General features: G+C 48.2%; 2 protein-coding genes across 2 annotated transcripts in view; one reads left to right on the top strand and one right to left on the bottom strand.

Annotated features, from left to right (window-relative positions):
* ANGEL1 (angel homolog 1) overlaps positions 1-12,688 on the top strand; it is a 12,752-nt gene extending 64 nt beyond the window's left edge. Inside the window, exons 1-10 of the mRNA XM_077820359.1 lie at positions 1-15; positions 4,409-5,008; positions 5,577-5,803; positions 6,820-6,889; positions 7,461-7,894; positions 8,610-8,736; positions 9,574-9,684; positions 10,724-10,793; positions 11,317-11,480; positions 12,528-12,688. The exon at positions 1-15 is cut by the window's left edge and continues 64 nt beyond it. Of these exons, the coding sequence (XP_077676485.1) occupies positions 1-15; positions 4,409-5,008; positions 5,577-5,803; positions 6,820-6,889; positions 7,461-7,894; positions 8,610-8,736; positions 9,574-9,684; positions 10,724-10,793; positions 11,317-11,480; positions 12,528-12,688 (1,979 nt within the window). The remainder of the gene's footprint in view (positions 16-4,408; positions 5,009-5,576; positions 5,804-6,819; positions 6,890-7,460; positions 7,895-8,609; positions 8,737-9,573; positions 9,685-10,723; positions 10,794-11,316; positions 11,481-12,527) is intronic.
* A 21,227-nt stretch (positions 12,689-33,915) lies between these two features.
* Positions 33,916-48,287, bottom strand: VASH1 (vasohibin 1). Its single transcript, XM_077820358.1, has 7 exons — positions 48,024-48,287; positions 40,058-40,146; positions 38,819-38,875; positions 36,846-36,920; positions 35,309-35,690; positions 34,617-34,729; positions 33,916-33,988 (listed from the first exon to the last, which is right to left on the bottom strand). The coding sequence occupies exons 1-7, from the start codon at positions 48,285-48,287 to the stop codon at positions 33,916-33,918; spliced, it is 1,053 nt and encodes a 350-aa protein (XP_077676484.1).
* Positions 48,288-71,039: the final 22,752 nt, after the last annotated feature.

The following is a 71,039-nucleotide window of genomic DNA, read 5'->3' as shown; positions in this document are numbered from 1 at the left end:
TCCGGGCCCTTCGAGGTAACAGCCCCCCGCCCCGGACCCCTCCCACGGCCCGTGCGGCCCCGCCCCCGGCCCCGCCGGGAGGACGGCGGCAGGCTATTGCCTGCGCCCAGGGCTGCAGCCAGGACCACGGGCCCTGTGGACGCTCTTGCAGCCCTCCCTGACTGGCGGGTCGTGGAGCAGCTAGATCACCTCGGGCCCGAGGTGACAGCCCCCCGGGGCGACCCCCCCCCCAGCTCCCGGGCCTGGGGTGACAGCCCCCCGGTTCCCCCCACAGCTCCCAGGCCTGCGGTGACAGGCCTCCCCGACCCCCCCCCCCGGCGACCCCCCCCACAGCTCCCAGGCCTGCGGTGACAGGCCTCCCCGACCCCCCCCCCCGGCAACCCCCCCCCTCAGCCCCCGGCCTGGGGTGACAGGCCTCCCCGACCCCCCCCCCGGCGACCCCCCCCCAGCTCCCGGGCCTGGGGTGACAGTCCTCCCCTACCCCCACCTCCCGGGGTGACCCCCCCTTCAGCTCCCGGGCCTGGGGTGACAGGCCTCCCCGACCTCCCCCCCAGCGGACCCACCCCTCAGCTCCCGGGGCTGGAGTGACAGGCCTCCCCGACCCCCCCCCCCCAGCGACCCCCCCTTCAGCTCCCGGGCTTGGCGTGACAGGCCTCCCTTACCCCCTCCGGTGAACCCCCCCCTCAGCTCCCGGGCCTGGAGTGACAGGCCTCCCCTACCCCCACCCCCGTTACCCCCCTCCCTCAGCTCCCGGGGCTAGGGTGACAGGCCTCCCCTACCCCCCACGCCGGCGACCCCCCCCTCTGCTCCCAGGCCTGGGGTGACAGGCCTCCCCTACCCCACCTCCCGGGGCGACACCCCCCCCCCGAGCTCCCAGGCCTGGGGTGACAGGCCTCCCCTACCCCCCCGGCAACCCCCCCCCAGCTTCCGGGGCTGGGGTGACAGGCCTCCCCTACCCCCACCTCCTGGGGCGACCCCCCCCCCCTCAGGTCCCAGGTCTGGGGTGACAGGCCTCCCCTACCGCCCCCCTGCGACTCCCCCCTTCAGCTCCCAGGCCTGGGGTGACAGGCCTCCCTGACCCCCCCCCAGCCATCCCCCCTTCAGCTCCTGGGGCTGGGGTGACAGGCCTCCCCGGCGACCCCCCCCCCTCAGTTCCCGGGCCTGGGGTGACAGGCCTCCCCGACCCCCACCTCCTGGGGCAACCACCCGCCTCTGCTCCCTAGCCTGGGATATCAGGCCTCCCCTCACCCTGGGGAAATGCCCTTCAGCTCCTGGGCCTGGGGTGATAGGTCCCTCCTCCTCCTCAGAGTGACCCTCCTCAACTCCCGAGCATGGGGTGAACCTGGCTCTCACTGATGTTTCCTGGAGAGACCAGCTCTCCCAGGCTCTCTTAGGTACCTCCCCCAGCTCTCCCCAGGGAACTCTGGGGAGACCAGGGAACTCTGGGGAGACCGAGGAACCCCAAGGAGACCAAATTCTCCCAGGCTGTTTTGGATAGCCCCTTGCCTGATTATTATTGTTTATATAGGCCTAGCAACAGTGTTAAAATCATGGGAGGGCCCTGAATGTCAGGTATCTTGCTTTAATTTAAACAGTAGTGAGACTAAAGAAGTGAGGTAGCCCCTAAAAGTAGTAAGGGGGCCCACTGTCCAGCCCTCCCTCCAGTCCCTCTGTAATTTAAGCACTGTTTAGCAGTGATCTAAGTGCTTTCACATCAGAAGACAATGTCCCTGCCCTGAGGAGCTTGAGCTCTAGGCAGATGGAGGCAGGGCTAAGAGGCATCTGAAGCTGTGCTCTAGAGCTGGCTGAACAATTATTCAGTTTCTCTCTCTGTTTGTTTTAAAGGAGTAAAAGGATTAGTAGTCATCTAATTTGACAGCTAATCAGAGGAGGGTTTAAAAGAGAGAGTGGAGGCTTGGTGGAGTGGTCAGGTGAGACCATCTCTAGGTCCTCCTCCCAGCCCTGACCATTGTGTACAAGGGAGAGCAGCTCCTCCAGACCTCAGGAAACTCTAATTCTGATTGCTCGATTGCTAATAGTCAGCACTAGCCTGGGGAGCCTGTCTTTCCAGTAGATACACTGCTGCCTGTTTTTTTTAAGCAGAGGTCCGCAATCTGTGGGGTATGCCCCCCTAGGAGGCGCAGCTGGGGCCTGGGCCAGCCCCCACGAGGGGTGGAGAGAGAGTGCCACTCAGCTCTGCTCCTGTCTCCCGCTGTTGGCCCCACACCCCGGGATCAGCTGCCAGCCCCACACCCGGGGCTCTGCTCTCAGCCCCATGTCCAGGGATCTGCTCCCAGCCGCTGGCCCCATGGCCAGGGTCCTGGCTACCAGCCCTGCACCTGGGGTTCAGCTGTCGGCCACAGCTGCTGGTCGAGGCTCCGCTCCCACCCCAAGCTGTGGCCCTAGCCTCAGCCCCCTTACCCTTTCTGTGTTTCCCCCCTCCCAGAGCCACGGCCCCGCTCCCAGCTTGGGAGTGGCAGCGTGTGGACAAGGGTAAGGGTGGCGGGGCGAGGTAAAAAGTTTGGGGGCCACTGCAGTAGATCATTCTTCTTGGGGGAATGTACTTAAAGCAAACAATTTCAAGGGGAATGTCTTTAGAAAATTATATTTTAATTTTTTTTCCACTTTATACATCCTCCCCCATCAAAATAAAATAGGGTGCATCCGAAACCAAGTGCCTTGAGAATATTTAAAAATACATTTTTATAAGCGCTTGTCTACACATGCAGTTACTCTGAAATACCTAATCCATTCTAAATTCACACCCTACCTTATTTTGGAAAAGCATTTATGTGTAGACAAACTCTGATTTGTAGTTCCATTCATTTCTCTTACCATTCTTACTCCTCAATCTCCAGTGAGCAATATCCAGGTTAAAGAGGGATAGAAAATGAATGATTTGCAGAGAACACAATATGCTAATCAGTAATGGGGATATGGTTGCACAGAGATACTAGCAAAAACACAAATGCTTTTATCATCTTGAAGAGTATAAAGGGGAAATACTAGTGAAACTAGTATCTTCTTGTGTTGAGCATGCACTGAAGTATTTGGCCCATTACAGATGTCAGTCACTGCCATCGGGTGAATATCATGGGCTTCCTATTCTCAGACCATGGTTTCTTTCATGGTAGTGTTTTCACTAATGGGGCTTTTCCATCTTTAACTTCCATGTTTGTGCTTCCTTGTTCGTTTCTCCACTCCTTTTCTTATATGCATTTGAAAAGACAATTCAATGTGGAATGGGTCTTCTATATTGGGTCTCTGCAATTATGGAAATTCCTGGTATCTAAACATGCTGCCAGCTGAGGACCCCTTGTTCATTTCCTGAAAATTCACCCATTCCAAAGGTCAGCTGCTAGAACTTCCTTCCTGATGTCTCTGTCCCATGTGGCTAAATGTATCTGTATCTGTGTTTGTATAGAAGATGCTAAAGAAGGGCAGTACTATAGCTTAGATCGGGGTGGGCAAACTTTTTGGCCCGAGGGCCACATCAGGGTTGTGAAACTGTATGGAGGGCTGGGTAGGGAAGGCTGTGCCTCCCCAGGCAGCCTGGCCCCCGCCCCCTATCCACCCTCTCCCACTTTCCTCCCTCTGACTGTCTCCTCAGAACCCCCAACCCATCCAACCTTCCCCCTCCTGGGACCCCCACCCCTAACTGCCCCCTGGAACCCCTCCCTTATCCAAATCCCTTGCTCCCTGTCCTCTGACTGTCCCAACCCGTATCCAACCCCCCTGTTCTCCGTCCCCTGACTGCTCCCCCCCCAGAACACCCAACCCATCCAACTTCCCCTGCTCCTTGTCCCCTGACCACCCCCTCCCAGGATCCCACCCCGTATCCAACCACTCCCCGCCCTCTTACCATGCCGCTCAGAGCAGCAGGAGCTCGCAGCCCCACCGCACGGCTGGAGCCTGCCGCGCTGCCCGGCAAGAGTGGCGGGCAAGAGCATGGGTGGCGCAGCGAGCTGAGGCTGTGGGGGAGGGAGGACAGCAGGGGAGGGGCCGGGGACTATCTTCCCTGGCTGGGAGCTCAAGGGCCGGGCAGGATGGTCCCGTGGGCCGGAGTTTGCCCACCTCTGGCTTAGATGCTGCTCTGCTGACCACCTATTGCATTGTATAAATAATAATATAAAACCAGCTTAAATTTCACTTTCAGTTAAACCAGTACCAGCTCACTGAAGTCAATGGCATTGTACCGGCATAACTAAAGTCAGAATATGGTCCAAGAGGCAGCCTTAATTACTCAGAACTATAACTATGCATCTTTTTTGAGTAGCCACTCAGTGCTCTTGATGTATTCAGATGGTTCTATAGCACCAAATTGTAACTGATTTCTCTAGCCTAAATAAGCCAATAAGTGAAGAGAGCCGTGGATTTTAACCATTGTCTTGTATTGACTTCCTGACAGATGCTTTCTTTACGTGTCGAAAGAATGTGCTTCTGGCGAAGAGCCCGACCACCCAGGTAGGGGGTATCTCTTCTGTACCCAGCAGGAGGTCAGTCCCAGAAGAGCAGGAAGCCCTGCTGCAGCAGCAGCTGGAGGCGGAAGCTGGTGGGCTACACAGCAGTGAGAGTCCTCTCGTGGTGGCGAAGGTGTCAGACACAGTGCCTTGTGACTGGCTGGAAGGCTCAGAATTATTGATGACCAGCCTTAGCAATCTGAATGTGGCTTCAGAGGTCACATGGTGCAGTGATCAGCAAGACAATGAGCTACATACATTAATATCTCTAGGACCAAAGGAGCATGCTGCAGTAACATTGGCAAAATTACCAGAAGAGGAAAGTGTGGCTATGGTGGGCATTGCAGCATGGCCAGCTGTAAGGACACAGACCGATCACCAGATTAGTGGCTGCACCCCTTCAGCCCTGGAAAGGGAGGATGAAGATACTGCTGTGCTGGACTGGAGCTTAGTGCATGACACAGAGATAGTGCCAGTGGAGGCCACAGCCTGGCCCTTTTATGACACAGGACAATTCCAGCCTTTTCCAGCAGAGAGACCTTACCACGGTCAGTAGTAATACAGCCTTTTTTGATTCTGAGCATGCAGTGCTAGATTGCGATGAGGTAGTGTAACAAAACTTTCTGATCTCCCTGCATGTGGATGCTAAATCCTGGGTGAGCTGGGTATGTCTGCACTTGCTGTTTGTTAGGCAGAGGTTGCATCTTTCCATGCCAGGATGATTGCATCTGGTAATGAAAATGATAAAAGTAATCTTTCCTGATGGAAAGGCCAAGACTTCTGGCATTATTGGGTTGGCTAGTGTTGCTAATCACAATTCCTGTGAAGTTAACATAAGTGCCCACTTCATATTGGAGATGGCTTCCAAAGAATGGCTTGAGTTTTTCTAAAACATTTTCTCCCCACTAGGACCCTGCCATTCCATCCCTGTTGACAGCTATTCAGATTAATCAAAGAAAATCGTCTGAGGGCTGATGTAGAGTACAAAATGCCCAGATTCAGGGAACAAGAGAACAGCTAATCCCAGTGCCCCAGCTAGCAGGGGCATTCCAGGAAATAGGACAGGGAAGGATACCCAGCATATATCTGACCTGTCTTCCTCTCTCTTACATATAGAGATTTTATGGAGGGACTGGGAGGATCTCTCTACACGGTTTGCGGTTCCAGAGCTGGGCTCAGAGAATGGGCCTCTGTTTGAATTCCGAGTCATGTCTTACAACATTCTGGCCCAGGACCTGGTGGAGCAGAGCCGTGATCTCTACCTGCATTGCCAACCAGATATCCTGGACTGGAGCTATCGTCTCCCAAACCTCTTGCAGGAAATCCAGCACTGGGACCCTGATGTGAGTACTACCCAGGCCCTTTCATGTCCGCTATCACCAGAGTTTTTGGGGTGTGAAGCCAGTGCCTCTGGAGTTATTAGGGTCCCTGGTTATGTGCCCACTGGCTCCTATAACCTTACTAGGATCTATTCTTTGATTGGAGGGGCTCAACTTTTCCTAATAGAAGTGGGAGCAGGACAGCCTGCTGCAGTCCTTGGCGAGGAGGCAGAGCCTATAGGGCAGTCTGGAACAAGCCCAGAGAAGAGGCCTACATGAGGGTGGACTTCCTGTTCCTTGCTTACTTCTGTGTTCCTCAGGCTAGCTTAGCATGCTGAGGAAGAAGTGTGCTCACCGCTAAGGATGAGAAGTGAATTTTATTTCACTCTTGCTTCCCCACTGGATAACTGAAGGAGAAGTATGTGCTTCAGAAGTTGTCCTGCATGCTCTGTCTCATTGGTTCTCAACCAAGGGTACGTGTACCCCTGGGGGTAGCAGAGGACTTCCAGGGAGTACATCAACTCATCTAGATATTTGCCTAATTTTACAACAGGCTACATAAAAAGCACTAGCAAAGTCAGTACAAACTAAAATGTCATAGACAATGATTTATTTTTACTGCTCTGTATACTATACACTGAAATGTAAGTACAATATTTATATTCCAATTGATTTATTTTATAATTATATAGTAAAAATGAGAAAGTAAGCAATTTTTCAGTAATAGTGTGCTATGACACTTTTGCATTTTTATGACTGATTTTGTAAGCAAGTAGTTTTTAAGTGACATGAAACTTGGGGGTACACAAGACAAATCAGACTCCTGAAAGGGGTACAGTCCTCTGGAAAGGTTGAGAGCCAGTGCTCTAGCTGGAGGAAAAGTTGCTTAGACAGCATTTCTTGGTGAAGGGGTTAAGTGTGGGAAACTGTTTTTCCCTCTCTTCCCTCACTGTCCCAACTCCTCTCCCCTCTCCACAAAAACTCCCCAAAGCAATTGCCAAACAATGGCAGAGTGAGCTAGGTCTCTGCCTTCCTTGCAGGTTCTGTGTCTCCAGGAAGTGCAGGAGAATCACTACTGGGAGCAGCTGGAGCCAACATTCAGGATGATGGGTATGTCCCTCTCTTTTCTACAGGTTTGGCTGAGACTTGCTGAGAACACTCCATGTCGATAGCTCCAGAGCTATACTTCTGTTTACAGAAGTAGTCCCCACCCCAGGTTTTGATGGCCACATTTCTGAAGCTGTCTGCACCCTTTCAATTGGTGTCCTGTTCCTGTTGTGACCGATTCTTCCCCAGATTGGCTGATGAAAGCAACAAAACTCATCAGGGGCCTGGCTTATATAGAGAGAACAAAAGACACTTGATAGTACATGATGGCTAACGGGACAGTACTGCCTACAAGGGCATGAGCCAGAGGACGAGAGATTGATTAGGGCATAACTAGAAGTATGGGCCGAAAATGAGCAAGAGGAAAATTCAAACTGGGTATTAAGAAAATCTTCCTGCCAGTGAGGTCTGCTGGACTGCGGAACAGTCTACCATGGGGAGTAGTGGGAGCTCCATAGGTTGTGCTATTTAAACCCTGCAAAACAGATTTCCTATACTTTGCTACATCTTACTAAAGAGGAGCCAAGGCTCCTGGCCATTTGGGCCCTCCTGATGGATGGTGGTTCTTTTTCAGGCTTTGTGTGCTTATACAAACGGAGAACAGGAAAAAAGACAGATGGCTGCGCAGTTTGCTACAAGCACAGCAGGTTCCAGCTGATCAGTGCCAACCCTGTAGAATATTTCCGGCCTGGCCTGGACATCTTAAACAGAGACAATGTGGGTCTGGTGCTGCTGCTGCAACCTCTACTCCCAGAGGATGTAGGACAGAAGGCAACAAGCCCTTTGTGTGTGGCTAACACTCACGTGCTGTATAATCCCCGCCGAGGAGATATCAAACTTGCACAGATGGCCTTGCTCCTAGCAGAGGTTGACAAGGTTGTGAAAACTGTTGAGCGCGGCTACTGTCCTGTCATCTTGTGTGGAGACCTGAACGCTGTGCCTGACTCTCCATTGTACAAGTTCATCCGGAATGGTCTGCTCTCCTACCATGGGATGCCAGCCTGGAAGGTAGGTGTAGACAGGGAATGTCATGGAGCATCTCTTTGGGTTGGAGGGAGTGGAGTATTTATATAGTTGTGTCTCTGATCACTATTATAAGGCTACTTCCTCTCATAAAGAATGAGCCCCACTCAGCAGCAAATTTATAGACGTACAGTACATTGTGATAACAGTGGAGGTTACCAAAGCAGAGAGAATTTTTAAAATCTTGTTTCTTTTTCACCGCTGATGTTGCTTGTTTGTGATGTTAGCTCAGGTGGTGAAACTGGACTGGTCAGTTCATCATTGTCCTTCACTCATCCATCGCTGTTGTACTTGGGTGATAGTAACTGTAGGGGGAGGTGCAAATCCATATTCATGGAAATATTCTCTAAAGGTTGGGCCTAAACCTAATTCTGTTCCTGAAATATACACCCATGCAAGCACTGCTCCTTTATACGTACTCTCTGTGGCTGTGCACCCAAACACGTACCAACCTCGCTTTCAAAATGGTTTGAATGAAATATTTCAAACAGAATTTTTTTTTTCTTTTCCCACACCTTCGTTTTACTACATGTTCCCCAGCTAGTAGCTGCACCACAGATTTACATGATCCTTCTTCTGTGCCAGTAGTAGTGCTGGGGTTTGGTTCTGTGTGGGGGCTGTGCACGTTGCTGGCCTCGCTTTAACTATTTTCCTCCTGGTGCTTTGTTCCCCTCACCTTTACCCTGCTGCCTTGATGCAGGTTTCTGGACAGGAAGACTTCTCCCAGCAGCTGCACCAGCGGAAGCTGCAGACCCCACTCTGGCACAGCTGTCTGGGTATAACGGACAACTGTCAATATGTCACTCTTTGCCAGCCAAAGAAATCAGGTGAGCTGTGGTGTGAACGTGGGCTCAACGAAGATGATTATTGTGTGGGTCTTGCTCCCTCTCACTGAGCTGCGGTCTCCACTCTTGGCAGGACATTGACACAACTCCAGGGCAGAACTGGGGAATGTGCTGCACCAGGCACTCTCCTTGACATGGATTCTCTCCTCTCAGAGTACCTGATTTGAACTGTATCACTTGTATGCCCCACAACTCATCTCAGCCTGGGTTTCTGCCATCTTCCTGCACTTGCTGGAAGCTGAATGTCCCACGGTACTTCACATATCGTAGTCCTATTTGGGATACGCTTGAAGGGCCTTGTCTTTTTCTTCAAAGCGCTATGTGATGTAGAGCCCATTTAGGCTCTCACACTGCTCTCCAGAGATGCTTCAGCATATGAAGCCCAGATCAGGGTGTTCTTGGTGGAAGCTTGGTGGATATAAACTCCCTAGAAATCAGGCTGAACCCATATCTCTTTTTCCCCCCTTCAGGCTGGGGTTTCCTCCAACATCTGTGTCATAAACACCCCAAATGCCTTGCTTAGAAATTGACTGCTATCTTGCCACTGTAGACCATATTTTGGGAAGGGGAAGCTCTTAATTTGTGGAACCCCCAGATACCACAGTGATGGGTGCATCAGCAATAGGTATTAAAGTAGCTGGGATGCAGTCTAGACAGTCTCGTCCTCTTCTATCACCATGTCTATTCTATATTCAGGTTCTTATATTGTGCCCATCACCATGGCATTCATGTACTCTGGTAGTATTTTTGGCATGGAAACCTAAAGAGAGAGCTGACTTCTTGGTTATTTCCTTCCTTTGAACTGGCTCTGCGCTGCAGACAGACGCAAGTACAGCCGGGACTTCCTGCTTCAGTTCCGTTTCTGTGATGCTGCCTGTGAACGACCTGCACATCTGATTCTGCAGAAGGGTGTGACAGATGTTAAACCAGGTACTGGAGCAAGTTCTCCCTACTTCAACATCTTTTCTGCGGCATGAGCTGCCTTTGGCAAGACTTGAAGCCAGCAAGCGGAGACCAGTCTTGGCTTGTGATTGGCTGGATGAGTCCCAGAAAAGGCAAGGACTGGGGAAGGTGGGAGCCCACCATTGCATCATATTCCCATGGTCACAAGTGGATTCCATAAGGGCTCAGCAACAGCTCTCAGCTACTGACCTGCTCCTTGCATAGCAAGTCTTGCTTTGCTGATTTATGTGTTTTACACCCTGTGTGGAGAGGAATGGAAGAGAGGGTTCAGTCTATTTTCTGTCCTCCCTTTGTTTTGGAAAAGGGCAAGTATTTTTCCATTCCTTCTGCGCTTCCAGATCCACTGGAAAAAATTCATGGTGGCACCTGAGCTGCCTCAGTGCTAATATGGGAGGCATCAGCAGGTGACCACAAGCTGGCATTAGATCTGCTACTAATGAAGCAGAACCTCTCCTCATCTCTGTGCCTTTTGACATGTTTGGTTCTGTTCTCCTCATTCCCTACCTCCTCTGGGCTGGCAACCCATTTCATGATCCCAATTCTGTGACTCTCTGAGTTTCTCTGACAGCAGAGGTTGTAGTACAGGGCCACAGGGATCGGCCTCTGGGCAAAGGTAATGTCCACAGCTCTATGCACAGGAGCTGATTGACCTGGATAAGTTGGTTGCACTAATTTGCTCCTGGGATCGTCCCACTGACTTTTTGGGGGAGGGAGGTAGGGGTTAGGCTTTGTTTTTGGCCTGGTATCAACTTGTTACTCTTTCAGCACCACTGTACCTAGGCCTCCTGTCTGAGACCAGGACAGTTTGCATTCAGCTTTGGAACCTTGTCCTGACTTTCCAGCATGTACTGTCACTCCTGAGGGTGCCTATCCAGGAGGTCAGGAGGACTCTTGGCGCTGCAATAAGAGACCTTTTGGGTCCTGGGAGGAACTTTCAAACTCAAAATGAACAAACTGCTTCAGGACCAGTGGCATGTCAAATTGGAATCTCTCTGCTCCTTTTTAGATCGTCCTGCACATTGGCCCAAGCATCTCACCATGGTGAATGATCCTGATCCAGAGCTCTTCTTCCCAAGGTAACCTGGAGGGAGGGAAACTTCAGCTGGGCCATGTGAAGTTAGTGGCACCCCTCCTTGGAGTGGCCATGGTGGGGTGCTTGGAAAATGGGCACAGGAAGCTAAATTAATGTCAAGGTTTAAATAATTCCATGGTCCCTTCTCCCAGGCTAGAAAAAGAACACACTAGGGATGGGAAAGAATCAGAAAAATCTGTCTACAACTGGCCAGATCCATACCAGGCTGCACGAGCAGCTGGGAGCTTCCATGCCAACACTGGGTTGGTGCTGCAGGTCAGGAATGCAGTGTGTTGGCAGAACTGTATGTTGGTGGTGAGGGAGCCCCTGTCCACTCAATGTCTTAGTAGAAATGGCCTTAATAGTCTCTCACTGATATAAGCATTAAAATATATTGAAAAATATGTGTAGAAATAGTCTACAAACAGCTGCATCAGGAAAGTGGCTTAGTTTGCTTAGATTCCAACACTGAGCTTTGCATCCCCTCTCCCATGTGAGGGAATGGGGGAGCTGTTTCTTCTCTTCAGGTTTCCAGGTGTTATCCAGCATGGCCTTAATCTGACCTCTGCCTATAGCCACTTCTTGCCCCAGAGAGGTCGCCCTGAGGTCACAACCATGCCCATGGGCCTTGGAGCTACAGTTGATTATATCTTCTACTCTGCAGAGCCCATTGAGAATGGGAACAAAGAGGGTGAGTGTGGCAACATTGGGCCTCCTGAGAGCTTATCCCCACCATGCTAGGAGGGAAATGTGTGGTACAGCAAAATGGAGCTCATCATGGTGGGCAGTGTGTCTCCACCATGGCAGGAGTGGGCCTCTGGGTGTGGCAGCATGCAGTTTCCACGGATCTGTGCCCAGTAGGGGCTGAGTGATGTACTGTGGGGAAATGCTGTCCTCCCCAGCTGAGGTGACAAGATCTCTATTTTATGCTATTGAGGAGGTACAATAGTTCTGCCTGTCCTGATAATAGTTTTTAGGGGGAAATCAAAGTAGAATGGAATGTTACTTTCTTGTTGCCCAACACTTCACCTTGGGTTCACTTAGCATATGCCCTGGAACAGCCCCACAGGCAGTTGGCATTGAGATCTTAGCTCCTCTGGCCTGGTACTTTGTATCCTTCGCGGCAGCATAGACCATCTGTAGGAGGCACCCCACTTCACCTCCAGGTGATACCCTCTGCAAGCGTCACACTATTTGTAGGAGTTGAGTTGATGAGGCTCTGCAAGTAACGGCATCCAGCTCCTACGCCCTCTGAGGCCAAGATCAGCTCAGCATGGGCTCTTTGGGGGTGTGGTGGGAATAGAGTGCAAAGAGTCTCCACAAGTCAAATTTTGTTTCCCCCGAGCCTATGGCTCATTGGGCTGACACGGTTAAGGCATGTCAGTTTCATAGCCAGTGGTAGGCAAGCCTCTTCAAGTAGAGGCCTAAATTCACCTCTGGGAATTTGAGTGCTACTAGCAAGAGCTTCCTTGTGAACAGCTGCATGATGACTGCGGTGTGTGTTGCAGCTCCTGTGTGTGCCGGCGCATGAATCCATATATCAGCAGCAGTCTAGGGTGCCTGTTGCTAGAGTAGCCAGGTACGAAGAGGGACACGTTGTTTTGTATAGGCTGTCTGTGTGGATACACCCTTGCTTCCCTGACTGTGCAGCATATGCTAGCTGCCCTGTGTCTGCGCAAAGAGTTTGAGCACGAAGCTCCAGTCTCCATCTGACATGTCCTTCCCATTCCCTTGCCAGGTCGCAGGCTATATCGAGATGGAGCCCTGAAGCTGCTTGGCCGCCTCTCCCTGCTCTCCGAAGATGTCCTGTGGTTGGCAAATGGCTTACCCAATCCCTTTTGCTCATCTGATCACCTCTGTCTGCTGGCTAGCTTTGGCTTGGAGATCTCCAGTGCCTGAGAGAGGGGGATTGTGTGGGTCCCCTCAGACAAGCTGGACTGAATGCAGAATACAGAAATTGTGCATTCAGAGCCTCAGTTGGCTCGCAGGAAACTTCCTTTCCATTTCCCCCCATCCTCAATGTAACTGGAGCATGAGGGGGCCAGGAAGATTGAGCCCTTCCCTGCATTGCTACTCCATGGGACTCCATTACTGGCTGATGCCCAGTTATTCTTTGGCTGCACTCTCTCTTAAAGGGACCCGGGCAATTAACTTCCTTACCTATTTGGTCCTGCAACCCTCTGGCAGATGTTCTAGCTGTGATGTTCTTACACTGCAGGAATCAACATGACTTCCGCTTATTTACTTGTCTCTGTGTGCTGCTCCTCAGTGATCTGGGAAAGATCAGGTGCAGTTTTGAGACTTGTGTGGGCTTTTTTTTTAAGTTGGCTACTTGCTGCCAACACCAGGGGGTGCGCCCAATCATCATCTGCCACACTAAAATGGTGATTCTTTTTAATTTCCTAGCAACAGTGTATGGAATGCATTCCCCTTGGATTCACCCAAGCATCTCTTCTGTCATCTGTAACTTAAGATAGGACTGGGCTTGATGGTGGCTCGGAAATGGAATTGAAGTAGCCTTTACCTAGGGATACCTAAAGAGAGTTTCCATCAGGTTCACCCAGGTCTGCACCCAGCACACACATCAGCAGAGTGAGAGTTTTAAGTTTCAATAACTTTCTGTAGGGAGCTTTCTGTCGTTACGAGACCACTGTACCAATAAGGTCTGACACAAAGATCAGTGTGATATGGAGGTGCTGGTTCTCCAGAACCATCATAGAAAGCCCTGGAATTGCCACAGCAGAAATCTGAGATCCTTGGAAAGGCTCCCTCACTGCCTTCCTGACCATCTCAGAACAGTTCCTAGTACCTCTCTTGGAACTTATAAGTGATAGAGAAGGATTTGCCAAGGCCTTTCCTACGGGTTTTATGCAGGGCGAACAGTGGACAGCTCTGGACTGATAAGAATGTGAGAGTGATGAAGGGCTGTGGTCATAGCTGCTTGCAGAACAATGCTAAAGAGAGAAGGGGTGCCAAAGGAAGTGCAGGAATAGCTGCTTCCTCTTCCTTTTAGTAGGTACTTCACTGATCTGCAAAATGTAGTAGTCAAGGCTCAAGACAGATCAGATGTCCTCCTGGCCAAACATGTTATTTTGTGTGCATATTATTGCCCCGTTCTGGATCTATCCTGTAAAGGGAGTTGAGCTGATAGGAGCTGCTCCTCTGTCTGTGATTTGGAGCCCTATCGGTTTGGAGCCAAAGCTTCAATACTTGGATCCCATTGTAGCCTTATTGTCATGTGTGTTGATGATATATTCACCGGTCAGCAGTGGCTTGTTGCTAGTTCTTTTGGGGGTTTTTTTGGTGCTGGACCCTGCAGGTCAGATTCCTCAGCATGACCTGACTGTCGGTGCTCAGTATTTATCAATGAGTTATGAGAAGAATGTTAGCAGAAGAGTTCTCCACCCTTAAACTCCACTTCTGGGGCTGAGAAATCTCCTGACCCTGTCTTAGCCAGGTTTTCAGGGGGGAGGAGTGTGAGAAGCTAGAAATAACTATAACTGGATTGTTTTGAATAATGCATTAGAGAGGTTTCAGTGTTTTAAGTGTTACTTTCTTAAACGTCTTATTGAAAAATAAAATTTTATAATTTCAGAAAAAATGCACAGTAAAAGTGGCTGCTGGGGCTCCTGAGGGCAGAGCCCCCTCCCCTTAAAGGCCTGGTTACACTTCAGTTGGTTTTGTGTGGAAGAGGCGTGGGGTAGGGTGTTAGCTGTGCAAGGGTCATGGCAAGAAGTGGGGAGAGGTTGGGCCTAGCTGATAATCTGTATAAACATTCATATCAAACAGGCCATGAAAAGCCCCAACCCCTGACGCCATTCTGGTGTAGCTCATTTGGGCTGTTCTAAAACAGCTTCTAAAAGTAAAGTGAGCTCAACCCACGAACCTTTCTTCTGAAAGTAGAGGCTATTGCTGGTTCCTAGAGCCTATGTCCAATCTTCAGGTTGTCTCAGCAGCTCAGCCAGACCTTCGTTATTGGGCTCCCATGTTATCTTTACAGTGGGGTAAGAGAAAACTGTATCTGTATGTCCTTTTCCTCTCACCCCATTCTGTTGGGAGTGATGTCTGCCTACCTGTGGGTGACTGGACTCATTATTACCCTGATGTGGGAAGTGGGTGAGTAAGATTCTATTGTCCATTTGTGTGCGTGCTGTCCAATAATCTGTTGTGGGGGAGTAGGATTGTAGGGGCAGATCCACAAAAGGACTTAAGCAACTGAGTCCCAGCTTTAGGCACCACTGCAGTCCATAATGCCCCTGCTCAGCTGCCGCCTATACTCAGTGCTTAAACTTCCCTTGAAGAAGTTCCCCAGGTGCCTGTTTTTGCCACTGGGCATGTGAACTGCTGCCTCATTGTCTCACTCCTAAACTCAGTGCAATCCACATTGAGGAAGTGTGTCCTAACCACTGAACTATGAGAGACTCTCATCAGAATAACCCAATCTCTCCGATTGAAGCCGGTCCACATTAATTGAATATGAATTGGGCCAGAGAGAGTGAGAATCATTCCATAGTCCAGAGGCCATGGCACTTAACTGAGAGGTGGAAGATCTCTGTTCAGAACCCTTCTCATAAGACAGAGGAGGGAACTGAACCAGGATCTGCCACATCCCAGGTCAGTACCCTGACCACTGTGCTAAAAGTACAAGGGAGCCTGGGGCTGCCAGTCTTTTCCTCTCCCTTCCCAGCTGTTTTTTGCAGAGTTAGGTACACCCACTTAATTCATTCTCACAAGAAACAGCTTACACACCTAAGCTACCTTACTTCAGGAGAGGGGTTCCCAGCTGTGGATCACAGGCAGAGCTAGGTGCCTCCCTGTAGCCCAGACTTAGGTGCCAAACTCTGTGAGAGGGGAAGTGCTTAGGACACACCCACCTCATCAGTATCTCCCATTGGCTGACTTAGGCAGCTCCTTGCAGTAGCCTGCTGGCTTTTGTGCTTAGGGGCCTGTCACTCCCTATTCATTATATAGGGTGCCTGACTCAGGATTTGTGGATCCCATTGTTGTTCCAGTGATTTTCTAGGTGCTTAAAAGTTAAGTGTTGCAACAATCTAAGTCCCTTTGTGGGTCTAGGCCAGGGGTTCTCAAACAGGGTTGTGACTCTGACAGCTGCAACCCCCGGAAGCCTCCATCCCCAAACCCCACTTCACCTCCAGCATTTATAATAGTGTTACGTATTTTAAAAAGTGTTTTTAGTTATAAGGGGGTCACACTCAGAGGCATGCTGTGTGAAAGGGGTCACAAATACAAATGCTTAAGAGCCACTAGTCTAGAACATAATTGCATGTTTATGAAGTACCTCTTCCCCCACTTATATTGGTTTTGGGGTGGCATTGTTTGGTGGGGTAAACGTAATTGTGAAAAAGTTCCCATAGCTGGTTGCTCTAACAATTGCATTAATTGCTGTAATACTTTTATTTTAACTTCTTTATAATGGGGGTTTCTGTATTTACAAACAAACAAACAAATCCATGTAACCCTTTGCCTGTGAGCTTCTATTCCTATGTCTGATTGGCTCAAGATTCTAGGTGAGCCTGAGACTGAAAGTGGCCCATTCTGCACTAACATACTCACAGGCTGGAAACACACAGAAGGGGAAAAACTGAAAGGTGGTACTTTGGGAGAAACCCACTGGAAAACTTAAGGCATTCAAAACTAATGCAACTAAGTGCAAAGTATTAGGTAATCACAGCAAAAGCTAATGTTGCAGAGCTTAACTTCAAAGACACTGGCTTAGATTCTAATAGGTAGGTTACACAAGTATATATCTGGAGTTATTCGATTGCCTGCAATGAACTCTGGAAATCCAGATTTTAACCAATGTAACTGATATAAGAATCTGACCAACTATTTAAGCAGCTTAATCTTTTTTTAAATAAAAAAGTTACAGTCACACTGAAATGTTTCTAAATGCCACAACGCAAGGGGGACTTTTAAAATTTTGAAACAAAAAGGTGTGTTGTTGTGTAGCCTTCTTTGTATAGCTCTAATGCTGAAATGGCTGAAGGTAGAAAGTTTAAAATTTGGCATAGAAGTAGCCCTCCTTGAGAAATGCTTTTGTGTGTTCTGCTGAAAGTATCACTTAGTGCAGCTGCAGTGCAAATGAGATTTAAAAAAAAAACAAACTCAACACTTGGAAAGAAGATTAGGGTGGCCTGTACGTTGAATGAGGTGGGTTGAGCCCTGTTTCATTCACTGCATAGCAAAGCGTCAAGGGAGCTGCAGATTTTCTGTTCCCTCCCCTACAGAGTTTGACTTTCACAGGGAGTCTCCTACAGTACACAGGGGAGAGGACTCTGTGGGAGCCTCACTGAGTATGCACCATAGGTGGGAGTGGGACAGTATTCTAGTGGGGTCCCAGCCAATTTGTAGCAGATTCTGGTCAGCCTTTATTCTTCACAACCCCCATAATAAGGGTCAGGGGGGACACCTAGGAAATTCAATTTAAAAAACTAAGGTTTCACAACTAAGCACTCAAGTCAGAATAGGCCAAAGCTGAAACCGCAGGTGCAGCCTTAACTTTCATGTCTATGTGTTTCCATGCGTTTTTTTAAAATGACATAGTCCTGTAGTATTTCTGAAATAATACCACACAATTTATCTTCTGTGACCTTGAATTTAATGATGTATGGATTCTGCATGTGTATAAAACATATATTAAATTATATATAGTGTCACTGGAAGATATAACATATATAGATGTAGGTGGGCGGAATAGCATAATATGGTATTATTTGAGAATAGCATGTGGGGAGATAATTAAAAATTGTATCATAATGAGTGGTTTGCAACAGCACACAGGTCAGGTTACATATATGGCCTTAACTTAAGCACATCCAGACCCAAATGCTTAACCATGCAACATTAACACTTACCCTGCATAGTTTTTTTCCTTTTTTTCCAGGAACTCTGGAAACAAAAGGAAATGACACACACACAAGCACACAGTAAAAATATTAGGACAGGTAATAGTTTCCATGACAAACACTTACTGCTGCAAGAGCATGTTCTCCTCCATAGCCTTTTCCTGACACAGTGGAGCAATACACATTATTCCCAGTTCCCCTTGACTATCTTCCTCTAGACTTCTGCTTTGGCTGACTAATTTTACACTGGGAAAGGCCTTTACAAAAAATAAATAGTTTAACTTAAGAGAACAGGCAAGTGCTGCATCTCCAGGCAGCCCCACCTGTCCCCTCTCCGGGTAATGGTCTAGTCTCCCAAAGCAATCACAGTACATTGAGACTGCAAGGATTCCTTTGACTTGGCATACAGAAACAAGAGTTTCCATGGGAAGAGAATGCAGATAAAAAGTAGCATGGGACATATATCAAATCAGTTGTTTCTTTTGACAGGTTTGAGTAACAGCCGTGTTAGTCTATATTCACAAAAAGAAAAGGAGTACTTATGGCACCTTAATGACTAACCAGTTTATTTGAGCATAAGCTGTCGTGAGCTACAGCTCACTTCATCGGATGCATACTGTGGAAAGTACAAAAGACCTTTTTATACACACAAACCATGAAAAAATCGGTGTTTACCACCTCAAAAGGTTTTCTCTCCCCCCACCCCACTCTCCTGCTGGTAATAGCTTATCTAAAGTGATCACTCTCCTTACAATGTGTATGATAATCAAGTTGGGCCATTTCCAGCACAGAATCCAGGTTTTCTCCCCACCCCCCACAAACCCACTCTCCTGTTGGTAATAGCTTATCTAAAGTGATCACTCTCCTTACAATGTGTATGATAATCAAGGTGGGCCATTTCCAGCACAAATCCAGGGTTAAACAAGAACGTCTGGGGGGTGGGGGGAGGAAAAAACAAGGGGAAATAGGTTACCTTGCATAATGACTTAGCCACTCCCAGTCTCTATTCAAGCCTAAGTTAATTTCTTTTGAGTAATTCTTTTTTTCCTGGAGCGTGAAAAGGAACAACAAGAGCAGAACCCAGCCTGGCTGCTTTACAGCATATGGGACTGGTTAAGGACACCCTCACCTGTTGTCAAAACTGACCTCAGTATCTCCTGCAGAGCCAGCAGTGGATGCTTGCACTGTGGGTTTTAGTGAGCAGCCATCACTCAGAGCTACCTCCCTGTCCTGCAGATATATTTTGGGGACAGAACAATGATTTTTCTAAACTTACTTAGAATCTGGTGCAGGAAACTTCTTACCAAGGTGAAACCATTTTAAAGAAGTTCAGAAGTGGTGATTGTGCTTACTGGATTTGGCAGTGCCCTTTTAATGTTTTACTTACTGGGGGAGGGATGGCAGCTTGCAGCCACTGGCTTATCTGAGGTGAGATGCTGCTTGTCTTGATTTTATCAGCTCTTAGTTTGGCTGACTGAAGTTCTTCTTTTGCTGTAACATGGGAAGAGAACCCTGGAACTATGTAGATCCTTTCCTCCACACAGAAAAGGCTTTTCCTTCATAGCCAAGTACTTTGGTGTGAAATTGAGTGAGAACCCTAGAACTACAGCAATGAAGCTAAGAACCAGTAGTGGCAACTTGTGAGCTGGGAGGGGGTCAGTGGTTGAGGGATAGTATGATCTTGTGGACTGGGACCACCCATGTTTTAATCCCAGCTGTTACAGCCTTGGGTAAGCTTCTTCCTTGTTCTTTGTCTCTGTAAACTAACATTCAGCCTGACCTATCCTGCATGGGTGGGTGTAAGGATTAACTGATGTTCAAGGGTATGTCTACACTACAGAATAAGGTCGAATTTATAGAAGTCGGTTTTTTAGAAATCGGTTTTATATATTCGAGTGTGTGTGTGTCCCCACAGAAAATGCTCTAAGTGCATTAAGTGCATTAACTCGGCGGAGTGCTTCCACAGTACTGAGGCTAGAGTCGACTTCCGGAGCGTTGCACTGTGGGTAGCTATCCCACAGTTCCCGCAGTCTCCGCTGCCCATTGGAATTCTGGGTTGAGATCCCAATGCCTGATGGGGCTAAAACATTGTTGCGGGTGGTTCTGGGTACATATCGTCAGGCCCCCGTTCCCTCCCTCCCTCCGTGAAAGCAAGGGCAGACGATCGTTTCGCGCCTTTTTTCCTGAGTTACCTGTGCAGACGCTATACCATGGCAAGCATGGAGCCCGCTCAGGTAACCGTCACCCTATGTCTCCTGGGTGCTGGCAGACGTGGTACGGCATTACTACACAGTAGCAGCAACCCCTTGCCTTGTGGCAGCAGACGGTGTAATATGACTGGTAGCCGTCATCGTTGTGTCTGAGGTGCTCCTGGCCACATCGGCTGGGAGCGTCTGGGCAGATATGGGCGCAGGGACTAAATTTGGAGTGACTTGACCAGGTCATTCTCTTTAGTCCTGCAGTCAGTCCTATTAAACTGTCTTATGGTGAGCAGACAGGCGATACGGTTTGCTAGCAGTCCTATTGCACCATCTTCTGCCGAGCAGTCATGAGATGTGGATGGCATGCAGTCCTTCTGCACCGTCTGCTGCCAGTCAAAGATGTAAAAGATAGATGGAGTGGATCAAAACAAGAAATAGACCAGATTTGTTTTGTACTCGTTTGCCTCCTCCCCCATCTAGGGAACTCATTCCTCTAGGTCACACTGCAGTCACTCACAGGGAAGGTGCAGCGAGGTAAATCTAGCCATGTATCAATCAGAGGCCAGACTAACCTCCTTGTTCCAATAAGAACAATAACTTAGGTGCACCATTTCTTATTAGAACCCTCTGTGAAGTCCTGCCTGAAATACTCCTTGATGTAAAGCCACCCCCTTTGTTGATTTTAGCTCCCTGAAGCCAACCCTGTAAGCCATGTCATCAGTCGCCCCTCCCTCCTTCAGAGCAACGGCAGACAATCGTTCCGCGCCTTTTTTCTGTGCGGACGCCATACCAAGGCAAGCATGGAGGCTGCTCAGCTCACTTTGGCAATTAGGAGCACATTCAACACCACATGCATTATCCAGCAGTATATGCAGCACCAGAACCTGGCAAAGCGATACCGGGCGAGGAGGCGACGTCAGCGCGGTCACGTGAGTGATCAGGACATGGACACAGATTTCTCTGAAAGCATGGGCCCTGCCAATGTGTGCATCATGGTGCTAATGGGGCAGGTTCATGCTGTGGAACGCCAATTCTGGGCTCGGGAAACAAGCACAGACTGGTGGGACCGCATAGTGTTGCGGGTCTGGGACGATTCCCAGTGGCTGTGAAACTTTCACATGCATAAGGGCACTTTCATGGAACTTTGTGACTTGCTTTCCCCTGCCCTGAAGCACATGAATACCAAGATGAGAGCAGCCCTCACAGTTGAGAAGCAAGTGGCGATAGCCCTGTGGAAGCTTGCAACGCCAGACAGGTACCGGTCAGTTGGGAATCAATTTGGAGTGGGCAAATCCACTGTTGGGGCTGCTGTGATGCAAGTAGCCCACGCAATCAAAGATCTGCTGATATCAAGGGTAGTGACCCTGGGAAATGTGCAGGTCATAGTGGATGGCTTTGCTGCAATGGGATTCCCTAACTGTGGTGGGGCCATAGACGGAACCCATATCCCTATCTTGGCACCGGAGCACCAAGCCAGCGAGTACATAAACTGCAAGGGGTACTTTTAAATAGTGCTGCAAGCTCTGGTGGATCACAAGGGACGTTTCACCAACATCAACGTGGGATGGCCGGGAAAGGTACATGATGCTCGCATCTTCAGGAACTCTGGTCTGTTTCAAAAGCTGTAAGAAGGGACTTTATTCCCAGACTAGAAAATAACTGTTGGGGATGTTGAAATGCCTATATGTATCCTTGGGGACCCAGCGTACCCCTTAATGCCATGGCTCATGAAGCCATACACAGGCAGCCTGGACAGTAGTCAGGAGCTGTTCAACTACAGGCTGAACAAGTGCAAAATGGTGGTAGAATGTGCATTTGGACGTTTAAAGGCGCGCTGACGCAGTTTACTGACTCACTTAGACCTCAGCGAAACCAATATTCCCACCAGCAGGAGAGTCAGTTTGTGTGTGTATGGGGGTGGGTTTTTGGAGGGGGGTGAGGGAGTGAGAGAACCTGGATTTGTGCAGGAAATGGCCCAATTTGATTATCATGCACATTGTGTAAAGAGTTGTCACTTTGGATGGGCTATCACCAGCAGGAAAGTGAATTTGTGTGGGGGGGTGGAGGGTGAGAAAACCTGGATTTGTGCTGGAAATGGCCTAACCTGATGATCACTTTAGATAAGCTATTACCAGCAGGACAGTGGGGTGGGAGGAGGTATTGTTTCATATTCTCTGTGTATATATAAAGTCTGCTGCAGTTTCCATGGTATGCATCCGATGAAGTGAGCTGTAGCTCACGAAAGCTCATGCTCAAATAAATTGGTTAGTCTCTAAGGTGCCACAAGTACTCCTTTTCTTTTTGCGAATACAGACTAACACGGCTGTTACTCTGAAATCTGATTCCCACTGTTATTACTGCTTGCTGTGTGCTCCACAATATCTGTGAGAGTAAGGGGGAGACGTTTATGGCGGAGTGGGAGGTTGAGGCAAATCGCCTGGCTGCTGGTAACGCACAGCCAGACACCAGGGCAGTTAGAAGAGCACAGGAGGGCGCGGTACACATCAGAGAAGCTTTGAAAACCAGTTTCATGACCAGCCAGGCTATGGTGTGAAAGTTCTGTTTGTTTCTCCTTGATGAACCCTCCCCACCCCTTTGTTCACTCTACTTCCGTGTAAGCTAACCACCCTCCCCTCCTCCCTTAGATCACTGCTTGTAGAGGCAATAAAGTCATTGTTGAATGAATAAAGAATGCATGAATGTGAAGCATCACACAAATAAGGGGATGACTACCAAGGTAGCCCAGGAGGGGTGGTGGAGCAGGGAAGGAAAATGCCACACAGCACTTTAAAAGTTTACAACTTCAAAATTTATTGAATGCCAGCCTTCTTTTTTTGGGGCAATGCTCTGTGGCGGAGTGGCTGGTTGGCCGGTGGCCCCCCCACCGCGTTCTTGGGCGTCTGGGTGTGGAGGCTATGGAACTTGGGGAGGAGGGCGGTTGGTTACACAGAGGCTGTAGTGGCAGTCTGTGCTCCAGCTGCCTTTGCTGCAGCTCAACCATACACTGGAGCATACTGGTTTGATCCTCCAGCAGCCTCAGCATTGAATCCTGCCTCCTCTCATCACACTGCCGCCACATTTGAGCTTCAGCCCTGTCTTCAGCCCACCACTTATTCTCTTCAGCCTCCCGGTCATTTTGTGCTTTCCTGCACTCTGACATTATTTGCCTCCACGCATTCGTCTGTGCTCTGTCAGTGCGGGAGGATAGTATGAGCTCGGAGAACATTTCATCTCGAGTGCGTTTTTTTTTTCTTTCTAACCTTCACTAGCCTCTGGGAAGGAGAAGATCCTGTGATCATTAAACACATGCAGCTGGTGGAGAAAAAAAAAGGGACAGCAGTATTTAAAAAGACAAATTTTATAAAACAGTGGCTACACTCTTTCAGGGTAAACCTTGCTCTTAACAAAAAGAAAAGGAGTACTTGTGGCACCTTAGAGACTAATCAATTTATTTGAGCATAAACTTTCGTGAGCTACAGCCCACTTCATCGGATGCAAGGAGAGTGATCACTTTAGATAAGCTATTACCAGCAGGAGAGTGCGGTGGGAGGAGGTATTGTTTCATGGTCTCTGTGTATATAATGTCTTCTGCAGTTTCCACAGTATGCATCCGATGAAGTGAGCTGTAGCTCACGAAAGCTTATGCTCAAATAAATTGATTAGTCTCTAAGGTGCCACAAGTACTCCTTTTCTTTTTGCGAATATAGACTAACACGGCTGTTACTCTGAAACTTGCTGTTAACATTACATACATAGCACATGTGCTTTCGTTACAAGGTCGCATTTTGCCTCCCCCCACCGTGTGGCTACCCCCTCAACCTTCCCCCCTCCCTGTGGCTAACAGCGGGGAACATTTCTGTTTAGCCACAGGCAAACAGCCCAGCAGGAACGGGCTCCTCTGAGTGTCCCCTGAAGAAAAGCACTCTATTTCAACCAGGTGACCATGAATTATATCTTACTCTCCTGAGGATAACACAGAGAGATAAAGAACGGATGTTGTTTGAACGCCAGCAAACATACACTGCAATACTTTGTTGTACGATTCCCAAGTACGTGTTACTGGCCTGGAGTGGTAAAGTGTCCTACCACGAAGGACGCAATAAGGCTGCCCTCCCCAGAAACCTTTTGCAAAAGCTTTGAGAGTACATCCAGGAGTGCTGCGAATGCCAGGGCAAAGTAATCCTTTCACATGCTTGCTTTTAAACCATGTATAGTATTTTAAAAGGTACACTCACCGGAAGTCCCTTCTCCGCCTGCTGGGTCCAGGAAGCAGCCTTGGGTGGGTTCAGGGGGTACTGGCTCCAGGTCCAGGGTGAGAAACAGTTCCTGGCTGTTTTGCCCCCGCTTGCTTGCTGTGAGCTATCTACAACCTCATCATCATCATCTTCGTCCCCAAAACCTGCTTCCGTGTTGCCTCCATCTCCATTGAAGGAGTCAAATAACACGGCTGGGGTAGTGGTGGCTGAACCCCCTAAAATGGCATGCAGCTCATCATAGAAGCGGCATGTTTGGGGCTCTGACCCGGAGCGGCCATTCGCCTCTCTGGTTTTCTGGTAGGCTTGCCCCTCAGCTCCTTAAGTTTCACGCGGCACTGCTTCAGGTCCCTGTTATGGCCTCTGTCCTTCATGCCCTGGGAGATTTTGACAAAGGTTTTGGCATTTCGAAAACTGGAACGGAGTTCTGATAGCACGGATTCCTCTCCCCATACAGCGATCAGATCCCATACCTCCCGTTCAATCCATGCTGGAGCTCTTTTGCGATTCTGGGATTCCATCATGGTCACCTCGGCTGATGAGCTCTGCATGGCCACCTGCAGCTTGCCACGCTGGCTAAACAGGAAATGAGATTCAAAAGTTCGCTGTTCTTTTCCTGTCTACCTGGCCAGTGCATCTGAGTTGAGAGTGCTGTCCAGAGCGGTCACAATGGAGCACTCTGGGATAGCTCCCGGAGGCCAATACCATCGAATTGTGTCCACAGTACCCCAAATTCGAGCCGGCAAGGCCAATTTAAGCGCTAATCCACTTGTCAGGGGTGGAGTAAGGAAACCGATTTTAAGAGCCCTTTAAGTCGAAATAAAGGGCTTCATCGTGTGGACGGGTGCAGGTTTACATCAATTTAACGCTGCTAAATTTGACCTAAAGTCCGAGTGTAGACCAGGGCCTAGTATCATTAGTAGCAGCTGCAAAGAGATGGAGGGGGGGGGTATCCACAAAGAGGAATAGTATTGGCAGCATGAGGTGATATGGCACTGTAGATGACATTTACAGCAACTCCCAGCTCTGCTTTTGAAAGGTCTTTTCTCCTAAGATCTTGTGAATCTTGAATTTAGGTGTGATAGGGGTGGGGAATGCTGTAGTAGTTCCATTCAGCAGCTGAGGCAAGTGATGTTTGCCAGTGAGTTTGCTATAAACAGCCCTGCAAATCCACGGATGTAGATATTTGTGGACCATGTTTGCAGATCAGCTGCGGTTACAAATTTTGTACCCATGCAGGGCTCTAGCTATAAACCCCTCTTATGCTAGAAGCATGGGCTGAAGGTTTATGGTGAGGTCACCTTAGGGATGAAGGGGACAGCCACTGCTTGGCAGGGGGCTTGTTACCATTACTTTTTAATAGTGTAGTAAGGCTTCCTCATTGATACAGAGCTTATTTCAGCTCAGAGGGATCATTGTAAGTTCCATCATGTCCTGCTGGACAGAAAGCAGGAGGACCCCATGTGGTATGTCCCCCACTTTCACTCAGGTGCCTGCTGTAAGCCTTATCAACATCTCCATGTGCTCATGTTCTGCTGTTATTCAGCTCTCTACAGTTAAGCAATACACTTTGTATATGACATACTAAAAGTTGGATCCTCCCTCATGGGGAAAGGACAGTTTTGCAGCTGCCTTTCCTTATTAGGCTACTCTGTGCTTTAAGAAAGAATCACGAGAGAGACCACACTGGTGAGGACATATGCTTCAGAGAGCTTGGACTGTAAGTTAGAACTCCAGGTTTGGTCAGTACCTGCTGCTCTTGTGAGGACAGCTGGCTGGATCATCTATCGAAGGTTGGTTCTGCTTCCAGGCCATGGCACCCTTTGGACCACCACATCATCTTGAAGTTTGCCTCAGCTTAATTAGCAGTATGAACAGAGCCTGGCTGCTCAGCTCCTTTCCTCTGGTGCTAGGACGCCATGTATTTCATTCCTGCTCGCTGAGTGGGTTTTGGCTAGCATGGGCATATTGACCAACCCAGATGAATGAGGGGGACGGTGTAGGGTTCTTTCCCCTTCCCTGTGAAAGCCACCTGTATTTATTCTTTTTTGGTGTTTGAATAGGACACACATCCTTTCCAGAGAGCTAGCCTCACCATATAGCCAGACTAGAAGTTTAAATAGCACCTGGGCTCTGGTTTTACTGATCAGCAACAATGAAAACAGAGACAGTTTTCATTTTGTTCTCTGCACAAGGCAAGAGATGTGCAGATAGGAACTTTTATTTTCTCACGTGAAAGGAGGAGGAAATACTGATATGATACAAGTGCAGTTAAAACTAAATCTAGATACAGGTTCTGTGTTGACTATAGAAAAACAGACCCACAACTGGTTAATTACAAAAAAAGACACACTTGAAGCAGTCCATAAAGAAAGTCCTTCATTTCTTGGATAGTTCTGTGCAGTATCAGTGATAAAATGTAAATGGTTCTGTTGCACCATAGAGTAACAGAAACAGGATAAATACTGATGTGCATGGAAGGGACTATGCAAGTCCCACTAGCACCATCTCAGCCCTGACCTGGAGGCTGGAGGGAAAACACTACTCTGCAGAGGTATAGGAGATTCAGTTGCCTTCTTGGCCTAAGCTGGTTTTCTCCTGAGCAGACAGTGTCTAGGCACCACCCTGAGGAAGAGTGGTTGTGATATGAACAAACATCTGTTAAGGAGACCAGCAAGCATTCTGAACTCCCCGAGGAGCACAGCTCAGCTGCATAAAGACAGACTCCACCTTGTTTTGGCAGAGCAGGAGCCAACCAAGAACTGCTGACCTGAGTTGGATCACAGGCTCCCTCCTATGCAGATTCTATACATTAGAGACAGGGCAGCAGTGCAAGACTATTAGAGCACATGGTGCTGTTTCAACGAAGCAGACTCACAAGTAAGACACAGAGGGGAAAAAAGAGCATGCCCTGTTTACAGCCGTTCCCTGGATAGATCAATCACAAGGAATAATGCCTAAAACAACTGGCCCAACTCAGTAGCAAGAGCCTCTGCAGTTGGATCAGGCCTACTACTTCCTATCTAGTCCAGACTTCTGCCCCTTAGCAATGTAGGATTCTTTTCTAGGCTGTGGTTTCTTGGCCTTTGTGACTATTTTAGGGACACTCATGTTCCAGTTTATACCACACCACATGTGAACCAGCCTTTCAGGTGACTTATGGGGTCAGAGTCTGGTTCAGGGTTTTAGCTGCAATACCATGGCAACATTCTTCATGTAAAGCAGCTCTGGTAACAGCAACAAAGCAAATAACTCCTTTTTCTGCTACTGGGCAAATAACTTACCTCTCCTGCTACACACAAACTACATCCAAGACAAGGCTCTGGAGTCATCTACTATAACTGTCAAGGTATAGAGTACACTAGAGAGATGTGCAGTACATATGAACTGGGTGTCACAAAGGGTAGGATAATCACACCTAAATACAAAGCATTACACATCCCCCATCCGTGGCATACCATGAAATGCAGTAAGCCACTGCAGAGTGGTTTCAGAGCAACACTGGAGTCTCACAAGCCTAGACTATTGCACAGATGCTGATGGAGACCTGAGCCCACTTTTCAGCAGTCAGCCTGGTATATTTGTACCATGCCAGAGTACCCCAGGGCAGAACCCCTTGGTCTCTGTTCATTGCCTCATTTATTTTAAGACAGCTGTAGAATTAAATTGCTGAAGGGTGTGGAACAAGAGGCCGTGTCTACACCAGCACCACAGAAGTGTTAGGAAGAACTGTGTTTTGAACCCAGCATTCATATTTGAAAATGGTCTTGCTAACAGGAATTCAGTAAAGGCCTTCTCTCTGTAGCCCTGGTTAACCACATATAGCGGGATGGCCAAACTTACTAACCCTCCAAGCCACATAAGATAATCTTCAGAAGTTCGAGAGCCGCAAGACAAGCACACCCTGCCCTACAGGACAGCGCCTCCTGCGGCGCTGAAGCCCTGAGACCATCCTCCCCACAGGGCAGAAGGCTAGTAGGTGGAGAATGGGGGTGGGAGCATGGAGGGCGCCACAAGCCACAATTTGGTCACACCTGACATATACAATGCAGGTATGGTCTGGCTCATGTATGGAGGAACTTCCTCCCCCCAGGTTTCAGATTTGCATGGACTAGGGAGTATATGAGGAGGAGAGCCTGAAAAAGTGGGATTTAAACACATAATAAAAACATCACTGGTGATGTTTTTATAAGACCTTATTAAAAGGACTCCAAGCTAATACTAGACAAAATCCTCTGCCCTGGACTCCACTTGGTTCATGTTTTACTCTGGAAACATTAAGGATTATCGATTGATCCAGGCCCATTACCTTCATTCATTCCTAACAACTTTAAACTCACTTTCTTACAGAGGTTTGGGATACAGTGAAAGGACCAACTTTACCCTTAAGCTACAACACAGTCCCATCTTTGGGTCTAGCAGTCAGGCTACTACTCTTGGGGCTGGAGGAAACAGACCAGGGCGAGCAGCATGGGCAGAGGAGAGAAAGACAGCATTACTACTTAACTGGTGAATTAAGGTTATTAAGTTATATGCCCAGGGTTTCTCATGGCTGGACTGCACAGATTGCTTCCTGGGGCAAAAAACTATGTCCTGCTCTCAGCTACAGTGGACTCTGAGGTGGCAGGGAAGGTGGGATTTATTCTGAACTAGAATCATAGAATCATAGAATATCAGGGTTGGAAGGGACCTCAGGAGGTCATCTAGTCCAACCCCCTGCTCAAAAGCAGGACCCATACCCAATTAAATGTCAAGCCTGACCTTAAAAACTTCTAAGGAAGGAGATTCCACCACCTCCCTAGGCAACGCATTCCAGTGTTTCACCACCTTCCTAGTGAAAAAGTTTTTCCTAATATCCAACCTGAACCTCCCCCACTGCAACTTGAGACCATTACTCCTTGTCTTGTCCTCTTCCACCACTGAGAATAGTCTAGAACCATCCTCTCTGGAACTACCTCTCAGGTAGTTGAAAGCAGCTATCAAATCCCCCCTCATTCTTCTCTTCTGCAGACTAAACAATCCCAGTTCCCTCAGCCTCTCCTCATAACTCATGTGTTCCAGACCCCTAATCATTTTTGTTGCCCTTCGCTGGACTCTCTCCAATTTATCCACATCCTTCTTGTAGTGTGGGGCCCAAAACTGGACACAGTACTCCAGATGAGGCCTCACCAATGTCGAATAGAGGGGCTCCTGTCTTGCTATATTCACCATTACAGAGTGGAGAGAAAGAGCAAGAGCAAAAAAGTGGAGGGGAAAAAAATGATCAGGTCATTACCAATCTCCTGGCACTACCCCAGAGTAGAGATATAGGAGCACTAAGAAGTGGTGGTTCCAAATCCAACACGCAGGCAGTACCAGAACAACAATGCAAGAGGCCTCAAGTAGTCCTCAACTAGGGTTACTCCCCTGAACTGGCTTATGGAAGATACAGCCACAGTCTGATGAGTTCACTCACCCTTTTCCAAGGGAGGGGCTTGACTCCTGCTGTGATCATCTATGATCTGCGGTATGATTCCAGCTTTTGTGGCTTGGACCATCCAGGAGACCACCACAAACTGGTACACTGCTGCACCCAGTAAAGGCACCTCTGTCTTGCAGAACAGTCCTTTGGGGAACGTGTGTAGATAGTATTCTCTCTCTTCTCCTATCACTGTTCCCAGGAGAGAACTAGGGATGCAGAATTTAACACTGGATTTTTGTAACTGGTATAGGATATCTTTCCGTTCAGCCTGGGGGTTTGTCCCCAATGGCCCAGCCTAAGAATAGCAGCTATTGCCACATGCAGGAAGCTGCTGATGGCACCTATCACTTACTAGAGGAATAAGGAAGGGGGGCAATTACTGCCGAGATACAAGGAGCACAGCTGTCAAAGTATTTAGACCATATGCACTGTGGATCTGCATAGGAACAAACCAATGCAACATCTACTCTTTTATCAGTGTTGAAAAGTGGACAGCAACAGATGCTTCAGAAGAATTTAAACACTCCTAATGCATTTAATTATGCAGCTACACCTTGAAAGAGGATATTCATGTCTGGCACCAGCTGGTGAATACACTGAAGGATGAGGAGTAAGAGACCTTGAAAAATATCTACCTGCCACTCATTTTTTAAAATGTATACTTAATTTTCTATACTACTGGCTTCAGTTACAATCTACATGAACAAGCCACATAGCTTGAATTACAGGGTGGCACAAAACATTTTGTTTCATCCATTCTGTCCTGATGATCTTTTAGTGTCACTGAGCTTGCCCTTGCCCTGCTTCTGCAAAAGAATCATTAGCATGCAGCCGACTTCTCAACTGCACAGTTCTCTCATTCTTCTCCTATCCATCTACAGAGAATCAACGGTGGGATCCATGAAGGGACTTCCTACTCTGAGTGTCACAGTGCCTAACTTTTAGGCATCTTAAAAAAAAAAAAAAAAACCACAGGTATACCACTGTGATATACAAAGCCAAGTTAGGCGCCTAGGCTCCTATACAATGAATGGGGAGAAACAGGGGCCCCAGAATGCAATCCACAAGAGCCAACATGCTAGGCTGGGAGCCACTTAAGCTAGAGGTGTGTGGTTAGCCTCATCTCTCTCAGAGATCGGTACCCAGCTCTGCTTAGTGATCCACAAATGGGAACCAGCCGCCTGGAGTCAGACAGCTTAGGCCCCAAGTCATTTCTTGAGGAAATGAGTTAAGCACCTGCCATGCTCCACACAAAATGGCAAGAGCTGGAGCTGCCCTGTGATTAGAGCACTCACCTGGGATGTGGGAGACTCAGGTTCAATTCCACCTCCTCCCCAGGGGGGATTTGAACAGGGTCTCCCCTTCTCAGGGGATTGCGCTAATCACTGCACTATGGGATATTCTGATTTAGGGCTCCCTCACTCTCTTCTCTTGAAGCTGTTCCATTGTGACTAAACAGTCACGGGGCAGAGTGAGAGAGGGAATAACTCCAGTAGTTCGGGCAGAGAGAGGTAGGAGACTCCAATTCCAGTCCTCCTACTCCAATTGCTATTTCATTATTTATGTTCTGGAGACTAGCACCTGTCACTTGTGTTAAATTCTTTAGGATTACCCACGTAATTCTGGGTAAACAGCAAGTTATGCTACCTCCCTATTCAATCTTTCTTCCTGTCACACACCATGCTGCAGAAAGGACAAACAGCTAAAAAGGAGCCTAGACTGACAAACTGCAGTGATAACCACAGAGTAACTAACTGGTGGTGAAAGATTATGATCTAGGCACCTGCAAGGAATCAGTTAGATCCCTCTGGAGCAGTGCTTTAAGGGTTAATGCTGCTTCAACTGACAGAAGATATTACTTGATGTAAGGCCCCATTCAACACTACCAAAATGTCTGTGGCCACCCATGTTATGACAGAAAGCCCAGTTATCTACTATAGTTATAGTCTGAATCATGCTTCCAACATGCACTCAGGCAAGAAAGAATACGGAATGTTTAACATGATTTGGATACAGCCAGATTTCGTAAATGTTTAGACACTTTTTGTAGTGTAACAGGACCTAATGTTAAACATTTCACCAGCCCCTATCTATGTCAACATGCCTCAGGCTTGACCCACTCACCCCTTGCTTCCCACCTCCCTCTCTGAATCAACTCAGCCATGAGCTGCAGTACCCCTGGTATGCCAAGTTTTGGGCCCCACACGCATATCTACCAATGCTCCTCAGTTCTGACATGCAGCATGTGGACCGCTTAGCTGTGCCTCTCCTTTGAATGGAAATTTGTGGGCTGCCAAGGCTTCAGTCAGGTGGAGGGCTTGCTGGAGAATGGTAATCATTAACATAATTAGTGTTAAGTACACTGTGTCAAACAAACCGGAGGAGGACAGGCACACAGCTATGCTCCCTGCTCCTAGGACAGACAGACCTCTGCAATCAAAATGGGCCAGACTGAACAGTTTGGAGAAATGGGATACCCTGGAACAGTGATTCCCCAAAGACATTTCAATCTTGATTGGGCTGTTACCCTAGGTTTAACTTGGGCATGAGCCTCTGGGTTGGACTCGGTATGGCAGCACAACTCATCTATTTCTGCCCCTCTTGCCCAGCCTGCGCATGGGTTGCTCCAAGACCTCCACAGATGAAGGGAAGGAAGCATGGAGTGGTAGACCAATGCATGAAAGGGTTGGGAGTTATTACCCTACAGCAACAGTGCAGCACGCCACCTGATTTCAATCTGAGAAACATTTCCCCACTCTACCTGCAATAGCATTTATTTCCTGAAAACAGCCTCAGGGGTACCACATGGGATTTGCTGTGGCGGTGCCCTGCGTGTTCCTAGAGGCAGTAGGCCTCACTTTTAGAGGCACTCCAGCAGGCACTGGCCAGCTGCGGATGTGGACAAGGAGTGGGGGTGAACAGGGCAACATGACCACAAAACACCATCTTATTTTGCTTAAGGATTTGCCAGCACACTGACCCCTCGAGCAGAGCACTGCACAGGAGCTTGTACCCTTCTGTTTTAAGGCTGGTTCCCAAAATTCCACTGTGGCTCTGAGCATCCAGGAAAAGTAGCCCTTCCTCAAAGGGTGAGATGGAGCCAGACTCTATAACGGGGAAGCGCAAGGCGTCAGAATAGTAGCTTCATACACACAAGAGCTAAAGTGGGAATCGGATGTGGTAGTGACTTGAACATTCCAGGGTTAAGCAAGTGGCCAGGATGGGAAGGAAGGAAGGCCCCCGCCCCCGGCCACGAGACTAACGCTACAACCCAGCAAGGAAAAATTGAAGTTCTTTCCTTTCTGAAGAGAAAGATGCTTGTGAAGGCTACTCATGTGCAGAGTCACTTGCTTCCTGGTGGAGTTTGCGGCTCAGTGGCCAAAGCTTTTCCCACAGCTTCCAGTGACCGCCACTGAGACGGAAGTAGGGGAGGCAGAGTTTCCAACTATCATACTAGCTAAGCACCCATCCCCACAGATAGAGCTGTCCAGCTGCCTGTTTCCACATTATGACAGCCTGGGCATTTCCTGAATAGCCTGCCGTGAAGGGAAGCATCCACAGCACCTCACAGGAAAGGAGACACATACTCATCCCCCATAGAGTCAATGAGCTATAGTGGGATACCCTGCAGACCAGACAGAATGTTAGAGTGGTGGATTCACTGCATATGAGGCCCTCAACTCCACTGACAGGTTGCATTTTCATTAGTGAGGCAAGTATTAATTATTTCAGGGCTTATTCCTCTTCCCTGCAGGCACAGGGGATGGGGAAGGTGATTGTGCATTTCACTCCCTCCCTCCCCAACAAGAGCGACAGTAGCAAAATACACAGAAGTTACAAAACCAAAAATCCTTCCTCTACCAGAGGCAGGGGCCTTTCCATTCCAAGACCTTCCCCTCCTTCAAGCCCAGGGGCTTTGTGCTGGCTTAAGACCTTCAGCATAGAAGAGGCACTGTGGATAAAATGCCCCATCTGTCATCTTTGTCAGCCCAAAGGATTCCATGCAAAGCATGAGCTCTGCTTGGCCTCACTCGCTCAACCCCTCACCACGTCACAACAGGAGCCTTCCCGAGCACCCTGCAGCACCTTCCCATCAACTGGCAGTTCTGTTCTCTTAAAAACGTGTTTTGTTGAATTAAAAAGTGCTCTTCCCGAGAAGACAGGCAGGTGACTTGTCTGATCCCCAGAATACAGCTCTGGGATAGGCTTGATAGAAGTACCTTGGAAGATCAGCCCTCCACTCCCACTTCCCCTTCCCCATGTTGAGCTTGCTACAAGTGGATCCTGGTCTCAAGTGTGGCCAGTGAAGAGTCGATGGAGCCAGGCACACCAGGTGTGCCTCTCTTCATACCCGGATTTGATACCCATTGAGGTCTGGCATGGCTTTGGATTCGGCAGGCTTCTTCTCACCAGACAGCCTGTGAAGAAAGAGGGAAGTAGATATTCAGAGGCATTCTCAATTTCTCCTCTGACAGGGTAACCTGTCGGATTGAGAGGTGCCAACATGAGAAGAGGAGTTTCATCCCCGTTACCAGATCCCATACAGCTAGAGTAGCAGGGGTGGCAGCTCTTCTTCACCCTGCTAACTCCCATAAGAGGATGGAATACAGAGTGGGAAGCCCAGCACCTCCACTTGAGATACCTTCCTGGAAAGATAGACTTGGGGTAGGCCTGAAAGCAGCCTCAAAGGCACACCAGTTCTCACTGACCAATGATGGAGGTTCAGACGTCTCTTTTGGGGGTCATATGTGTGACCCATCACACATTAGGCATTAGATGGGGTGACCTTCCTCTACCTGCAGCCCGCCCCTAATTCCAGCTATAGTTTGAAAGTGGGAAGGCAGCAACTCACATTGGAGAAAGCAGTGACAGAGCTGAAAGGGAGAGACCCACCAATGCAGCTGAGAGACATCTCCACAGTTATGGACCGTGCCAAGAGAGTTCTCAGAAATCTACTTTATCCAAGGGTGCGAGGGGATGGAGGGGAAATCCTATAGCACGACTAAGAAAGATCCTCCAACCAAGCCATCCACCAACCCCACTTACCGCCTCTCCCCACGGCTGTTGCGGCGGTGTGGACTGGACTGGCCCCGCTGTGGGGAGGACACATCTTTCTTCCTATCCTTTGTGGGAGATGGTGGCCCTGTTCCTTTGCCAATCTGCAGAAGGAAAACAACAGGATAAGAGAGAAGCCAGGGCTAGCAGTGGCTGGAGAACATAAAGCCCAAGGTACTCCATTGTCTGGGAAGGGGTGACAGTGAGATGAAGAAAATCAAAAGGAAAAAAAGAAAAGGCAGTGGTGAGCATTATGTAGCTCTACTGTACTGTACCCCACCTTTAGAGAGTGTCAAGCACACCCATGCACGCAAAACTTCTGAGCAAGTATGTATCTTGGTTCATCTGTCCAGTGACCAGCAGGCATACCTGAAGGCACAGGATTCATATTCCCAGGTCTTGCCCAAGATACCCTGATACACAGCATCTACACCTGCCAAGTGGAGAGGGGTCTGCACCCCACTGGAGCCAGGGTCTGCAGAAAAGGAGAGGAGAATCCTTACCCCCTCCCTCCACCTCCCTGCCTTCCCCCATCCGCACCCCAACCCAGCAGGATCTGTACCTCCCAGCATACTAGCACCAGGATCCATTTAAACTCCAAGGCTTTGGCACCAAGTACAAAGTTCACACCTGCAGCCTTCAAGAGCAGCAGGCTAGTCTCCCCACACCTCCCAGCTTCTCACCTTTAGCCTCATGTCCCGGGCATGTCTCTCAAGCTCCTTGCGGAAGTCCTCACGGCCCAGCTTTTCCACATCCAGAATGGAGTGCTTCCACTCAATCTGCTCCACACTGTGTGGGTCATGGGACACACAATGGCCCAGCTTCACCTTTTTGAGGACGTGCCAGCAGCGGTGGTATGCCTCCTCGTAGTTGAAGATCAGCTCGCTCAGTGTGCGGAAGGTGGGCGCCTTGTACATGAGCTCCTCACGCCGGCTGATGCCCAGTGCCCCATAGCGACCCCCAAAGTTCACCCCCAGCACAATGTGGCGGAAGTAGTTCCCTGAGAAGTGAGTTTTGAAGCTGATGGGGAAACGCTCCAGTGTGGGCATGTTGTTGGTGAGGTAACTGGCAACATCACCCCATTCAGGAAACAACTGGTGATGCCAAGAAAAGGAGTAAGACTCTTCCTCCCCATCCCCCAGAACATCTCAGTCAGCCTAGACTGGAAAGCAGATTCACTGCTGATGACAAGTACTTGATTGACAGCCCTGGAGACCAAATCCCCAGAGCAGGTATAGCTCCAGCCCCGCACAAGACAAGTCTACCCTGTCCTGGGATCAGAGGGATGCTCAGTCCTCACCTTCTCCAACAAGGCTGCCCACAAAGGGAAGACAGTTATAATGGCAGTTTTGTAGTGTGTACACCTGTCCTGCTAGGAGCTGGGAGGACCAGGGCCACCATCTCATTTCACACAGAGGCAACTAGGCAAGTTAGTTAAATTGACCATCACTATCAGCCTAGGAGGGATTGGACCTGGTGCCCTACAGGTAAAATGTAACCCATTCTTCTGAGCCATCGAGATCCCCAGGCTGGCATCTCATAAAAGCACTGCATTTGAAGACAACTAACTTTCCAAAACGCAAAGACCAATTAACCTAGCTTTCAAATGCTTCCCCATCACTGAGGGAACTCCAATAAATAAATAAATGTGGCCCCAGTTGGACTCAGCCTGGCAGGTCCCAGAGGAGATGTGTTTCCCAGGACGTGTGTACACGGAGGTGCTAGCTCAAGTCTGCATCTAAAAGCAAGGATTATGCAAGGGAGAGTCTGACAGGTTCCCTTCCATATCTGCCTGCAATGTGGAGAAAGTGCAAGGTGACATAGTGAGTGAAACATCCCCACTATTCAACAGTGTTTCTGACTTGAAGCTATTTCCTTCCTGTTTAATCCCCACATCCTTCGCCTCTCCCTCCCCCAGTTATGTCCAAAAGGAATAAACACTCAATCCTAAAGCGGGGGAGAAAAGTGACTCTGAAGAATTAACTCCACTACTCGGGTTCTCTGCTTGGGCCCTTGCAATGCTCCAGCAGCATAAGGGGGGCATAAGAGAGCAGGGGGAGTAGAGCTGTGAGCGGATACAAAGTTTGTATTTGCATCCAATCCATGATCCACAGATATCTGAGTCTGATATAAAGTGGATATCCCCAGATTTGCAGGGTTCTACAGGGGGAGAACACATTAGGATGGGCACACATGCATGTTTCTAAGAGGAAAGGATACATTCCCAGGATCACAGCTTCCAGGCATTTGATTGGCAGGGCCTCTTTGGTCATTTCTTTGGCCAGGTCCATCAGCCTGTTAGACAGCACAAGCAGGAGAGACAGAGGAGGAGAATTAAAGGGGTTTGCATTGGGTGGGGCTGGTGAATTCAGTCGCTGGGCAGCATATATGCAGGGCAGGTTGCAAGGAGAGAGGAAGGCTGTTAAGGCAGACGGGAGAGGAGAAAACCCTTTAGAAATAAATAAAATTCAAAAAACTCAGTATTTTGGCATTCCCCTCCAATACTGCTGCTGTGGAGTTTCCCCTCACTGAGCCAAACAGGATCTACCCTCTATGCCAGACACTACTCTCAGCAAGTCTGGAGTAATTCCCTTTCATCTCAATGCAGTCCCTCTGGATTTCTACCCATCCGACCAAGATGAGACACCTCAGGCAGGAGGCCAAGTTCCAGAGACACTTGCTTTCCCACATCTGAGGGCAGGGAAGGGGCCTGCAGCAGATTCTGCCCTGGCTACATCATAAGATGTTTGGAATGCCCAAATATCCACCCATACCTGATGGCTTGGGCCAGCAGTATTAATATTGGCACAATGGTTTGGTTAGCAGACTAAGAGGTCCCTAACTGTACATGTGGAACCCAGGTGCACGAAGATGATTGCCTCCACCCTGTGTACATGCCTGAGGGTTTACAATGCACAGCAGTCTGGGGGTGTCCACCACCACCTCCTCCTTCCTTCCTCACACATTTCTTTGTTCTTTATAAAGTTTTTTTTTTTTTTTGGTGACTGAAAAAGGGTCTAGCAAATCCACATTCTGCACCAAACGCACTCCAGGATTCTGGACAGCTAGAATTGCAGCGACATTTGGCCTTTGGAGAGCTTGTTTAAGGCAGGACTTTGTTTTACTTTACACAAAATCTCCCAGAAGCCCATGATCTAGATCAGGGGTCTCAAACACATGGCCCGTGAGCTGCATGCGGCCCGTGGGGTTCTTTCGTACGGCCCACCAAGCTCCCTGTGCCCCCACCCCCGCCCCTCTGTCTACCTCCAGGCCAGGGGTAGGCAAACTACAGCCTGTGGGCCGAATCCGACCATGGGATCGCCCCCCGCGTAGCACGCGGAACCATGTCCCTGCAGTCCCGGGGCGGGGGAGGGCAGCAGAGGACTCCATGCATTGCTCTCACTTCCGAGAGCCACCAACCGCAGCTCCCATTGGCCGGAAACGGGTAACAGCAGCCAATGGGAGCTTCGGGGGAGGTACCTGAAAGAAAGCAACACGGAGCCCTCTGCCCCCCCGCTCCGCAGGGACCTGGTTCTGGCTGCTTCCTGGAGCGGGGCCAGGGCAAGCAGGCAGGGAGCCTGACCTGGCCCCAGTGCACGCTGCTGCCACCCTGGAGCTGCTCTAGGTAAGCGGCGCCGGGCCGGAGCCCGCACCCCAACTCCCTGCCCTGAGCCCCCTGCTGACCCCAACTCCCTGCCCTGAGCCCCCTGCACCCCCTGGGGGCAGGGAGGAGGCGGAGTTGGGGTGGGGACTTCAGGGAAGGGGTTGGAATGGGGGCAGGGAAAGGGTGGGAAGAGGCGGGGCCTGGGGCAGCGAGGTGGGGGTGTCAGTGATGAGGCCTTCGGGCCAATGCACTAGTCCTCCTGTGGCCCTTGTACTCATTTGAGTTTGAGACCCCTGATCTAGATTATAAATTAGATGTGCTCAGAGACTGGGCACCTCTGAGTAACAGATAAGTTTACTGACCCTTGGCAACAAATCCAGCCCTCATGCTTGAATAATGCTAAATTATGGCTCTGACCAGCTGCACCCTGAGCAGAGTCCAACCCCCTCAGGAAGGGCAGAACTGTGACAGTGAACAAAATCCCCAGAGTCCAGCCTGTACTCTCGGCCAGACTCAGTACAGGGGTAGCAGAGGTGGCAAGTTCCCCAAACAGGAAGGCAGGAGCGTGAGAAAGGCTGACAGCACTTACCCGGTCAGAGGTCTGCTCTTCTTAATTTCAAAGAACTGCGTCCCAGTATGATTGTACCTGGAGAAAAAAGGTTAAGGGGCCATGCAGACTGGAAGAGAGAGCTGAGAAGACAGAGTTGCCCACATACGGCAATCTGCCTGGATGAAGCTCTTTGTACTATCAAGGTATCAGTTACCATTCTCACAGGGATCTCAGGATCCAGCAAGCAAAATACCAGCAAATATAAAGTAAGCGTTTCCATTTGGCTATTCCTCCCACTTGCATTCTTTGGCCTGGGGGAGGAAGGAAACAGAGTGGCAATCTATTTCCCTCCCTATTCCTGCTGACAGCACATTTTCTGGTCAGCCTCCTCTCCAGCAGCACAGGCTCCCAGACCCGAATAGGGTTGAAACGAGTCCTCTTTTGCTGCTGCCTGCAGGGGATCATGACCAGTCTAAATGATGCCAAAACTACCTTGCTTTCATGCTGGCTGGGATCTGTCCCCAAAACAACCCCAGGATTAGCAAAAAAGGTGCTGGCAGACTCCATTCCCACCTAGAGTCAGCTCCATATCCCACCAGCAAGATAAAAATGCACTTGTGTTGCACATGCCCTCATCCACACTCCAATCCAGCACACAGAGCACGAGGATATGTAGGAGTCCTGTTCCCAGGCCATGAACATACAGGCAGCTATAAATGGCTGGGAGTTGGTCATCCACCTGACTCTCAAAAGCAGGAGGGACCATCATGTTCTGGCCACCTACAGAGAAGAAAGCACCCCGTAAAATGACTCAGCATGAAGCTCAAGTTCCCCATCACCAGCACACCCAAGCTTGGCAGGGGAGATTAGCATTTTCTAATCCCAGGTTTTAATCTGTCCCAGGCCCTCCCTGCAGGGCTAGGCAAGCACAGCAACTACAAGGACCTTCAATTAGGATGTTTTAAAAGGAACAAGCACTTGAATTCAAGGTGTCTGGCTGAAGGAGAACCTACCACACATTAGCTTGGCCCTGCTGACACACATGCTGCTGGGACAAAGGGGTTAACCACAGGAGACACAATTGGGCAGGATTAGAATAAAACAGCAAAACCACTCACTGTCACAGCTTCAGTTTCCTGCTTTTAGGGAACAAGTTTCATTTCCCCTTCTGGCTGAAGCAGAGTCAGCTGTTCTCTTATGGTCGGCTACTGGAAGGTCTCCTTGCTTCCCCTTCCTGGATCATCATTCCTTGGTGTCTGTGATAACAGTAAAGGATACTGAAGCTCCTTGATGTAGCGCTGTATGGCTTCCAGACGCTCAGGGATGGGGGTGGACGGTTGGAGCGCAGGCACACTCGGTGTGGGAATCTGAACAGGGGGAAGCAGAGTGAGTCAGAGAGCAGACGTCTCCTGAACCTGCTAGTCCCTTTGCTGAATGCACTGGCACATCACCATAGGAATTGCATTCCTCTGTAACCCAAGGAGCTAATCCCTTTTTGCTGTCCACCCGAGATATTCTTGGAGTTGACAGTCACTTCATTCTTCTAGCCTCAAGTTGACAAACTGGAGGGGATTCAGAGAAGAGTGACACAAAGTTATCGGGGAGATGGAAAGACTTTTTTAAAATGAAAAACTAAAAGAAAGTCTGTAGAATTTAGTTAAGTGACAACCAAGGAGGAACACAAAATAGTCTGCAAACATCTAAAGAGCATAAATACAAAGGAGGAAGAGGAGCTCAGGACGGTACATGGGTCTAAGATGGAGGCATGGAATGAAAATGTAGCCAAGTTCAGTAAGAATTCTATAACAGCAAGAAATATCAGGGCATGGAACAGACTCACAAGGGAAGGGGTGAAAGCCCCACCTGTTGGCACTGTGAAAACTAGAAACGAATTGGGAATGAATTTGAATTGGCAGGGAGATGGACTGGAAAAGGCAATAGGGTTTTTCCATCTCGAACTTCTATGACTTTCAATTACACAACTGTGGATATTACCCAGACTATTGCCTTGAATCTGCAGTCTTGGCCTCTATAGTCCATCCAAACCTTCCTTTCTGTTTACTCGGAAGTCAACATCTGCAGCTTTGACAGCTGCTAAGAGTTATCCTAAGAAAGGAGAAGGGTCCTGTCTGCCCAGCCAAAACAAAAAGACAGGGCTGGACTCACAAAAAGGGCCAAGGAGACACTCGGTCAATGAAAGAATGGAAAAACAGATTTGGTGCGACTATGATAGAGAGAACTTCGTGGCACAACTTCCCCAAGCCTACTGAGGAAAGTTAATGCCTTCTGCGCGTGGATCCAACACCAAAGCCCCAACTCTCAGTGTGGTTTGGTCAGTTCCATCCTTAGGGAACATGTGGTCACCCACCCCTTGTATAACAACATTAATTGGAGACAGAGCCCTCCCTCTGGTCCTTTCATTGTATTTGGTGGTGTCTGCCTATTTAGGCTGTAAGCGTCTCAGGGGAGAGGCTGTTTTGTTCAACTCCAAGCACAGCAGTATTTACACAACAGCAGGCAGCTGTATGAAGTTCTAGGTCTTGATTTTCTCTTGTGTATTTTGATCTTTCTTATTGTCTTGTCTTAAGATTTTCCCCATAAGTCAGTTTGATGAAGATGCATTTTGTGACCGGTGCCCATTTCCCAGCACCTCTCAGGGAGACAAGCTGTGACTAGACATAAGAACCAACAAAGTGTGCCAGCTGTTGTCTCCAGTAACCTTTGTAAGCAAATACCTCACTGCAGTCCCTTGCTGGGAATGTGCAGATACGAGAGCTCCTTCTATTCCAACCTCTCTCAGCAGGAAGCACTGCAAGGGAGGGGAAGGAGAGATACAAGATCCCCAACAGTTTGAGCTCTTATCCCCAGGGGAACAGGAAGCCCTCTAGACTCTAGAGAATGATGCAGGGAATTCGGCAGTCTCTGAAACTAATGCACGCTAAATTGGTTTAGAAGCTAGGAGTTAACATACTGAGTCACAGGAAATTACTCCCAAGCAGAACCAATGAAAGTGGTAAAACCAGGGCAGGCTCAGCATTTAGCCTTAATTCATTTCTTCAGTGGGTGACCTTTGTGCAGAGACAAACAGCTAAAATTAACTCCCTGGGTTCCAGTTAGATACACATTACCAGCACAAATTACTGGTTCCTTTTAGTTACTCCTCTCTGATGCTGGAAACCACTCCTCGCTGTCAGATCCCCTTTCCCTCTGGGGAACACGCAATACCCTGAGACCGTGTAATGGAAACCATTTCACTGGGAGACTAGTTAATGTAGAAGCGGCACCTTAAGTAATTAAGCTGTGCTCTGGCTCTCAGATCTGGCCATGAAGCCCAGACTGGGCTATGGTTTCCTTGGCAGCAGGTCTCCAGTATGTTTGCCTGGGGAAAAGGTGGGGAGAAGTGAGAGAAGAGATAAGGAATCTGTCCCTCTCATCCCTGTGCTGAATGGAGGAGTGATAACACTTTGGCCTTCTCCAGCATCCTCCATCCACAGGTCTCAAAGAGTACAAACAGGTATCTTCACAGTCCTCAAGGAGGTGGATGGAAATTTATTTTAAACACAGAAGGGAACGTAGAGGTGGATTACCTTACCCATAGTCACCAGCAATTTGGTGGGATAGCAACACAGGTTTCCTGGGGCCTGCTGCTCCAGTCACTGGAAAGCATGCCCCTGCAAGGCTGGCTGCCTTACCCATTCTTGTCTTCCCTTACTTGTATGGCTGGGTTACATCCCAGCACTCCCAGACTTGTAAACCCTTGGATATTGCACTGAACTCCTGCCTGACACAGCTGAGTCCCAACCCCGTCTTCGGAAGGGAGCCTGGTGAAGATCTGAGATTTCCAAGCTTAAAATGAGCCAAGCAGAATGAAAGCAAACCAGCTGGAAGAGGCGCACAAACAGAGCTCCTCCTCCCTCAGGGAGGAAGTGTTTGATAATGTAACTTAAAAAAAACAAGCTGTCTCTCTCAAAGTACTTATGTGGTCCTATCATCGTAGTATTAGAGCTCTAGCTGCTCAGATGCTGCTGCTGCCGCCAACGGAGTACTGATGTTATTCAGACAGCAGATGGATATATTAACCCCCCCACCCCATAACTAAAGCTCAAGCATGCACATCACAGCCTGTCATTCATATATGTTAAAAATCCAGCTTCTTTTGTGGGGGTCCCCACCGCCATCACTGACCAGCTACAAATCTGCTTGTTTCCACCTTTATATCTCTGCCATTTAGAATGCAAAACCTTTACAAATGCATAGACAGATGTGCTCCCTGCCTTCGTGCCATACCACCCATAGAGCCACTGATACAACATCAGCTCTGCAGACAGACACCACCACCTCTTCTACCAAAAGCAGCAAGGCCAGCAACTGCCAACAGTGCTATCATCAGGTCAGCCTTTGGAAGCCGAGGGCAACTGAATGGAGTGGCACTAATGCCCATTTCCTCTGGAATAACTGGACAGCCAGTGGGTTATTCTGAAAGGCTGTCCTGCCCTACAGAGTGAGGGAAGGTAGGAAGGATATGCTAAAACGCAGGACAATCCAACAGGTAGGAAAGTGCACTGGAAGTCAAGAGATCTGGGCCCTTGTCCTAGCTCTGCCTCTGACCTGCTGTGAACACCTTGGGCAAGTCACTTCAGCTCTGTGCTGTAACGTGATGCTTCTTGGTGGTACCCAGGGTTGTGAGACACCTCACTAGCACTGCCATTAGTGTGAAAAAGCTTTGTCTGCACCTGCTGCGGGTCGGCTCCCCAACACCACTGGCCAGGGGCAACACAAGCACTCTGCTTTAGGCCTATGTAGCCCACCCACTACAGGTTAGCAATAGGCACACTCCAATCCCAGCACCCCACAAACATCTCCCTAGAGTGTCCAGCCCCGATCTATTGGCCACTCGCAGTATGCACAGATTTGTTGGCTCTAGAGAAACAGTACATCACAGCTTACCAGTTCCACCTCAGATCACTGCTCTGCTTAACACACAGCATTTAGATAAATTTATTTACACACCAGCATAGATATTTAAGTAATAGCAAGTATTGGAAACAAATGGTTACATATAAAATTAAATCATAACACATTCTAGAACATAGACTTAAAACTAGATACTCATGTCTTGTTGAGCAATGCTCACCCGAAGTCCAAACAGCCTTTTACAGCTGTTTGGCTGTGATCCCTCTTCTAGGAGACCAACACTGTGAGCTTGTCTCCTACATGAAGGATCCAGTGTGTTACTTTGCTTCCCAAGATATACAGGCCCCATCCTTTGTCTTCATTCATAAACAGGATACCCACCATGCAGTTTTGTTTTTTCTTGTAGATCTTGCAAACTTTCTACTGGCATCTGGCTCAGCGTGCAATAGACCTCCATCGTGAGGTGGACAACACGCATATGACCAGACTCAGAGATAAACATCTGTTGCCTTGGATGTGTTCCTTTCAGACAGGAGGGTATGTCACCTCCTGGTGACCTGCCTTACTTCCAAGTCCTCAAGAACATCATTTTCAGTACAGATACATAACCTGTTAAATATTATCCGTACATACATTTTATGGTGACTGGTGGGCTCTTGGCTCTCAGAGACCTCACACGCCACCCATAGGTGAACTATTATGCATATATGTGACCCTGGGGATCCTCACAAACCCTATGCATCTCCTCTGCCTGTTGCCACCAAAAGGTCACTGTGTCAACACTCATTAATTCCCCCATCTGTAAAATGGGGATAATTATACTTCATTTCCTTCATAAAGCACTTTGAGATATACAGATAGAGAGCTATGAAAGCGTTATTAACTAATGAGTTCTGAGGCCTCACTCACACTGCCACAGCAGCCCAAATGGGATAAACAATAGACTTCTAAGGGAAGTAAGAGATGTTTCAGCACTTCTCTCAACACTGCCTACAATGGAGGGGCTAGGAGAAGCAAGGTCACAGAGATGGTGCCCTGTTGTGACGTCCACATCACAATGCTCAGCTAAGGCCACAATCTCACCTCAAATCAAACTGCAAGCAAATTACTAAGGTTACTTTGTGGGAAATGCCATTGATCTACTGCAGCTAGAGGAGTCTTGCTTCCTGGCTTGAAGAGGGCCCTGTCACCAGAAAAGTCACAAAAATGCTGTCACAAACCCTTTTCACTACTACTTCATTTCACTCCACTTGGGATACCAAAACTGGACTAGTTCATTTCTCTTTCCATTTCTCTACCAGTTCAACTCTCCAACTAGGATCAAAAAGGGCCCTGGCATGCAGGTGACAGTCTGGCAGAACCCTGGGAAACAGCAGCATGAAGGAAGAGTTTGGGAAACCTCCTATAGACATTGCCAGACTACTTACAGGATGTGCAGCACCGGTGAGCAGGAGACAACTCTGCTCTCTGTATTTTGCATTGGGTCATAATGCTGGCCGGCAGCGGAAAAGTTCATGTTAACATGGCAGGGGAGGCTCAACAGGAGCCAACATCTAGAGATTTATATGGATAATGAGATCATCTACAAATTAAGGACTCACAAGCTTCCCAGAAATTTGTGCCTGCTTCAGGGCTCAAGCTAAATGCAAACTGACAGGGGTTATTAGGAAACTTTCCATTGGCAGGTTATTCCTTTCGTGCCCCCTATACTTTCATCCATGTATCTACAGGATTCATACAGGAACAGTATGGCATCCTGCCACTGCCATCTTGTGATCTAGAATCTCAGCTTTTTTTTTTTTTTTTTAAATAAAGTCTCTCAGGCAGAGATGCCTGCCTGAGTCTGCTAAGAGCCCGAAACAAGAGCTATATGAGAGAACTGCTCTTTTAATCTCACTGAGGAGTTAACTCAGATAAATGATCAACATTGGGTAAGTGTCACTGTTAACTAGGTCACTACTGATCAAGTCATGTAAGATAGGAAAAGGGAAATCATTATGAAAATCTACACAGCCTACGGTGAGTCACAGCTCATTTATTTGACAGTGTAACACCATTTCCTCCCTCCCCCAATCAGGGAGCCAAGCCTAGCAGAGCTCAGCATGCCACTGTGGGAGAGATAAGCCCAAGAAGATCACATGATGATGTTTTTAACACCTGTACAACATACCGTGGCCTGGTCTAAACTGGGGGGAGGGGATATCGATCTAAGTTACACAACTTCAGCTATGTGAATAACGTAGCTGAAGTCAAAGTACTTAGATCTACTTACCGCAGTGTCTTCACTGCGGTAAGTCGACTGCTGATGCTCCTCTGTCGACTCCGCCTGTGCCTCTTGCTCTGGTGGAGTACCGGAGTCTATGGGAAAGCACTCGGCGGTCAATTTATCACGTCTTCACTAGCCACGATAAATCGACTCCTGCTGGATCGATTGCTCCGGAGGTAAGTGTAGACATGCCCTGTGATTACATCTCATTGTAGTGTCTCAAGGGGTGGAGCTTATTTTGTTGGCAGAGCTTGGAACAGTACCACTGTTTTCCCCAATTCAACCCCTAAGCATCTTGTACTGACCCTCATCCAAAACAGGATTTTAGATTAGCTAGGCCACTGGGCTGATCCTGCTATAGCAACTCCTGCATCCCACCCAAGGCCCATTTAGCCTCAGGAACCTAATGGGCATCAGCCTCTCACAGGAGCCAGCCCTGCAGAGTACACTTACAAAATATATTTCCCCCTGGAATATATTATTGCCAGGATTCTAAACTGTTGCATCAGTTCTTCAAAGAAAGAAAATAGACCCGCTTCTGTGTATTTCAATACAAATGGTGCTCAGAGACACGGAAACATCGGTACAGGCAAGGGTGGGCTCTTCTCATTCCCTTGCCCCAATCCTTCCTACCACATTCACTCCTCTGTATTCCCTGTAAGCTGCTGAGACTGATGAGCAGTGAGCCCAGATGGCAGAATGTGTTCTGCACCAGCCTCACTGAATACAGTGCACAAACCGGGCTACTACACAATGGTGCTGCAGGTACCAAAAATAGATGCTCGGCTAAGTTTTGGCCAAAGAAACACCCTCAGTGCTGAAGAGACACAGAAGAGAAACAAGGGTTGGAGTAAGTCTCATGATTCATACAGGGGACTGGACCCCTGAATTCCAATGTTTCCTTACTGGCTCTGCCACAGACTTGCTGTGAGAGCCTAGGCAAGTCACTTAATCTTCTTTGACTCAGTTGTCTCTATTTGTAAAAATGGGAATAAAGATATCTATTTCAAAGGACAGTTATGAGACAGTGAATATTTGCAAAGCACTTTCAATCTGAGGATCCAAATATACCTTAGAATTACCACCAGAAGCCATGCATATACAAAAATGGCAACATCTACAAAGACTCACGAGGCTCACACGCAAAGGACTCAATACAGCATCAAGATTAAGTTGCATGATCTTGGGTTCCCCTTTTCATAGGATTCTCAGCAGTAGGGCCAGAAAAGCTGTGAGATCATCTAGTCTGATTCCTTGTTGGCAACAAATTCTACAAGTGTTCTCTAATTTGCTTTTAACTCCTCTGTCAGAGCCACCTTCATAGGCAGGCACCATTCCAGTGCAAAAATTCCCCTTGTTGTGGGGAAGACTGTCCCTCATGACCAACATAAGTATTTCCTTTTATAGCCTATAGCTTGTTCCTGGTTATAATTACTCAACTCCCACTCCTCCAGCTTTCCCCATCTAAAGTATTTAACCAGTCATAAATCCCAGCTTTACTCTCCTTTTCTCCAAGATGCACATATTAAGTTTCCTTATCCACCAAACAGGTCCCATCGCCTTGTACTTTTAGCAGGTTGCCCTTCTGGATTATTTTTAATTACAATCTTTTAAGAACAAAGTGTCCAGATCAAAACACAACGCTCCAGAATACAGCTGGAGCACTGTCACCCCCTCTTTCAGGCCAGGCAGGCTGCCTCAGAAGCTAAATCCCAATTCTGTACTTTGTCTCAGAATCCTGGCTTTTCCCCATTTGGCTAAGGTTACTGGACATATGGCTTTTTGCATCAACACAAGCAGTATCAGAGCAATTAAATGGGAAAATTCTATTAAATCAAAGCCCAAAGCCCAAACAGCACAGGACAGAGACTCTCCCTCTGATATGGAATCCCGATACTTTACACCCTTATGACTGTTTCTGTTGAGTGAAACCCCCACTTCAGGATTATTGATCTGAATTTCCATGTTATATAACACAATCCCAGCTTCTCTACCATTCTCTGAGTGGACTGTCTAAAGCCATGTCATTTGATTTATTATATCAGTTCTTTCAGGACTTCTCACCTTGGGTAGGTCTGTGGCTCCTCGAATCCTTTGAGCCACCATTTCTCCCTCAGGGTGGATCTTGGCCACGTGTCTCCACATTCTCTCCCAAGTGGGCTCATCAATGGGTAGCCCTCCTCGGTTCACAAAGAAAGGAACTCCACCGTCTCGCAGATCTTCATCACCATCATCTTCCTGCTCCTCCTCTCTCTGAGTTGCCTCTTCGCTGGACTCACAGCGCTTGGTGGCAGCAGCGCCACTACCCCCCGTTTTCCCCCCCGGCATCCCAGTCTGCACTTCGGAAATTGGTGGCTTACAACACTATGCCCACCACCCCCCTCAGCCTGCCAGAGACAGAGCAGCATATGGCAGGCTGAGTGCAGAGGCCCTTTAAGGAAAAAAGGGTGTGGCTCATTCACAGAGGAACAGTGCAATATCAAGGTATATTTTACCCAACAGGAGGTTGTTTCCTCAGGTCAAACCAGAAGGAAGAGTCAAGGCAGGGCCCCGGTGAAGCAAGCGAAGTGGCCTGGAGACGTACCTTAGATTAGGCTTAAAAAAAAAAAAAAAAAAAAGAAGTCACCCTTGATCAAGCAGGCAGAACCGGACAGGCGCAGAACAATGAAAAGGTCCAGTTATAAAACGGCAGGGGCTGTATATTCAGATCAGGCCACCAAAAACAAAAAAAGACAGGCTCCACTGACCTAGCAGGAGATTGCCGGTTACAATCAGTAGCAGCAGATCGATGAAGTATTACACCCAGGCAGAGCTACGGGGCAGGGGCAGAGCACAGCTGACTGTCCACAGGCTCATAGCACCTCAAAGCTTAACCCGCTAGAGACGCTGCCTGCCAGACACCAGAGAAACTGCAGCTACGCTAGACAATAAAACCATTAGACCCAAACAAAAGCAAATGGCCACAAAATAAGGCAATCAGACCGCTAGGCTTTGTTGGTTCCAGGAGCGAGCCGGCCCAGGGGCAGTTCAGGATACCCGCCTCAAATGCCATCTCCGCTTTCAGTCCAAGCTCCTGCCTGCTCTGGGTGGGGGCTGCTGAGCTCAGGAGGGGTCACAATGCACCAGGGGCAGGCGGCCAGGACTCCAGCCCCCCTGCCGTGGGAAGAGGAAGCTGCTGCCAGCTGCTGGAGCCGGAGAGCGGAGGAAGCGCAGTCCTGGGGGTGGCTCTTGGTGAGCTTGCCGGGCAGGAGGCTGCAGAGACCGGGGGACAGGAGACAAAGGCGCGGCGGCCCCTGGCTGCCGCTGCGAGGAGAACCGGCTGGGCAGTGGGCTGCGGCGGCTGCTGCACGCGGAGTAACAAAGCCCCTGTCCCCGGCCGGACTGGCTGCTGGCCGAGGCTGTCCCCGGACCGCTGATACCGCGCAGGGAGCCCAGGCGGCAGCTCCGCTCCGGCTGCCCGAGCCGCGCGCGCTGGGATCACACGCCCGGGGGCTACAGCAAGCGCCGCTGCCGGCTCCGCTCCACGCCCAGAGCCAGAGAGACGCTCCCCGCGCATGCGCCCCTCCCCCAGCCAGCCCTGCCCTGTTAAAGGGACAAGAGAGCCCCCAGCCGGGCAGCCTGGGCCTCTCGGGCTCAGGGAGGGGCTGGCAGGCCGGGAGGTAGGAAAGGGAGAGTCTCCCCCCCAACCCTGCCTGGAGCCTCCCCTGGTCCCCCGCCTGCCACGCCCCCGCACGCCATCCCCCCGGCCCCAGAGCGCCCGCCCCTGAGCGTCTCTCGCTTGTCTGCGCTGCCGCCTGAGGCTGCTACAGCACAAGAGCCGTGCCCCGGGCAGGCTGAGGCAGCTGGCTGCTGCCGCAGTTGCTCCACCGCGGGGGGGGGAAGGACACAGACACACACACATTGGCAGCCCTCCCCTCCTCCGGCATCCGCCGGGAGACACCCGGAGCGGACCTCCCTCACCCGAGCACCTGCTGGGGCTTGGGTGAGTGTCTGACCCTGTGATCCTCCCACCAGCCCGCAGTCACCGCTCCTGCCCCACGCTGCGCAAGGGGCAGCCCCATTCCCCCTGAGGCTACGGTGAGGGGCTGCAGCAGGGGAGGAAGGAAGCCACATAGGATGGCAGTCCCCACCCACCATAGGGGAGGTGAGGGGGCTTCGTGGGCCTGAGAGGGGCCCCAGGAGCATGTGCAGTGACAGTGGTACAGAGTGAGTGTGCTGGAAGGCGGGGGGGCCTCAGAGCTGGCTGCTGCCGGCGGGGAGAGGGTTGGGGGGAGTCCTCTCTGGCCCTAGTCCCAAGGCAGCCTGTGTGCACCCCAAGCTCATGCCCCGCCCAACCCCAGAGCCCAGGCCCCCAGCAGCCCAACCCACAGCATCAGCCCTAAGCCCCCTCCTACACTGTGAAGCCCTCATCCCCATCCCCATCCCAGAGCCCTCACCTGAAAGGGAAAAATACACAACTTAAATTTGACGGTCAGTTTGGGATATGATCGTGTTTAGCACAATACTTGATTATTTTACACCCTTTAAAGTATATAATTGGTTGTATACAAATACAACAAAATATAATATATTGAAGCAGGCGAGTGCTGCTTCTGACTTTCCACTTTTAATTGGCCCTTGTAATCTTGTGGCACCGACGTTTTGTAGTTTCATTTTATCCCAGCAACAAATTCTTGATTTGTAGGACCAGTAATAATCAACAATGGATAAATGCTTAATAAAGTTACCCAGAGAAAAAGAAGAAAAGGATAATTCATCAAGTGATGGCCTGAGTTCGACACCCGGCTTTCAACCTGAAGTTATACAAAAGAAAGATGCTGCAAATGTACAAAATAAGAAAAGGAGTTTTCAGCAATCTTGGCTATCAAGATTTAAGTGGTTGGAGAACAACAGCGAATTAAATAGAGGTTTTTTCTCAGTTGGCAAAAACTGTTCTGAAAAGATGATCTTAATATTTTCTACAAAGGCTGAACCAACATTTATTTAGTCCAGATTTCAAGATTGGAGACATGCATTGCGTGGCTGTACATCACACAAAAAATCCTTCAGTCACAAGGAAGCGGTAATGAAGTATGCTGCTCTGCAATTTCTGGAGGGTCCCTCTAGCAGCACAAGAGGGCCCCCCTGCCCGCAGTCACTGCTCCTGCCCCATGCTGGACAAGGGGCAGCCCCACCCCCACTGAGCCTACAGTGAGGGGCAGCAGCAGGGGAGGAGGTACACATGTGATGGCAGTCGTCCCCCCCCCCCCCCGCTCTGCACCCACCATAGGGGAGGTGAAGGGGCCCTAGGAGCACGTGCACTGACAGTGGTGTGAGGTGAGTGTGGTGCAGGGGGGAAGTGGGGGACCCCTCCCCCAGAACTCGCTGCTGCCTGCGGGGAGAGGGCTGGGGGGAGTACTCCTCTCTGGCTTGCCTGCACCCCAAACTCCTCATCCCCAGCCCCCCCCACCTCACAGCCCTCACCCCAACCCTCTGCCTGAGCCCCTCCCAGACCCCAAACCGCTCATCACCAGCCCCACCCCTAAGCCCTCACATATTTACATTATTTTAAAAAATATACAGTAACTCCTTGCTTAATGTTGTAGTTATGTTCCTGGAAAATGCAACTTTAAGCAAAATGATGTTAAGCAAATCTAATTTCCCCATAAGAATTAATGTAAATAGCAGGGGTTAGGTTCCAGGGAATTTTTTTTGTCAGACAAAAAACTATATTTTATATATATACACACACACACACACACATACACACAAACACAGTATAAGTTTTAAACAAACAATTTAATACTGTACACAGCAATAATGATTGTGAAGCTTGGTTGAGGTGGTGGAGGCAGAGGGTGGGATATTTCCCAGGGAATGCCTTACTGCTTAATGATGAACTAGCACTGGGCTGAGCCCTCAAGGATTAACACATTGTTGCTAAGGTAGCCTCACACTCTACAAGGCAGCAGGAATGGAGGGAGGGGAGACAGCATGGCAGAGAGAGACAGAGGCACAGACCCTGTGTGTGAGAGAGAGACACGCATTGCCTCTTTAAAGTAGGCTGACCCCACTCTAAGTACACTGCCTTTTTAAGTAGATCAGCAAGTTGAGACCGCAGCTGCTGCCAGCAAGCTCCCTCTGTCCTGAGCCCTGTCGTGTCCCCACCCTGTTCTGTGGAGATGGGGAGAGGAACGGGGAAGGGGGACACCCTGACGTCAGCACCCCTCTTTCCCACCTCCCTCCCCGCCCCTGCACAGCAAACAGGAGGTTCACAGGAGCATTCCCAGGCAAAGGGCAGGAGCAGCACACAGGAGTGTTGGGAGAAACACCTGAACTGCCCAGCAATTGATAGCCTGCTTGGCAGCTGCCACACAGGGAACTTAGTGGGGCTGCCGGTCCATCCTGGTTCCAAGCCCCCACCACTAGCTCCAATGGGCTGCTCTTTCTGCAAGCAGTGGACAAAGCAGGCGGCTGCCAAACAACTTTAAATGAGCTTGTTCTCTAATTCAGAGGTTCTCAGACTGTGGTCCGAGCTCCATTCAGGTGGTCCGTGGATAGTTCCCTCTAAGGTGTGCGCCTGGGCGGCTGCAGGTAAGAAAATGAAGGGCCACTCACCTAATTAGTGTGGCCGCACAGGCATGGCTCCACTAATTAGATGCCTGGACCCTGGAGAAGATGCACATGTAAGCTCAGGTGGTGGCCTTGGGGGAAATAGGAAGTAGGTGGGAGAGGGCAGTGGTGTGAGAAGAGGCGGTGGGGGGAATTTGGGATGTGCGGGGCTGTGGCTGCCAGAGAAAGAGGCGACTTTCCCCATCTCCAGGGCTGCGGCTGCCGGGGAGAGACAGCCCTCCTTCCCAGCCTCAGCTCTGTGGTTGCTGTGGCAGGGGAGAGACCCCCCACACCTTCCCAGCCCCAGCTGCGGTGGGGGAAGAGAGGGAGAGACCCTCTGCCTCCTTCCCAGCCCCAGCTCGGGGACTGCCACGGTGGGGGAGAGAGGGCACATCCATCCCATTAGAAAGATTAAGACTACTGATATTAAAATATGAGTTGTGTGCTTTTATGTGTAGAACAAAAAAAGTTTATTATTATTAAGGGTTTTTTTTATATAGCGCTTTTATCCAAAGCGCTTTACAATCATTAGCTAATGGTACAAACAACATTTGGAAAGATCATTAAGTGGTCTGCTGAGACCTTCAACAATTTTCAAGTGGTCTGCGAAAAAGAAAAATTTAAAAATCACTGCACTAATTGATCAGCAACGTAGCATTTGGCCTGCTAAACCCAGGGTTGTGAGTTCAATCCTTAAGGGGGCCATTTAGGGAAATGGAGCAAAAATTGGGGATTGGTCCCCCTTTGAGCAGGGGGTTGGACTAGATGACCTCCTGAGGTCCCTTCCAACTCTGATATTCTATGAATCTCCTATTCTATAATCTTCCTTTGTCTACAGTGCAAGCTCCTAGGGACAGACTTGTCTCACATGAAAACAAACAAAACAACGTTAACTCTGGACGACTTTAATGTGTGTGTGGCGGGGGGGGACTTGAACCTGTTCTGGGCACCACCAAAAATTATACAAACCTGCCGCCTCTGGCAGCCACAGGTAAATGTTTCTGCACTAATGCTGGCCAGAATCACAATCAGCTAGGATTGCACTGCACAACGTTTTTACCAGTGTTCAGTACCTAGCTGAACAAGGAATAGCGTTACGTGGGCATAATGAGAGTGATTCAAACTGGATGCAGCTCTTGTTGCTACGCAGTACAGATTCAGAGGAACTGAGACACTGGCTTAATCACACAAAATACAAGTGGCTGTCACATTAGGTTATTAACGAAATCATCGAAATGATGGCACTAAGACAAATTGTGCAAAAGATAAAGGCTTCTAAGTTTTATGCCATTATAATGGATGAGGCTACCAATTTGTCAAGAAAAGAACAAGTAAGATTTTCTTTAAGGTTCTTTTCCAGTGAAGACTGGGAGATTTATGCGGAGTTTATTGGGTTTTACCAAACTGACGCAATGGATGCTGCTTCTCTTTTCAAAATTGTGGAAGATACACTTCTCAGGTGTGATTTGCCCCTTTCTGATTGCTGGGGGCAGTGTTACGACGGAGCCAGTAATGTGTCCAGCATATTTACTGGGGTCCAAGCCAGAGTGAAGGATCAAGAGCTGAGAGCAGAATTTGTGCTCTGTATTGCACATTTCCTTAACCTCACCATGCAGGATGCCCTGCATAATATTCAAGAATGTTGTGATATGTTTTCGATGGTGAAAGATCTCATCAGTGCCTTCAGGAAGTCACCAAAACTTATGGCAGCATTCAGAGAGTTTCAGAATGAAGGGGAACCTTCTTTAAGACCATTGTGCCCAACAAGATGACGCCAAGGATCTGTAGCATTAAATCACTGCTCCACAACTACAAGGCCATGATGAACTGCCTAGATGAACTTAAAGAACGAGGAGTACTTGTGGTACCTTAGAGACTAACAAATTTATTTGGGCATAAGCTTAATGGATTCTTGAAGCAACTTCAGTCTTTCAACATACTTTACACTAACAGTTCTTGTGAAAGTCACAGGTCCTGTAAAAGAAGCTAATGAAAAAATTCAAAGCCCAAATGTGTCATTGGCAAGCATTATGAAGAAAGTTGGCTTGTTGCAAGAGGTGTTGAGTGGGATGCGCACCGACTCATCGTACAATCACTTCTGGGAAACAGTAGAGAAGGCAAGAAATCTTTATTTAGATGATCCTACTCTCCCGAGAAAATGCAAGCCACTGAGGAGGCTCGACCATGGAAGCTTTCCTTACACCTTCAGTGACCCCAAAGAGTATTTTTATCAACTATATATTGGGATCATTGATGCTTGCAAAATTGCCATTGAACAGCGGTTTTCAACTGAAAGCTTTACATTCGCAGTAAAATCGGAGAAGCATATGACTGATGCAGCTCAAAACAGGACACTGTCCCAATAAGTGGAGCTTTCCATGGTGATATTAACACGGAGAAGCTATTTCTTCATTTAGAAATGTTGAGTAATATTTGCAGATCGAGAAATTGCCAGCTTAATTCAGTGAGCGAAGTGAAGCAATTTCTGAAACAAAATGAAGGCTTGAGTGACATGTTCTCAGAAGTTACAATTCTCCTGAAATTATTCTACACAATTCCGACTACAGCCCGCACCACTGAGCGATCATTCAATTGCCTGCGCCAACTGAAAAATTATTTGTGAACGACAATGGGCAAAGAATGTCTAAATCACTTGGCATTTCTGCATGTTCATAAGAACTGTACCTCTGAATTGGACATTGCAAGTCTCCTGGATGACTTTGTTTCAAGAACCAAACAACGACGAAAAGTGTTTGCTGGCTCCTGATGAACATCGCAAAAGAAGGGGCTATAATTGTTTTAATTTTAGAAAGTATTTGCTTTTGAGGGTTATTGATCAAAGAGTGCTTGGTTGTTTCCATATTCAAAAGAGTATTAATGATATTCATAGTTAAATATTTTTTTCTTATGATAGTGATACTATGCAATAAAGGGAAACTGTTAAAGTCTTATGGTTTCCAGTCCATTTTTACATTATTTCAAAAAATATATATCTGCTTATCGGGCGGCGGGGAGGACTTAGACCCATTCTGTGCACCACCAAAAATTATACAAACCTGCCGCCTCTGTGTGAGAGAACGGGTGGGGGCGGGCCCACAGGGCTGGGCAGCCAGGGAGCAGTTGAGGAGGATAAGGACAGCAAGGAGGAGCTGCTTTGCAGCCCCCAGAGGCAGGACCAGTCCCTGAAGGATGATATAGGAGGGGCTGCTGGACTTCAGACCCAGGGCTCAGCAGAGGAACTGCTGCGGATCACTGATAGGCGAAGGCTGGCAGACCTTCACCCCCAGCCAGAGAACATTGCCTGTGGGGGAAGGTGGGAAGACCCGGGCAGGTTTAGTCTAGGGCAGAGAAAGCTGCGGGGGACCAGCTAACAGTCTGCAATAAGTTCAGGGTTGCTACAAAGAGGACCATGATCCATTGTTCTGCCAGATCCACTAGGACAAGAAGTCATCGGCGTAGTCTGCAGTAAGGGAGATCTAGGTTAGACACAAGCTTTTTAACTACAAAGATAGTTAAGCCTAGCAACAGGCAGGACTAGCCCTAACCGTTTTGCCAACCAGGGCAGAAAATGTTTTTTGTTGGTTCACACCTAGATCAGCGCAAAAATGAAACAAACAACATCACCCAATCAGTGGCGGGGGAGGGAACAACCTGCCAGCTAATCATCGGCTGAGAAAGAAAATAAGCCAAGTGGTACAGCAGTCCAGCACTCCCTGGAAGTTGGCACCTGGGGCGACTGCCCTTCTTGCCTGGCCCTAGAACTAGCCTTGGAAACAGGTTGCTGAGGGAAGTTGTGGACTCCCTGTCTTTGGAGGTTTTTAAGAATAAGGTAGACAAACAATTGCCGGTGTCAGAGTAGCAGCCGTGTTAGTCTCTGTCCGCAAAAAGAACAGGAGTACTTGTGGCACCTTAGAGACTAACAAATTTATTAGAGCATAAGCTTTCGTGGACTACAGCCCACTTCATCGGATGCATAGAATGGAACATATAGTAAGAAGATATAGATAGATAGATACACACACATACAGATAAGTTGGAAGTTGTCATACAAACTGTGAGAGGCTAATTAGTTAAGATGAGCTATTATCAGTAGGAGAAAAAAACTTTTGTAGTGATAATCAAGATGGCCCATTTAGACAGTTGACAAGAAGGTGTGAGGATACTTAACTTAGGGAAATAGATTCAATATCTGTAATGACCCAGCCACGCCCAGTCTCTGTTCAAGCCCAAGTTAATGGTATCTAGTTTGCATATTAATTCAAGCTCAGCAGTTTCTCGTTGGAGTCTGTTTTTGAAGCTTTTCTGTTGCAAAATTGCCACCCTTAAATCTTCTACTGAGTGGCCAGAGAGGTTGAAGTGTTCTCCTACCGGTTTTTGCATATTATGATTCCTGATGTCAGATTTGTGTCCATTTATTCTTTTGCGTAGAGACTGTCCGTTTTGGCCAATGTACATGGCAGAGGGGCATTGCTGGCACATGATGGCATATATCACATTGGTAGATGTGCAGGTGAATGAGCCCCTGATGGCGTGGCTAATGTGATTAGGTCCTATGATGGTATCACTTGAATAAATATGTGGACAGATTTCAGAGTAACAGCCGTGTTAGTCTGTATTCGCAAAAAGAAGGTTTTGCCTAGAGGGGTTCTCTATGTTTTTGTATCTAATTACCCTGTAAGATATCTACCATCCTGATTTTACAGGGGGGATTTCTTTATTTCTATTTACTTCTATTTTTTATTAAAAGTCTTCTTGTAAAAAACTGAATGCTTTTCATTGTTCTCAGATCCAAGGGTTTGGGTCTGTGGTCACCTATGCAAATTGGTGAGGCTTTTTATCCAACATTTCCCAGGAAAGGGGGGGTGTAAGTGTTGGGAGGATTATTCATTGTTCTTAAGATCCAAGGGTCTGGGTCTGTAGTCACCTAGGCAAATTGGTGAGGCTTTTTACCAAACCTTGTCCAGGAAGTGGGGTGCCAGGTTTTGGGAAGTATTTTGGGGGGAAGGACGCGTCCAAACAGCTCTTCCCCAGTAACCAGTATTAGTTTGGTGGTGGTAGCGGCCGGTCCAAGGACAACGGGGGGAATATTTTGTACCTTGGGGAAGTTTTTGACCTAAGCTGGTAAAGATAAGCTTAGGAGGTTTTTCATGCAGGTCCCCACATCTGTACCCTAGAGTTCAGAGTGGGGGAGGAACCTTGACATGGTGGCAGCGGCCTAACCTGGTGATTACTTTAGATAAGCTATTACCAGCAGGACAGTGGGGTGGGAGGAGGTATTGTTTCATATTCTCTGTGTATATATAAAGTCTGCTGCAGTTTCCACGGTATGCATCTGATGAAGTGAGCTGTAGCTCACGAAAGCTCATGCTCAAATAAATTGGTTAGTCTCTAAGGTGCCACAAGTACTCCTTTTCTTTATGTGGACAGAGTTGGCATCAGGCTTTGTTGCAAGGATAGGTTCCTGGGTTAGTGTTTTTATTGTGTGGTGTGTGGTTATTGGAGAGTATTTGCTTCAGATTGGGGGGCTGTCTGTAAGCGAGGACTGGTCTGTCTCCCAAGATCTGTGAGAGTGAGGGATCATTTTTCAGGATAGGTTGTAAATCTCTGATGATGCGCTGGAGAGGTTTTAGTTCGTGGCTGAAGGTGACACCTAGTGGCGTTCTGTTATTTTCTTTGTTGGGCCTGTCCTGTAGTAGGTGACTTCTGGGTACTCTTCTGGCTCTGTCAGTCTGTTTTTTCACTTCATCAGGTGGGTATTGTAGTTTTAAGAATGCTTGATAGAGATCTTGTAGGTGTTTGTCTCTGTCTGAGGGATTGGAGAAAAAGCGGTTGTATCTTAGAGCTTGACTGTACACAATGGATCTTGTGGTGTGTCCTGGATGGAAGCTGGAGGCATGTAGGTAGGCATAGTGGTCAGTAGGTTTCCAATATAGGGTGGTGTTTATGTGACCATTGCTTATTAGCACAGTAGTGTCCAGGAAATGGACCGCTTGTGTGGATTGGTCTAGGCAATTGCCAGGATGGTCTCAATTTACTTAATTCTGCCCCAGCGTGGGGAGATGGATGAAATGGTCTCTTGAGGTCCCTCCCAGCCCTACATTTCTATGATTCTATATGCAGGAATTTGAAAATGGGCATGGCTGAGCTGCTAACAGAAATACATGCTCTCGTTTGAGATCAGGTGCTTTGCTGGAGGCCTGGACAGTAGCAAATGGGGTAACCCCTTCCCCTCCCTCCCTTTTTATTCCCCCAAAATGCTAGAGGTGATCCTGGCAATCACAGACCAGTGACCTTTGTTCAGTCCCTGATAAATTAATTGAAACTATAATTAAAATAGAATTATAAAGAGCTAGACAATCATGTAGTGATATTCAGAAAACAGTATACCTCATCTAAAGGAAAACTGTGCCTCTCTTATCTACCAGTATTCAAGTGAGTTAGCAAAATAATGTATAAAGGAGAACTGGTTGATGTAATTTGTTTGGCTTTTCAAATAGCCTTTGACAAATTATCTCACAAGAGGCTATTAAGGAAACTAAGCAGTCACAGCCTGAGAGATAAAATTCTGTCATGGATTAAAAACTGGCTAAAAGACAGAAAACAAAAGGTAAATGTTTAAATATCAACCAGGCAGAAGGTTAACTGTGGGGTGCCACAAGGACTTTGTTTATTATTCTGACATGGTGATGTGGCTAACTTGGAGATATATTTATTTCAGCAACTCAAGGCTAGAGGTGGCTGTTAAGAGTGTTATCAGTTTAACAAAGCCGGGTGAATGAGTAGCTTGATGGCAGATTTCAGAGTAACAGCCGTGTTAGTCTGTATTCGCAAAAAGAAAAGGAGTACTTGTGGCACCTTAGAGACTAACCAATTTATTTGAGCATGAGCTTTCGTGAGCTACAGCTCACTTCATCGGATGCATACCGTGGAAACTGCAGCAGACTTTATACATACACAGAGAATATGAAACAATACCTCCTCCCACCCCACTGTCCTGCTGGTAATAGCTTATCTAAAGTGATCATCAGGTTAGGCCATTTCCAGCACAAATCCAGGTTTTCTCACCCTCCACCCCCCCACACAAATTCACTCTCCTGCTGGTGATAGCCCATACAAAGTGACAACTCTTTACACAATGTGCATGATAATCAAGTTGGGCCATTTCCTGCACAAATCCAGGTGCTCTCACTCCCTCACCCCCCTCCAAAAACCCACCCCCATACACACACAAACTCACTCTCCTGCTGGTAATAGCTCATCCAAACTGACCACTCTCCAAGTTTAAATCCAAGTTAAACCAGAACATCTGGGGGAGGAGGGTAGGAAAAAACAAGAGGAAATAGGCTACCTTGCATAATGACTTAGCCACTCCCAGTCTCTATTTAAGCCTAAATTAATAGTATCCAATTTGCAAATGAATTCCAATTCAGCAGTTTCTCGCTGGAGTCTGGATTTGAAGTTTTTTTGTTTTAAGATAGCGACCTTCATGTCTGTGATTGCGTGACCAGAGAGATTGAAGTGTTCTCCGACTGGTTTATGAATGTTATAATTCTTGACATCTGATTTGTGTCCATTTATTCTTTTACATAGAGACTGTCCAGTTTGACCAATGTACATGGCAGAGGGGCATTGCTGGCACATGATGGCATATATCACATTGGTGGATGTGCAGGTGAATGAGCCTCTGATAGTGTGGCTGATGTTATTAGGCCCTGTGATGGTGTCCCCTGAATAGATATGTGGGCACAATTGGCAATGGGCTTTGTTGCAAGGATAAGTTCCTGGGTTAGTGGTTCTGTTGTGTGGTATGTGGTTGTTGGTGAGTATTTGCTTCAGGTTGCGGGCTGTCTGTAGGCAAGGACTGGCCTGTCTCCCAAGATTTGTGAGAGTGTTGGGTCATCCTTTAGGATAGGTTGTAGATCCTTAATAATGCGTTGGAGAGCTCACGAAAGCTCATGCTCAAATAAATTGGTTAGTCTCTAAGGTGCCACAAGTACTCCTTTTCTTTTTGATGGCAGATGAAATTCTGTGTTGAGAAATGCAAGGTAATATGCACTGAAGAAACAAAATGAGCTACTGCTAATCACTTCTGGGTTCTGAGTTAAAGGCAACCACTAGAGGAAAAGACTTGGGTGTTATTGGGAACAAGTCAATGAAAGCCTCTGCTCAGAAAAAGTTTTAAAACATTAGGCTGTAGGAGCAATGGTATGAAAAATAACACTGAAAATTATTATTACTATATGAACACACTATATGCCTTCACTTGGGATACTGTGCTCCGTTCTTGGCCCTCTGTCTCAAAAAGGAGAAACAGAAGGGATTTAAGAGATGGGCAATAAAAATTATTGGAGGCTTGAAAAAATTTCCATATAAGAAGCAATTGAAGAGATTGGGACTGTTTATTTTATAGAGTAGACTAATAAAATTTTTAAAATTAAAACTAATTAAATAAAGATTGGATTTTTTTTTAAAATGACGTGCTCTAGGAATTATTTAGGGAAGTGCTATGGCCTGTGTTATATAGGAGGTCAAATCGGATGATCACAATGGTCTCTTCTGGCCTAGGAATCTATACAAATAGGAAATAATAGAGTTAGAGAAAACAATAAATGGGATGGTCCAATTTATTATCTTTTATAATATAGGACGAAGGTAACACTAAAAAGTGCTAAGAAAATAATGGAGGGAGGAACTCGCACAAGGAAGTAACTGACCTGTTTCTGTGCACTTATGTTCTCCTAAGGTTGAATCTCCCTGGTTTATCTTTATGTACTGCTGATCCTTGGTAAGCACTGATAGCCTGAACTTTTGTTTCCCCTGGACTTCTGTGGAAAGGAGCCGGTTTCTAAATGTTAGGACACAAAAAACAGGATGCCACTACAGGAAGAGCACAATGATCAGCCTTATTTCCATGAAAGAGGCCTCATCAGTACAGGGACATTTGGGTATTTAAATATCATGATACATTTAAAAACTAGAGATTGTCCCAAACCAGACAATCCAGATGCTGATTTCAAATGCCTCATAATTGAGCAGTGTTTGCAGCTGGGGTGTGGGACTATCTGTATGCAAAATTGAATGAATGTGGTGGCTAGTTCCTGATTTCACACAGCTCTGTCCTGGCACCTCCGTGACCTGATCTGCAACTCCCAGGCTATTTCTGTCCTGGGCAGTGACTGGTTGTGTTTCTTCCTTGTCCTGTTATATTGACCATTTCTGAAGCTTCCAATATGAAGAAAAGGTGCTTTGTAATTTAATCACTGAAATGAAATGACACACACAAGTTGTTGATGAATGTCCCAAAAGGACATCTTAAAATTCCTACATTTTACACCTTTTACAAAGGGCCCTTGTTTTGCCTCAGTGAGGGAAGTGGGAGACTAAGGGAAATGAGTCATGGAGCTGATTGCGGTGGGTTAAAAGAGGGAATTTGATGTGCCACTGGGAATTGTATGTGACCCCCATGCAAAGCAGAAACGGTTCCCAGAAGAATTAGGGCTAGGGTGACATTTCAGTCTCTGAAGCCATTTGTTTGAGATCATGCCACAGTCAACACTTCAGGCAAAATGTTCAAAAACGGTATCTATTTCATCTCTCTAATCTGTCTAACCCAAACTTTTGAACACTGAATTCCCTTCAGGAAAATTAAACCAGTCATGTCCCACTCCCTCAGTTATTCCTACCATGTGGTCTTAAAGGCCTCCACATCTTAACTGAGATATTGTCTGTGCCTCCTCCCTCCTGGCTGGTCCTTGGTGATGGTGGGGGGATCCCCACACTTTGCAAAATGCTAGCCTACTCTGTCTCTGAAGTCACCCCTGTCATTTTGTGCATATGAGAGAAAACTTGATCACCTGCTGCATGTCCAAATGTTGCTTTCACACACACATTCTGTCTCTAGCAGGTACAAATGGTTTGTGCCCAAGAAATGGCAGAAGCCAATTTTGTGTCAGGGCTGGGACCCCCTTTGGAAATGGGTCCCTTAATGTGCATTTTGATTTGCCAGTGAAAACAGTGGGATGACATGTCCTGTGGGCTTGAATTGTAGCAAAATGATTGTTTATTCAAAATATTTTAAATTAATGTTGAGCCTCTGGTGGACTGATTGTCCTAGAGACTAAAACATCCCAGGATGACTGGAACTTTAATGTATTGCCAAAAAAATCCCTGAGGTTTTTCACTGAAATGACACTAAAGCCTAGATTGATGAGGTGTAAAGGAGAATTTATATAATGACAGAAACAGATCCTGACTAGAGGTGCAGCATGCAGAATGACAATTGTTCCATCATCCCCATGAATCAACATCAGCATCTAAACCCAGCACTAATATTGGTCTAGTCTAAAATTAGAGTTAAATGGGAAACTTTTAATATTCTTCCTATTAAGACAACACAAGAGTTGTATGTAGACTGAAATGCAGTACCAGATTCCAAACAATAGTGACTGAAGTGTCAGGATTTCATTCAGATTCATGCAGTCCATGACCAATCCAGAAAGAGTGTCCCCGCTCCTGATGTATTGTCTGTTTTGGCTAAAGTATTAAAACCTTGGGCTGGAAACCATAAATCCTGCTTTTTAATCGCTATTATCTCTGTGATGTTAACTGAAAAATATGGCACTCCCAGCTGGCTATAAGAAAAGGAGTACTTGTGGCACCTTAGAGACTAACAAATTTATTTGAGCATAAGCTTTTGTGAGCTACAGCTTATTTCATCGGATGCATTCATGCTGGCTATGTGGCCATCTAGTGGCTATTGGGGAAATGTTTAACAGATGCCAAAAAAATGGCCCTGATTCTGCAGCATGGCTGAGCTGAGCTTGGCGTGGGGATGGGGAGGCAATATGGTTTTATTTTGCCTTTGAAGCTCCTGGATTCTGGAGGTGAATGGGGACTGCTATAGCCCTTGGTATAAGTTAGAGCAACTTCAGGGGGCAGTTATAGGGGCCTGCAACTGCCCTCTTTGGGCCTCTGCAACAGACCAGAATAGCCAGAGAGCATGCAGTGCATACCAGCTCTGTCCTCCCTCCTTTGGCCATGCCCCTAAACTGATGGCTGCATGGAGGCGAACAATGCAGGGCCGTTCTGCCAGCTCCACAGCTCTTAACATTAAGGGGTCATCCATGTGGCCAATTCTGCTAAATTTCTGGCCCTGACACGGGAAGTGTATTGGCTCCACACATAACCTGGAATAGGAACCCTTTCATTTAGTTATGTCAGGGATGGCCAAAGTGCAGACAACAGGCTAAACGTGGCCTGTGGAGATTAGGGTGGCTAGGTGTCTGGTTTTTGACTGGAAAGTCTGGTCAAAAAGGGGCCTGATTGTGTCTGGTCAGATCTACTGACTAGGCACCCAAAGTCCGGTTACTGCAGATGGGGAAGGTGGGTAGGTGCTGAGTCATCAACCGCGGCAGCCCCTACTCAGCCAGGGCCACCTCCTACCTGCATCGGGCAGCTCCAGCTCCCAGCCCCAGCTCTGCAGGCGAGTCCCTCCCAATCCACCCTGGGGAGAGGGGGGAAGGGGCACAGCAGGAGCAGGGCCTCAGGCAAGAGGCAGGGCAGGGTGAAGCTTGGGGGAAGGGGTGGTGCAGGGACTCGGAGGGGAATGGGTGGGGAATGGAGGTTCCGGCACCCTTGCTGGAGAGTCCGTTTTTTAAATATTACAAAGTTGGCAACTCTAATAGTGATCTATATTGTGGCCTCACAGCCTCCCTCAAGTTTAGGGCAGTGTGCAGCCCGCGGGTCCCAGGCTGCAATACTCTGGGCTAGATTATCCAATCTGCTGAGTTCATGCTGCGCTGCCTACATCTATGTTTGACTCCACTAAGACTTAAGCATGTGTTTAATGCTGTCCTGCGTAGGGATGCTTTCCTGATTCGGGCCCTTGCGCAAAGCCGAGTTGCCCTTGATTTAGGGTCTGCGGCCTGGCTTGGGATTGTTTGTTTGTTTTTTACTAAAAAACCACAGGCATTTCAGCAGAAGCCAGTTTCTTACATTTCTTCATTAAACAGCGGCAGCATGGGCAAAAGGAATGAACAGATCTGGAAGTCAAGACTTTAGGTTTCTAATTCCAGCTCTGTCATTGACCCCCTCTGTATTCTTGGGTAATTCAGTTCACCATTTGAGCCTCAGTTTCTCCATCTGTAAAATGGGGGTGATGATCATAATAATACTGACCCACAGCCAGGAGTATTGTGAGGCTTAATTAATGTTTGTGAATTTGTAAGAATGCTCATTAAATAAACATCAGGATAATGTGTTAGCCTAAAAGTGAAATGCAATCCCTGAATTTTTAATGCTTACAAAATATTCTTAAATCTCACCCAAAGTAAATGTAACCAGAATATCACTAGGAAGCATCAGGACAGGATTTCTGGGGGGCTTTTTGCCCACTTAGTACTAGTTAACTACTACCCAATGCCCCTCCCTTATGCCCATGACTTCTTCATTTTGCAACAGCGGGGATTCAGTGTTTTAAGGTGATAACCCAAGCATAGTACTTTGCATGGTGGTGGGAGTGAAGCACATTGCACTGAATGTGCCAGTCGCCTGCAGCAGCATGGGCTGAAGAATGGTGCAATAACAAAGGACCATGACTTATATTGCTACTTAGTCTGCACAAAATGTATTTTCTTATGCCTGAGCATTGTTATGCATCATGCAGGTTGTTCATAATGGAAGCGGAGTATTGACTTCAGCATTCTGGCAGCAGCTGAACTCCTCAGAAATCCCATGGTAAGACAATGAGATACTGAAAGAGTATTCTGTTTTGTGCAATTATCGAAAAATAATGCTTTGCATTTACCTAGTACCTTCCCTCAAACACATGGAAAGTGTTTGGAAGTAGGGTGAAAGTCACACCTGTGCAGTGGTTCTGCACAAAGTCTATGCACTACTTAAGTCCTAAAAATAAGACTTAAGCGATGCCAAGGCTTGTGCTGGCCTTCTGCATGAGGGTGAATTTCACCCACTAATGAATTAAAAAGTGTATGTGGGGGGAGCATTGTTAAGTTACAGGTAAGGTTACTAAGCCATTAATCAAAGAATAGAAGAGGTAAAAATAATAAAAAGGTGACCAAAAATCAACCAAACAAAACTCATTAAAATAAAGAATATGGGTTGTTAAGATACGAAACAAAATCTCTTATCTGAATTAAAATTCTATAAAGACCATTCAGAAGAAAAAGAAAACCCTTAACTCTGATCTTATGGGTGAAAGACTAGCCCCACTGAAGTCAATGGGAGTTTTGCCATTGATTCAAACAGAGCCAGGATTTCACACTGCATCTTTTTAAATGTGTGCAACAGTAAATAATGGACTCATGTAGCAATGTCTTAATTCCATTTACATTTTGATGAATGTTGCTTTTAATTTCTACAGACTGTTTATAATGGTTACTACATGAAATAATATTAAGAACAAATTAGTTCTGTAATTCCCCTTTCTTCCCTGGTTACTCAGGAGCAGGCAACATTCACCTGTGTGCCTGGGCGCCTGATGTTGTTGACATTAAAGGAGATCCTGAGTATCCCAGTGGTGATGCTGGAGAAGTGGAATCCTCTATCCACCCCTCTACTGCAGTCCCTTTACTTCTAAAGCAAGTTAAAGTTGGCAGTGCCTGCACCTGGCTGGCCCCTGTACACACTCAATGCCCTGCCTTGGGAACCTACAGGAATGAAGCCTTTCAAATAGTAATAATAATAATTAATAACCTGTGGCATGAGTCTAACTCAAATATCAATGATAAATAATATACATTCAATATACTTAAATTAGAGCTAACATTCCTTTACTTAATAATTTAAAGAAACAGGGTATAACAGACTAAGATTAAATGTCACTACTAATTTAAATCCACAGGGGCAGTTGAATAAAATAAAATTAACAGATATAATATACGATAATAAATGAAACTTATGTAACTGGCATTTACACTGCCACCATTTACCCCACCCCAGATTGTACACTCCTCTGGATTTCAGAGTCCTAGACACTCGCTTGCATAGGCGAGCTTGAAGATCTGCAGCTTTGTTGGTTCTGTGTATCAGTCCAGCCACGGCAACAAGCTGCACAACCCCTCTGATGATTGGAGCTGGCCCCACCAAATGCAGCAGCTCTCTGTCCTGGTTCGGTGGGAAGATCACTCTGCATCTCCTCAGACTCAGTCTCTCTGCTGTGCCCCTTCCCTTGCAAATACTTTCCCAAACAAGAGTGGGGGTTACTCACAGTTCCTTCACTGCAGGCCCAGCACTAGGCACAGCAACAGTCTCTGCCCTGGCTCCAGTGAAGCCACCAACAGCCTCTGAAGCTCCCTGCTCGATCGAAGCCCCTGCAGGCTCCCAGCAGCAGCTTCTGGCTTCCTAGCAGCAGCTCCTGGTATGGATAGAGCTCTACAGCAGCAATCTCACTCCTTTCCCCAAAGTGGAGTTCACCACCTGCTCTCCCTGCACAAGGAATTCTCTCCCTCTTTCCCCAAGGCATCATGGGAGTTGTAATCTCTAAAACTAGATTACAGCACACAGGCTTTTCCCCTGGAACACTCCCAATAAAGTTGAGAGGCCCCTCTAATAAAGGGTGCTTATAGTTCAAAAACTAAAGCTATTGTTCTTTGACCTTGTGATGGGTTCAGTCACAGAGACCCCCTTGGGACTGTCACCTGACATGCTGGAATTACCTCTGAGCCCATTTTCCCTGCCAGCTTGGGACTCCAGAATCCTGTCTTGTTGAGCCAGACATGCTAGCCCACTGCAACACAGACCCAGGGTCTGAACCACGCCCCCAAAGCTGCAGATTTTAACAAAAAACTGCTCAATTGGTCACCTATCTCCAGCACCGACACCCAGTTCCCAGTGCGATCCTGTCAAATATAAAGGGAAGGGTAACAACCTTTATATATGCAGTAATATAAAATCCCTCTTGGCCAGAGGTACAGAATCCCCTTACCTGTAAGGGGTTAATCGGTTCAATTAACCTAGTTGGCACCTGAGCAGAAGGACCAATGGGGAAAGAAGATACTTTCAAATCTGGGGGGAGGCTGTGCTTTTGTACTCTGTGTGTGTTCTCTCAGAAGACAAAGAGAGAGACCAAGCAGGTAATCCAGCTCCTACTGAATGATACATCTAAAATTACAGGAATAGTAAGTAATAGCAAGGAAATGCGTCAGAGTATCTTTTGTTTTAACTTGTGAATTTTCCCTATGCTTAGAGGGAGGTTTGTCCCTGTTTTTTTGTAACTTAGGAATCCTCTGTGTTTTGAATCTGTTTACCCTGTAAAATTACCTTCCCTCCTGATTTTACAGAGGTGCTTCTTTTACTTTTTTCTTGATGTAAGCAGTGTCAGGATGAGCTCCACCCTGATATCTGGTGGTGAGGTGTGGCAAGTTGTGGAAAAGAACTTCAGGGGCCGATCTCATTTGCATAGGCACACCCACCCCGCCTAGAATGAGACCATAGCTGCCCAAATGGTCACTTTGGCTGCTGTGAGATCCCCAGTGTCCCTGTTATTGGGGCAGGAAGAATAAATTGTTATTACCCTGATTATGGGAACTGTGCTTGGAACTGTACGTGGCCTTTTGTTATGATGGAGGGATTCACCATCAACTAAGTAGCACTCGCTAGGCAAGGGTCATGGGTTCCAAAACTCTGTGAATTGAGAGAGGTTGGGGACAAGTATTAATACTTGGTGGCATGGGCCCTTGGTGAGGGCCTTACATGCTAATTGCACTTCCTCCTCTCTCCACTGTGGAATATCAGAGCTAATTTTGATTTCATTAGAAGTCTAGTTATAGGCTGCTGAGCTCACTTTGGGCTAACAGTGCACCAGCACTGGGGCTCCCCTCCTACAAGCTGACTTCACCTAAGAGCTGAAATCACTGAGCATTGTGTTAAGTAGTGGGGGAGCCTGAAGATATATTGTGGAGCAGTTCGCGGGACTGCTGGAGTGCCTTGTGGATAGGCTGGTGAAGCAGTTCGATGCGGAGCAGTTTGTGGATGGCAGGAGCTGCTTGTGGGCCGCAGAGCTGAGCGAAGGAGTTCGTGGGGCCGCTGGCGGAGCGGAGCGAAGCTATGGGGCGGTCAGCTTCAGATCATGTAAGGTGCCTCTTACCCCCGTCCCATCTCCACCCAGGTTGGGAGGTAAAGCTCCGCAGAAAAACTTTCGAACTCTGGGGCTGCCCTGACCAGGGACAGAGACTTTTGGGTCATTGGACTTTTGGGACTTTTGGGTGATTTGGGGTTGCTGGGCTCAAGAACCAAAGGGAAAAGGGCATGCCCCAATTTGCTTGGGGTGGGGTTTTTTTTGCTCATGGGTTGTGTTATGAATCCTGTTGGTGGTGTTTCCCCAACATAATGCCACATTGTTTCTCTCTGTTATTAAAAGGCTTTTTGCTACACTCAGATTATGTGCTTGTGAGAGGGGAAGTATTGCCTCTTGGAGGCACCCAGCGGGGGTGGTATATATTTGTCCCAGGTCACTGGGTGGGGGCTCGAGCCGGTTTGCATTGTGTTATTGGAATGGATCCCCTAGATATTGAACCCGGCCCTTGTTGCTGCCAACTCTGACGGGCAGAAGGGTTACATTTATAATAAAGTTCTGTTTTTTTTAAGAATCTGATTGGTTTTAGTGTCCTAAAAACCCAGGGGTTTGGTCTGTACTTACCTGTACCAATTGGTGAGGGTATTATTCTCTAGCCTCCCCAAGAAAGGGGGTGAAGGGGAATATTGGGGGGAATATTTTGGGGAACAGGAACTCCAAGTGGTTCTTTTCCTTGAATCTTTGTCTAACTCACTTGGTGGTGACAGCAAATACCGTCCAAGGACAAGAAGGGATTTGTGCCTTGGGGAAGTTTTAACCTAAGCAGGTAGAAATAAGATTAGGGGGTCTTTCATCCGGGTCTCCACATCTGTACCCCAGAGTTCAGAGTGGGGAGGGAACCCTGACAGATCCAAACCCCAAATAAATCCATTTTACTCCGTATAAAACTTATAAAAGTAAACTCATAAATTGTCCACTGTGACAGGGTCAGGCCAGATGGCTACAAGAGAGTGGTCTTATTGGGATCCAGGAAGTGGGCGGGCGAAGCTCGCCCACTGCTAAAGGATCCCCCCCCCCCCCCAGTCTAAGGGGGAGATCCACAGGACCTGGGAAATCAAATAATTACGGGGGACAACTAATGAACAACAGGGACGGGAGTGCAGTCAAAGGGTCAAACGAAGGGAACCGGACGGGGACACTGAGCAGAGAACCCCGGACAGCGCTCACCGCTCCTCAAAGGCGTCAAGGGAGTCAGTGGACGCTGCCCAGAGGAACTCTGCCCGGAGGCATGAACAGACAGAGGATCGGAAATAGGCCCTGCAGTCGCAGGAGACTCCATTGGCCAACCTCCTCACCCTGGTTTTATAGATGGCCACTTTAGCCAGGGCCAGGAGGAGGTTGACCAGGAGGTCCCGCGACTTAGTGGGGCCACGGACAGGGAGTTCATAGATAAGAAGGTGAGGAGAAAAGTGCAACCAAAACCTTAACAATATATTCGTGAGGAGCCGGAATAGGGGCTGCAACCTGGCGCACTCCAGATAGACGTGCGCCAGGGTTTCCCTCATGCCACAAAAGGGGCAGGTGTCCGGGATTGAGGTGAACCGCGCCAAATACACGCCCGTGCTCACGGCCCCGTGAAGGAGCCGCCAACTGATATCCCCGGCGGGCCTCGGCACTAAGGTGGAATAGAGGCTGGCCCACCGGGGCTCCTCACCCTCTAGAGGTGGCAGGAGGTCCCGCCACTTTGTGTCAGGGCGGGACGCGAGGGTGAGGACATGAAGGGTGTGGAGCACGAGCGTGTAGAGATGTCGTTTTGGCGCGGTCTGGAACCGGACCGGCTGCAGCTCGCGCAGCCGGCTCACGGTGAAGGGGCGGGGGGGTCGGTCGGGTCCACAGGGCAGGGGCCCGATGAAAAGGTCCGGAGGGCCTGGGGTGGAGGGTGGGCGGGGCGCGCCCTCCCGCAGGGCCCGGTCGAGGTAAACCCGAGCAGCGGGCGGCAAAGCGGCCCTCACCTCCTGAAGCACGCGCAGGGCAGTACAAGGTCTGGAGAGCCCCATGCGCTGAGCGAGCGTCAGGGGATCCAGCCAGTCTCCCCGGTCGTAGTCCAGGAGGTCTCCGACTCTGGTGACTTCCTCCAGGACCAACCTCTGGTGCACCGAGGGGGACTCCACCGCCTGCACACGGAGCTGGGGGTTGTGTAGCAGGGGCTCCGCGAGGAGGTCTTCCCCCACGGAGGCCGCCACGGACCTGGTCGCTGTGAACAGTTTCCAGGTCAGGAGGAGGTCCTGGTAGAAGACCGGCAGCCCAAAGAGGTCTCGCGGAAGACCCCTCGGGTGGAGATAAAGGAGCTGCCGGTCATATTGGAGCCCTCGGAGTGGCGCAGGAAGGCGTGCGCCAATATGCTCCACGCCGGACTACCTGCACCATAAAGGAGCCTCTGCAGGGCCTGGAGACAG

Source organism: Eretmochelys imbricata, chromosome 6, assembly GCF_965152235.1.
Source record: "Eretmochelys imbricata isolate rEreImb1 chromosome 6, rEreImb1.hap1, whole genome shotgun sequence".
Taxonomy (NCBI): Eukaryota; Metazoa; Chordata; order Testudines; family Cheloniidae; genus Eretmochelys; species Eretmochelys imbricata.
The sequence above is the reverse complement of the archived record's forward strand: the minus strand, read 5'-3'. Positions and strand labels throughout refer to the sequence as shown.

What these genes read in the sequence shown, in the direction of transcription:
- VASH1 (XM_077820358.1), bottom strand. Translation starts at nt 48,287, where the DNA reads ATGCCGGGGGGGAAAACGGGGGGTAGTGGCGCTGCTGCCACCAAGCGC. An exon ending in CCCGGGACATGAGGCTAAAG is followed by an intron (nt 34,730 to 35,308) that starts GTGAGAAGCTGG and finishes TTCCTTCTGCAG; the next exon opens with ATTGGCAAAGGAACAGGGCC. An exon ending in AACAGCCGTGGGGAGAGGCG is followed by an intron (nt 33,989 to 34,616) that starts GTAAGTGGGGTT and finishes CTTTCTTCACAG; the next exon opens with GCTGTCTGGTGAGAAGAAGC.